Source organism: Salmo salar, chromosome ssa11 (genome assembly GCF_905237065.1).
Source record: "Salmo salar chromosome ssa11, Ssal_v3.1, whole genome shotgun sequence".
Taxonomy (NCBI): domain Eukaryota; kingdom Metazoa; phylum Chordata; class Actinopteri; order Salmoniformes; family Salmonidae; genus Salmo; species Salmo salar.
In genome coordinates, this window is record NC_059452.1 from 88,951,802 (window position 1) to 89,022,843 (window position 71,042).

Sequence of the window (71,042 nt, forward strand, 5' to 3'; positions counted from 1 at the left end):
AACGTGAAAAAACACACACAATTGGTTAGGAGCCCGTAAAACGGCAGCCATCTCCTCCGGCGCCATTATACATTATTACATTATCTGCTCACCGATTTGAAGGCTCCAATGCAGTTCCACCTAAAACACAGCCAAAATATCCATTATAGATGCGGTAAAGAGGTCTTGGAACTCGACCAAAACAATGGAATTGTCATGGAAACGCGTTCGGGGAAAGATCCCGAATCTCCTTATTACCCCCCAGCAAAATTAGCCTAGATTAGACTATTGTTTATAAGTGTATTTCAATCTATACGAATATCCACTTTGTTTGATCAGATCTGTTTAATGTGTGCCAATTCGAGGTCCTTCTTCTATCCCCTACGGTCTGCGTTCCATTGACCTCTTTACCGCATCTTTGCAGGTGTCTATTGTCAGTTAACGCTTGATCTGATTGAATCTAGTCCTAAATTACTGAATTGTAGCAAGCAACTGTGTATACTAATTCTTTGAGAGGGTGGTGGCACCTGTTTTGTCATTGGAAGGTCTACGCTATTGTAAATCTGACCACTAGGTGGCATACCATCATTGTGTTGCTGTAAATAATATAAAGTCAATGTAATAAATATTTACAACCAACACCATGTGTTATAAATCCTTTATTTAGAAACATAAATTACACATTTAAGGCCTGACATTTGCATGTGTATAAAACTACAAAAATAATACCATATATAGCCCTATTATGAGGTGGGTAAAACTGTTGCTGTGTGATGCTTGTCATTTAATCTGAAGCAGTGAGAAACCCATGAAAGGAGTTTTCAGAAATTAAGTTAGTGTCATCAAACATTAAGTGAAAAAACAAGACCATTCCGTTTCGGTAAGGATAATTTTTTGGCACCATAACCTTGGTTGTCAAGGTATCCATGCATGAGACTGAATTTCCTGGCCCCTGATTGGTGGACTGTGGTGTGAGGTTAGCATGGTTGGTTGTTGATATTGGTCAGCAGTTTGTGATATGGGGCCTTGTATAGGGCAGTGAAAGCCCCAGGAGCCATTGTGCCACGCCCATCCTCATCCACATGGCCCATCAAGATGTAGGGCATTCCTGAGAAATAGATTAAAAATAAATGTACTAGGCAATCCGACAATACTGTCTATGATGACACAACAGAATTGAAAGTCAGCAGTATGTATGCATTTGTGCGTGCAAAATATTGTACATGCCAGTCAGATTGACTGGGAAGAAAAATAGGGTACCTCTGCGGATGACAGGACACTTCTTGCAGGCTGACACCAGTTTGACAGACATGTTCTCTCCAGCCTGGGTGATGGTCAGCCGGCCAGCCTTGTAGGCCTTGATGAGAGACACACCGATATAGACACTGCCCTGAGGACCAGGGGTCAGCGCTGTCACCTTACCCGTGATCACTGAAAGAGAGAGATAGATAGATTAGATGTGCACTGGTGTAGCTGTGTTTATGTACTGTTTATGGTGTGACTGCTGTGTTTAATTGCCTAAGAAATGCAATGAACTTGCTGTGAACTCAGAATTGCTGTGTAATGATGGTACAAATTGTTAAACTTGATTAATTTGGCTATCCAGCAGTCTGGAGTGGTCTAGTGGTCTAAGCTACTCCTGCTGGAGCACATGTTCCATGTACTGCTGCCAGCATGGGTTCAAATCTGACCCACTGCCCTGTCAGCATTCTCTCTCTCTTCTACCTTTCACCTCTCTCTATCCAATAATCATACAAAATATATTTTTTATTTCGCAATGATGCTGCTGTCTAGTGGAACTCACCAAATTCGCTGGCACAGAAACTGCTCTTGATGTTTCCATCCCTCTTACATTCCTTTGCACACAGTGGGTTCAGGGGAACTAGAAAATATAAACATTGTTAACACACATAGTCTATAACTTATGTCTATATAAACTCAGCTCTTGCTAAACCAGTGCTTCAGCTTCTCTTACCTGGTCTCTTTCCTTCTGGTCTAGTCACTCTGGTCCTGTCTGAGCCTGGCTTATTGGGTGGGCGGGTCCTGACTGGTTTGACTGGTTTGGGTTTGACAGTGTGCTCCTTGGGCTGTGGGGTTGAGGGGGCCTGGTATCTTTCTGTAGTGGGTGGCTTGGTGGTGGTGGTGGTGGTGGTTGTGATAACTGTTCTCTCAGGTAGGATGGGTTTGACTGCAGGCCTCCTGGGGACTGACTCTATACGAGGTCCTGATCCTGTGTTGTCTACTGTGGGGGTTCTGGATCCACGGGGGACGCTGGTGTAACTGGCCATGAAGCCATCGGATGTCACGCTGAGGTCAGACACAAACTGCACAAGGAGCACGTTCCCATTGGTCACAATGGTTCTGTGGGCGGAGAGTGATACAGGGGGAGGATTGGATCAGAGTGGAGTACAGTGAGATGTATGCTCGCAGCTAAAGGAAATGCCAAAAACAAACAGACATTCTGGTGTAGGATCTTAATTTTAGCCAGTTTCTACTGCAGGAAAATAATCCTGCAATAACAGGAAAGGTGAAATTTTATGTGGATTAAAACTAATAAACATTTTTTGTAGGGGTTGATACATTTTTATTAATTAAGTTAAAATTAAGTCTGAAATTTCAAAGGGTAAATTATAAACTTCAGAAGCCTTTTTAAACCTCAAATTCACTGCATTGAAGGAAAGTTCTCCTGCAACAGGGTGATCAAATTAAGATCCAACATCTGTTTATCATCATAGACTAAGACCACAGATAAATAATATAAGCGCAAACACATGAAGTCAGACAAACACACAAACAGAGTACATTCTTGTACCACTCACTGGGGGCTGACATCTCCACAGTACTTTCCAATGCGTCGAGAGTCATCTTTCTCTCCACCGTTGAAGAAGGCCACATAGTCAAAGCGGCAGTAACTGTCTGACTCCAAATCAAACTTATCAAACTTTACCTCAATCACCTAACCCACAGACAGAAATAAGCAGAATGACAAATACAACGTTACTCATTATGAATGTTGCTTGAATCTCCAATATATTTATGCATTTAGGTGCACATTCAGTTCTGTGGTTTGTGCAACACAATGACAGCATAATTTGCAGAAGTCCATGCAGAATAAGGAGCATGAAAATCTGAGCATCATGGGTAAGGAATGACCTGGTCAGGCTCTACTGTGACGAGCCAGGAGCAGCTGATGCCTGCTGGGTAATTCTTCTCAGGCCAGTTGGGTGTTTTTACTTCACCCTGGGCTTTTGTCATCTTGCCTCCACAGAATTGGTGATCTGAAATGATTCATAACCAGATCAATAAATAATCAAGTGAATACAGGATTTGACATTGGTATTAGCCTTTGTTACAGTGAGCTAATGGACATGGGAAATTAGAAAGGTGTTGTTCCTTAGAAAAGAGCCCAAGTTATACTGTAAAGCTCACCATCCACATGTGGTTTTCCTCCATTGAAGTAAGCAAGGAAGCCCCTCCCTCCAGTCTCAGAGTCAGACACCATCTCCAGCATCATGGTGTTGGTGGTGGAGATGAGAGCACCCGGCCTGAACGTTCCACAGAACCTCCCCAGTTTCTGCACCATGTTGGAGTGGCCATTGTACACATCCAGGTAGTCATAGCGACACATGGCGTCGGCCTCCATGTCGAAGATGCGGAAGGAGAGCATAACCACATTGCCTTCTGGGACCTGGAGTTCAGAGAGAGGGCAGAAAAGGCTTTAAGTCAGTCTGTAGGCAACATTCAGAGTAATGGAGGAGTGATATGTAGTGCAGGGCTAGTGACTCACTGTAATACGCCAGGTACATTTGCTGTTGGGTTTGTAGTAGCTTGGAAATCCTTCACTGCCCACAAAGCCTGAGTCTGCAGCCATTTCTCCTCCACAGTGAAACACAGGCCTGAGAGAGAGCAGGGTGGGAACCCAGTGTTGTGGTAAGCATTAGCCAGCGTTTATCATATGCTGTATATAATACATTAACCTTGAGTTTGTGACTCTCGTGCATGTGCACACACACATGCACACACATGCGCACGCACACACACACACAAACACACACACAGACAGGCAATCATACACACACACACACATCCTGACGTACAAGTATTGTGACTCACTTCCTCAACAGAAAATCTCTAAATCCCTGAGGCACCCCAATGATAATGCTTCCCCTTGGCACACTGGTTTCATGAGAATTGGTGTGGGGGGGGTATAGACAGGATGGGGACTGGACAAAGATAGTGGGGGTTATGGTGTCCTTGACTGGGGGGGTGGGGGTTGACAGGATGGGGACTAAGTTGGTGGGGGTTATGGTGTCCTTGACTGGAGCTTCCTCAAGGAGACCTCCCCTTAAATGTGTGTTTTAATTTCTCCCTTCTGCTTGTCCCAGTTTCTAACCCTGGCATGTCCAAGTCTGCTCCAAAATGTAATCCAAACTCCTTTTTCAAAATAACACAAAGCTTGCTTTATACAACGGAAAAAAATCCCAAAACTAGCCTATTGCCAGAATACTTTCATGGATAAATATATTATTTTATGCCAGAGGCTTCACAGAAAGTCATGGGGACAGACACATTGGAGACTGTCTGTACAGGAGACAGAGCTGCTGGGTGCACTTCTAACAGCTGGGTCTTATCAACTGGGCTGAAGCAAAATAAGTCATTCCTTTTATGGACTGTCAAAAAAGCTAAATAAAGACATTCTCAACAAGAAACTAAACAAACGTTGTTCTCATTGGCCACTTGTTTAGAAAACCAGTCAATTACCATTATTCCAACCTGAGGACCAAATAACTTTTCCAGAGCTCAGACATGCAGAACCCCAGCAGAGAGAGCGGCCAGCTGATGAGAGCCTAGATGTCCAGTCAGAGCAGTCCTGATCCAACCCCACACAGGCACATACAGACAGACCCCAAAGCATTAACATCTGGGGGACCTCAACCACATCAACATCATGGACCATTCAGTCACAACCACAACAACACTGCCATACCCCCAAGCAAATATACACATGCAGGAAGCTCAGATAGGGAGTTCCGAGCACACTGCGTGAAATCTAAACATGGCACACTAACAAAAGTGCTCTGTGCACTCTCTAGAAACGGCTATGGTATATTGTGAACCATATATATAATGTAAAGTGCATCCCTTGTGGATATTGCCCAAATGGAGCCATCACTGTAAAGCCTCTTGCAAACAGACATTACACACACACCAACAACCTAACACACCCATATTCCCTACCTGGTGTAGTTAGTCCCTGGTTGGCTCTGGCTCTGGCCTTGTGCCCATCCTAAACAGAGAGCCAGGAGAACAGAAAGACCCCAGATACAATCCTCACACTTCATGATGCCGAAAGCAGACACAGTAAGAGGGCAAACCAGAAGAAAGAGACGGGAGCAAAGAGTGGGGAGAGATGGAGGGCGTGGGGAGGGAGCCACAGGAAGAGAGAGAGAGAGAGAAATAGAGAGAAATAGAGAGATGCTAAGAGGGTAGAAGGAACTAGAAGGAGTCATGACGGGGAGACAACGCAAGGGGGAGGGGAGTGTTTAATTAGAACCAGATGCTGTCTCAATGTTAACATTTGCCTCAATGTAACAGGGGGGGGGCTCAAAGGAAAGAGAGAACTAAAAGAGAGCAACAGAGACTAACTTCCCACAATGGCTGGGCAAATGTTTGTGCAATGGATTTATTCAAAGGCATAAAGAACTGCACCTTTACAACCAAGGTCACTTCTCTTTACATTCCAGTACGGCCATCTGACCAGTGACCACTACACTCTTAGAAAAAATGGTTCCAAAAGGGTTCTTCCACTGTCCCCATAGGAGAACCCTTTCGGTTACAGTTAGAACCCTTTTTGGTTCCAGGTAGAACCATTTTGGATTCCATGTAGAACCATCTGTGGAAAAGATTCTACCTGGAACCAAAATGGTTCTATCTGGAACCAAAAAGGGTTCATCAAAGGGTTCTCCTATGGGGACAGCCAAATAACCCTTTTAGGTTCTAGATAGCACTTTTTCTTCTAAGAATGTACCTTGACTGATGTAATTAGATCAATGGTTCTTTTTCAAATTCATGACATTTTTGATATTCATGAATATCATTGACCATTAGAACAGCTTTATCTAAGCAACATTCCAAAGTCGGAAGAATGTAAAGCTACACCCAGTATCTGCAGCCCCCTAGAGCTCCACATACACACAGACTCCCAGTTAGAGGGGCTTTATCTGCCCCCACAATGCAACGAGATAGGGCACAACACTCCAGAGAGGGCTGGGGGAGTGTTTTCCATGATGGCCCTTGAACCCACATCGCTCGGCTGGGGCCTGTAGAGGGAATGCAGTTTCATACAGATGATAAAAACAGCCTCATTCAGGGGGACAGAGCAGTATAACCATGATCAAAGCCCAGGGGAGCCCAGAGGGGCATTGACATATGTCTATACATTCACATCCCCTAGTCATAGACAGATGGTCTCTCATTTTAACATGGATTCATGACTTACTGATGGATTTATATAAGCTAGCTAGAGCCAGGGGTCTGCTTGAAATGTTATGGTTCTGTAATTATGTTATGATGTGCCCTCTTATCAACAATGCTATGGAACGGCGGCTCATTAGCTTGCCTTGGACTCCCAAGTCAGTGTCTGCTGAATTTTGTGCAGATGTAGGAGCTTAATTTGACACCTCTTTTGTTGCTGAGAATTTTCCTACACTACAGGAAATGCTCATTTGTAGCGTATTAAAGGTTTAAAAAGGCTTTTAAAGTTTAATTTCCACTTTAAAATGTCAGACTTGATTTGCCCAAATGAAAAATGTATCAACCCCTACAAAAAAAAAGTCAGTTAATTGTAATTCACAAAAATTCAAATTTCCTGTTGCCGCAGGATTATTTTCCTGCTGATGCAAACTGGCTCAAATTAAGATACTACATCTGCATGTGAGGCAGCAGTGGAGGCAAGTGGGAGGAGCTCATTGTAATGGCTGGAATGGAATAAATGGAAGAGTCTCAAACACAAACATATGGAAACCACATGTTGGACACCATTCCATTTATTCCATTCAAGCCATTATAATGAGCCCGTCCTCCTATAGTTCCTCCCACCAGCCTCCTCTGAGAGTCAGAGAGCGCAGGAATGTGGTGACTTGCAGAGTGAGTCCGCTTGGGGGGCGGATGGTGTCTGTGTTTAAGGGCTGCTGGACTGTAGGAGTATGAGTAACCCTAACACCTGGCTGGAGTCCATGGGTGTAGACCTCTGTCTCTGCCAGGATTCCAGAACAGTCCATCATGATAGACACACATCCCTGCAATGGGGCATTATCGGTCTGTGGTGGGAGAGCGAGGGCTGGATGGAAAGAAAGGTTCTTGGAGCAGAGAACAAGACATGAACTGAGGCGATGGAACGAAGAGGGTGGGAGAATGAGATGGTTGTAGTGGCACTTAAAACCAAGGGATACTCAACAGTGCCAAGTATTTATGATGTAGATTGAGTCATGTTTATTTCAATCCTCCCTGCACACTCAAAAATCTCTGGAACTAATTGGGGGGAAAAAAGTATATTCAATAAGAGATGCGTCAAGGAACGATAGAGAGAGATGCATGAAATGGAGTGACAACAGCCTTCCATGAAGAATGAGTGAGGAGGGTGACAAACTGCAACTGCTGTTCCCAGAAGAATCATAAATCAAATCAAAGTTTACTGGTCGTGTACACATATTTGCAGATGTTATCGCAGGTGCATGTCACGGTTGTCGAAAGGAGAAGCGGACCAAAGTGCAGCGTGTGTGTCGTTCCACATTTTATTTACACTGAAACTATGCAATACATAAATAAACTGAATGACAAAAACAACAAACCGTGACGCAGAGGTGAAACATACACTGACTCAAAGATAATCTCCCACAAACCCAGGTGGAAAAAAAAACCTACTTAAGTATGATCTCCAATTAGAGACAAGGACCAGCTGCCTCTAATTGGAGATCATCCAAAACAAAACCCCAACATAGAAATACAAAACTAGAACCTGAACATAGAAATAGAAAACATAGGGGGAAAAAACCCTGTCACACCCTGACCTACTCTACCATAGAAAATAACATCTTTCTATGGCCAGGACGTGACAGTACCCCCCCAAAGGGGCGGACTCCGACCGCACCTAAAAAAAATAAAATAAAAAAAAAAGAGATAAAAAAAGGGAGGGCAGGGTGGGTAACTACTGTCTATGGCGGCTCTGGTGCAGTACACATAACCTTCTCATCCCGCGGATCCTCCCACAGAGGTTACGCTCCGGGGGCGTAACCCCCGCTCCGCCCGCTGATCCCTCTGCTTCTGTGCCACCGGACCGTGGATCGTCGTCGGAGGAACCGGACTGCGGGCCGTCTCAGGAGGGTCCGGACTGGGGGCCGTCTCAGGAGGGTCCGGACTGGGAACTGTCGCCGGAAGCTCCAGACTGGGAATACGCACTGGAGGCCTGATGCGTGGGGCTGGCACAGGTGGCGCCAGACTAGTAACATGCACCTCAGGGCGAGTAGGAACAGGACACCCTGGACTGGGCAGGCGCACTGGAAGCCTGATGCATGGGGCTGGCACAGGTGGCGCCAGACTAGTAACACGCACCTCAGGGCGTACCAGGCTGAATAGACTCACTGAAGGCCGGGTACGTGGGGCAGGCACAGGATATACTGGGCCGTGGAGGTGCACCGGAGGTCTCGAGCGTAGAGCTGGCACAACCCGTTCTGGCTGGATGCTCAACCTAGCTCGACAAATGCGGAGCACAGGCACAGATCGCACAGGCCTGTGAATGCACACTGGCGACACAGTGCGCGTCACCGCATAACATGGTGCTTGCTTCGTCACTCACTCCCCACGGTAAGCACGGGGAGTTGGCTCAGGTCTCCACCCTGACACTGCCAATCTCCCCGTGTGCCCCCCCCCATTTTCTTTGGGGGGGGTGCCTCTCGTGCTTCCGTCATTTCCATGCTAGTTCCTCGTAACGTTGCCCTTCCTCCCTCGCTGTCTCCACCTGCTTCCACGGCAGGGTCTTGTCCCCTGCCATTTCCTCCTCCCAGGTTCAGGACGTCCTCCACTCTTTCCTCTCCCGGGCCCAGGATCCCTGCTCCTCCTGGGCTCCTCCTTTTGTGGTGGGAGATTCTGTCACGGTTGTCAAAAGGAGAAGCGGACCAAAGTGCAGCGTGTGTGTCGTTCCACATTTTATTTACACTGTGAAACTATGCAATACATAAATAAACTGAATGACAAAAACAACAAACCGTGACGCAGAGGTGAAACATACACTGACTCAAAGATAATCTCCCACAAACTGAGGTGGAAAAAACCTCTACTTAAGTATGATCTCCAATTAGAGATAACGAGGACCAGCTGCCTCTAATTGGAGATCATCCCAAACAAAACCCCGACATAGAAATACAAAACTAGAACCTGAACATAGAAATAGAAAACATAGAAGAAGAAAAACTGTCACGCCCTGACCTACTCTACCATAGAAAATAGCATATTTCTATGGTCAGGACGTGACAGTGCAGCGAAATACTTGTGTTTCTAGTTCTAACAGTGCAGTAATATCTAGCAATACGATAACAATACACATATAATCCCAAAAGTACAAAAAAAGCTAGAATTTAAGAAATCCGAATCTCTTCTCTCTCCTGGTGGTTTCACTCCAAAGCATTCACTCCTGCTTAAAAAAGATCAGTGTCCACTACATGCACACACACAGAAAGAATATAAAATCCCTCACAAATATTTACTCTTGCAATAAAGATGTAAAAATATCCAAAGCATACTGTGGTGGATGAATCAGAATTAGTTGGGTAACATAGATAATTAAGATGTCTTATCTGCATAATATGCTTATGTGATATACTTGTTATTAGAATGTATCCCTTTGGACTCTGGTGTTGGCAGTTGCACTTCTTCCCTCAGCTGGGGCTCAGTCACCTGGGGCCCAAAGAGGGGAGAGGTCAGGCTTGTCTTTCACATGTCCCTGGTGCTATGCAGAATATCAGAAAGGGAAGAGGACAGGAGGGAACATTGTCTTCATATGTGAATGTGTCTTTACCTATTCTTAAACCATGTGAAGGGATGGTGTGATTAATGGGGAACCAATTACTGGTTTCCACAATGTCTGTGCGCCAGTCACTCCCTCCTTTGGCCTTGGGGGATGTGTGTGGTAGTGTCTGGAGTTGACAATTGATTTATGCCGTTGGTCGAGTTGGTGTTTTTGTTCTATGAGTACCAGGAACGAGATCGGAACCTCTTTTATATATATATATATATATATATATATATATATATATATATATATATATATATAACTGCTCAAAAAATTAAAGGGAACACTCAAACAACACAATGTAACTCCAAGTCAATCACACTTCTGTGAAATCAAAATGTCCACTTAGGAAGCAACACTGATTGACAATAAATTTCACATGCTGTTGTGCAAATGGAATAGACAACAGGTGGAAATTATAGGCAATTAGCAAGACACCCCCAATAAAGGAGTGGTTCTGCAGGTGGAGACCACAGACCACTTCTCAGTGCTTCCTGGCTGATGTTTTGGTCACTTTTGAATGCTGGCGGTGCTTTCACTCTAGTGGTAGCATGAGACGGAGTCTACAACCCACACAAGTGGCTCAGGTAGTGCAGCTCATCCAGGATGGCACATCAATGCGAGCTGTGGCAAGAAGGTTTGCTGTGTCTGTCAGCGTAGTGTCCAGAGCATGGAGGCGCTACCAGGAGACAGGCCAGTACATCAGGAGACGTGGAGGAGGCCGTAGGAGGGCAACAACCCAGCAGCAGGACCGCTACCTCTGCCTTTGTGCAAGGAGGAGCAGGAGGAGCACTGCCAAAGCCCTGCAAAATGACCTCCAGCAGGCCACAAATGTGCATGTGTCTGCTCAAACGGTCAGAAACAGACTCCATGAGGGTGGTATGAGGGCCCGACGTCCACAGGTGGAGGTTGTGCTTACAGCCCAACACCGTGCAGGACGTTTGGCATTTGCCAGAGAACACCAAGATTGGCAAATTCGCCACTGGCGCCCTGTGCTCTTCACAGATGAAAGCAGGTTCACACTGAGCACATGTGACAGACGTGACGGAGTCTGGAGACGCCGTGGAGAACGTTCTGCTGCCTGCAACATCCTCCAGCATGACCGGTTTGGCGGTGGGTCAGTCATGGTGTGGGGTGGCATTTCTTTGGGGGGCCGCACAGCCCTCCATGTGCTCGCCAGAGGTAGCCTGACTGCCATTAGGTACCGAGATGAGATCCTCAGACCCCTTGTGAGACCATATGCTGGTGCGGTTGGCCCTGGGTTCCTCCTAATGCAAGACAATGCTAGACCTCATGTGGCTGGAGTGTGTCAGCAGTTCCTGCAAGAGGAAGGCATTGATGCTATGGACTGGCCCGCCCGTTCCCCAGACCTGAATCCAATTGAGCACATCTGGGACATCATGTCTCGCTCCATCCACCAACGCCACGTTGCACCACAGACTGTCCAGGAGTTGGCGGATGCTTTAGTCCAGGTCTGGGAGGAGATCCCTCAGGAGACCATCCACCACCTCATCAGGAGCATGCCCAGGCATTGTAGGGAGGTCATACAGGCACGTGGAGGCCACACACACTACTGAGCCTCATTTTGACTTGTTTTAAGGACATTACATCAAAGTTGGATCAGCCTGTAGTGTGGTTTTCCACTTTAATTTTGAGTGTGACTCCAAATCCAGACCTCCATGGGTTGATAAATTGGATTTCCATTGATTCTTTTTGTGTGATTATGTTGTCAGCACATTCAACTATGTAAAGAAAAAAGTATTTAATAAGATTATTTCTTTCATTCAGATCTAGGATGTGTTGTTTAAGTGTTCCCTTAATTTTTTTGAGCAGTGTATATATATATATATATATACACACATTTTGGGGTTTTTTTGCCCCTTTTTCTCCCCAATTTCGTGGTATCCAATTGTTAGTAGTTACAGTCTTGTCTCATCGCTACAACTCCCGCACGGACTCTGGAGAGGCGAAGGTCGAGAGCCATGCGTCCTCCGAAACACAACCCAACCAAGCCACACTGATTCTTAACACAGCGAGCATCCAACCCGGAAGCCAATGTGTCGGAGGAAACACCGTACATCTAGCGACCTGGTCAGCGTGCACTGCGCCCGGCCCACCACAGGAGTCGCTAGTGCGCGATGAGACAAGGATATCCCTGCCGGCCAAACCCACCCTAACCCGGATGATGCTAGGCCAATTGTGCGCCGCCCCATGGGCCTCCCGGTCACGGCCGGCTGCAACAGAGCCTGGGCTCGAACCCAGACTCTCTGGTGGCACAGCTAGCACTGCGCCACCCGGGAGGCCTGGAACCTCATCTTAGGAACCAAACTGAATGATAATTTATAGCGAATGCTATCTGGTTACGGGATACTCCTTTCTCATTTAAAAAGTCTCACCTTGTGACCCATTCTATATATCTGTTGTTCGTCAAGTAGGTTGAAAGGGGTGTATCTTGGCTATAAAAGACCTTTGTACTTTTGTCTTGGGGCTTTTTCAAGGGATCATCAGCAACGGTGATTCGTCGAAATGCCATTGCTATTGCAAAGCTCTTATTATTAAAGATTTAGTATAACTCTGACTTGTGTGATAAGTTTCTCTCCTCATTTGATAGTAAAGAAATAAACTACCACAATACGGAGTAATGGGTGCGTCAGGTTATTCAGAGAAATGTCCAAGGCAAAGAGAAACAGTAAATGGACACTAAAGTAGACAGTGTGGTGTCCATAATTATGAGAAGGTGGGTGAACATTATGGATATAAACAGTAAATAGGCCAGGTCACCACATGTCTTCTGGGAAGTATTGTGTTTAGATTTGGATCATAGACACTGAGGGAGCAATGAACTTGAGACGCAGAATTTTTTATACAAAATGGTTAGATATTGACATTTTAGCAGACGCTCTTATCCAGAAGCAATTAGGGCTAAGTGCTTTGCTCAAGGGCACATTGACAGATTTCTCACCTAGTTGGCTCGGGGATTCGAACCAGCAACCATTCTGCCCAACATTCTTCACCAAATTCTTTTGTTTCCAGCCAACTCAGGTCTCATGGGGAAATCCATACTCTACTTCAGTGGTATTCAAAGTCGGGGTCACAAACCTCAAAATATATATATACAATTGAAGTCGGAAGTTTACATACACTTAGGTTGGAGTTATTAAAACTCGTTTTTCAACCACTCCACATCTTTCTTGTTAACAAACTATAGTTTTGTGCATAACACAAGTAATTTTTCCAACAATTGTTTACGGACAGATTATTTCACTTATAATTCACTGTATCACAATTCCAGTGGGTCAGAAGTTAACATACACTAAGTTGACTGTGCCTTTAAACAGTTTGGAAAATTCCAGAAAATGATGTCATGGCAATAGAAGTTTTTGATAGGCTCATTGACATCATTTGAGTCAATTGGAGGTGTACCTGTGGATGTATTTCAAGGCCTACCTTTAAACTCAGTGCCTCTTTGCTTGACATCATGGGATAATCAAAAGAAATCAGAAAGACCTCAGAAAAAAATAGTAGACCTCCACAAGTCTGGTTCATCCTTGAGAGCAATTTCTAAACGCCTGAATGTACCACGTTCACCTGTACAAACAATAGTACGCAAGTATAAACACCATGGGACCACGCAGCCGTCATACTGCTCAGGAAGGAGATGTATTCGGTCTCCTAGAGATGAAAGCACGGGAGTGGCAGCATCATGTTGTGGGGGTGCTTTGCTGAAGGAGGGACTGGTGCACTTCACAAAATAGATGGCATCATGAGGTAGGAAAATGATGTGGATATATTGAAGCAACATCTCAAGACATCAGTCAGGAAGTTAAAGCTTGGTCGCAAATGGGTCTTCCAAATGGACAATGACCCCAAGCATACTTTCAAAGTTGTGGCAAAATGGCTTAAGGACAACAAAGTCAAGGTATTGGAGTGGCCTTCACAAAGCCCTGACCTCAATCTTATAGAACATTTGTGGGCAGAACTGAAAAAGCATGTGCGAGCAAGGAGGCCTACTAACCTGACTCAGTTACACCAGCTCTGTCAGGAGGAATGGGCCAAAATTCCCCCAATTTATTGTGGGAAGCTTGTGGAAGGCTACCCGAAATGTTTGACCCAAGTTAAACAATTTAAAGGCAATACTACCAAATACTATTTGAGTGTATGTAAACTTCTGACCCACTAGGAATGTGATGAAATAAATAATTCTCTCTGCTATTATTCTGACATTTCACATTCTTAAAATAAAGTGGTGATCCTAACTGACCTAAGACAGGCAATTTTTACTAGGATTAAATGTCAGGAATTGTGAAAAACGGAATTTAAATGTATTTGGCTAAGGTGTATGTAAACTTCCGACTTCAACTGTATATATAAAGTGCATTCGGAAAGTATTCAGATCCCTTGACTTTTTCCACAATTTGTTACATTACAGCCTTATTCTAAAAGGTATTAAATTATTTTTCTCTCTCATCAATCTACACACAATACCCCAAAATGACAAAGCAAAAAATACTTTAAAAAAAAAGTTTGTAAATTTATGAAAAATGTATAACTGAAGTATCACATTTATGTTAGTATTCAGACCCTTTACTCAGTACTTTGTTGAAGCACCTTTGGCAGCAATTACAGCCTCGAGTCTACTTGGGTATGACACTACAAGCTTGGCACACCTGTACTTCTCTGCAGATCCTCTCAAACTCTGTCAGGTTGTATGGGGAGCGTCGATGCACAGCTATTTTCAGGTTTCTCCAGAGATGTTCGATGGGGTTCAAGTCCGAGCTCTGGCTGGGACATTCAGAGACTTGTCCCGAAGCCACTCCTGCATTGTCTTGGCTGTGTGCTTAGGGTCGTTGTCCTGTTGGAAGGTGAACTTTCTCCCCAGTCTGAGGTCCTGAGCGCTCTAAAGGATCTTTCTGAACATTGCTAATTTCATCGTTCCCTCGATCTTGACTAGTCGCCCAGTCACTTTCCTCCAGACGTGACGCTTGGCATTCAGGCCAAAGAGTTCAATCTTTGTTTCCTCAGACCAGACAATCTTGTTTCTCATGGTCTGAGAGTCCTTTAGGTGCCTTTTGGCAGACTCCAAGCGGGCTGTCATGTCCCTTTTACTGAGGAGTGGCTTCCGTCTGGCTACTCTACAATAAAAGCCTGATTGGTGGAGTGCTGCAGAGATGTTGTTCTTCTGGAAGGTGCTCCTATCTCCACAGAGGAACTCTGGAGCGCTGTCACAGTGACCATCAGGTTCTTGGTCACCTCCCTGACCAAGGCCCTTCTCCACCAATTGCTCAGTTTGGCCGGGCGACCAGCTCTAGGAAGAGTCTCGGTGGTTCCAAACATCTTCCATTTAAGAATGATGAAGGCTACTGTATTCTTGTGGACCTTCAATGCTACAGACATTTTTTGGTACCCTTCCCCAGATCTGTGCCTCGACACATTCCTGCCTCGGATCTCTATGGACAATTCCTTTGACTTCATGGATTGGTTTTTGCTCTGACATTCACTGTCAACTGTGGGACCTTATTAAAGTGTCCAATCAATTGAATTTACCACAGTTGTAGAAACATCTCAAGGATGATCAATGGAAACAGGATGCACCTGAGCTTAATTTAAATTATCATAGCAAAGTGTCTGAATCATTATGTAAATAAGGTATTTCTGTTTTTTATGTTTAATACATTTGCAAAAATGTCTAAAAACCTGTTTTCGCTTTGTCATTATGGGGTATTCTGTGAAGATTGATGAAGAACATTTTTTATGTAATCAATTTTAGAATATCACATTTTGTTTTGTTACAGCCTGAAATTCAAATGGATTAAATGTATATTTTTTGTCACTGGCCACTGGTCTACAACATGGATCCTGTTGCAAAACAATTAACTTTTTGTCATAAACACATTGTTATTTTGGGGAAACATACAATACAACACATTACTGAGTACTACTCTCCATATTTTCAAGCAAAGTGGTGGCTGCATCATGTTATGGGTATGCTTGTAATTGTTAAGGACTGGGGAGTTTTTCCAGGATAAAAAAAAAAGAATGGAGCTAAGCACAGAGAAAAATCCTAGAGGAAAACCTGGTTCCGTCTACTTTCCACCAGACACTGGGAGATTAATTAACCTTTTAGCAGGACGATAACCTAAAACACAAGGCCAAATCTACACTGGAGTAGCATACCAAGAAGACAGTGAATGTTCACGAGTGGCCTATTTGAAAATCTATGGCGTGACCTGAAAATGGTTGTGTAGCAATGATCAATAACCAATTTGATAGAGCTTGAAGAATTTTGAAAATAATAAATGGGCAAACGTTGCACAACCCAGGTGTGGAAATCTCTTAGAGACTTACCCAGAAATACTCAGTGCTGCCAAAGGTTATTCTACAAAATATTGAATAGTGGTGTGAACACTTTTTTAAATGTGATATTTCCATATTTAATTTTCAATCAATTTGCAAAAGTTAAAAGAAAAATGTTTTGACTTTGACGTTATGGAGTATTGTGCGTAGATGGGTGAGAAAAAAGCTATTTAATCAATCTTGACTTCAGGCTATAACAAAATGTGTAATAATTCAAGTGGTATGAATCATTTCTGAAGGCACTGTACAACCGTTTTGAGAAAGACAATTTTATCAAATCAAATCAATCAAATCAAATTTATTTTTATATAGCCCTTCGTACATCAGCTGATATCTCAAAGTGCTGTACAGAAACCCAGCCTAAAACCCCAAACAGCAAGCAAAGCATGTGAAAGAAGCACGGTGGCTAGGAAAAACTCCCTAGGAAAAACTCCCTAGAAAGGCCAAAAACCTAGGAAGAAACCTAGAGAGGAACCAGGCTATGAGGGGTGGCCAGTCCTCTTCTGGCTGTGCAGGGTGGATATTATAACAGAACATGGTCAAGATGTTAAAATGTTAAAATGTTAATAAATGACCAGCATGGTCAAATAATAATAATCATAGTAGTTGTCGAGGGTGCAACAAGCACGTCCGGTGAACAGGTCAGGGTTCCATAGCCGCAGGCAGAACAGTTGAAACTGGAGCAGCAGCACGGCCAGGTGGCCTGGGGACAGCAAGGAGTCATCATACCAGGTAGTCCTGAGGCATGGTCCTAGGGCTCAGGTCCTCCGAGAGAAAGACAGAAAGAGAGAAGAGAGAATTAGAGAGCATATTTAAATTCACACAGGACACCGGATAAGACAAGAGAAATACTCCAGATGTAACAGACTGACCCTAGCCCCCCGACACATAAACTACTGCAGCATAAATACTGGAGGCTGAGACAGGAGGGATCAGAAGACACTGTGGCCCCATCCGATGATACCCCCGGACAGGGCCAAACAGGATATAACCCCACCCACTTTGCCAAAGCACAGCCCCCACACCACTAGAGGGATGTCTCCAACCACCAACTTACCGTCCTAAGACAAGGCCGAGTATAGCCCACAGCGATCTCCGCCATGGCACAACCCAAGGGGGGGGGCGCCAACCCAGACAGGAAGACCACGTCAGTGACTCAAACCACTCAAGTGACGCACGTATTTATTGGTTTCTTTTCCTTTTGATAAGAGATATAAATGCAATGAATTGAAGGTTATTTGTTCACGTAAAAAATCTAAATTTACAGATTTTATAGTTGTGTCATTAGATTTGGGGTGGGATTGCAAGAAATTCTTGGGAAAAAAAAAAATATATAATAATAATAATAAAATAAATAAATGGGGATTTGAAATTCTGGTGGGGAAAAATGGGCTCCCTTCTGAAAATGTTTGAATACCACATAACAGATAATAGCAAACCAAGCAAATATTAAAATAAAAGGCTTGATATTTATGGTTTTCAAGAGAGATTAACATGAGTGCATTCTAGCGTATAAGTAGTTTTTTTTAGAGGTCTCTACTGCTAGGCTAACAACGAAATAGACAATAATTTGAGTCCGTTCTTTAGCCCAATGGTGAACAGTCTGGCATCTGTTGAAAGTACAGTTGACTGGCACAATGCCCTAACCATTTGGCCATGAGTCCATCCGTGGGTGGAGGTGAGAGTGCCAATATAAGAAAAGTCCCTCTGCTTCCTCGCTCACTGGGCCAGTGTCCAGCAGTTCTTAGTCCCTTCCTGCACATGGAAAAGACAGTGTAATGTTCAGAAACACTTTGCACTTCGTTTTGCAATTCCAGAAAGAGAGAATACAGACGATTTGATTTAAGAGGCAAGGTCTTTTAGCTATTTGTTAGTCCTAGTGGAGCCCCTCACAGCCACCACACTGGGTTTATCTGACCTAAGACCCAAGCTACTCTAATCTACTCTAAGTCCCACTTCCTGTTGGACCTGTGGATTTGGAGCGTAAAATTCCAGGAATTATTTTGACCCATGTCAATACTACTGAGGACTGGCACATTGGAGTGTGGCCTGCTGCGAGGGTCAGGGATGCCCCCTCTAACAAGCTGTGGAGGACCTGGGAGGTGGACAATAAAACAGCATTCTTAGCAATAGGGATATATTGGTGGCATCTTTAAATTACTTCAATGTGTTCAAATACCAAGTTCAACCACCGTGGCCAACTTCAGAAATTCCATTTTTTATCACCCATCAGGCTGCTGCCCTTGAAATGAGCCTAAAACAATCTGTCACAACACCCTCTAGCGGCAGAGTAGGCAGAACACATGACTAGATTTTCGCTACACTCACATCCTACACACCACAAGAGACAAAAAAGAAACCAGAACCAAATTATATTTCATTTTTTTATATTACATAACAAAATCCTCCAAAGAGATGTAATAATAGTGACTATCAAATCATTTTATTTACACTAATGAAATGGAGAAAAAGTGAGGGAATAAGGGGCAGCAGACCATATTGGCATTCACCAACTCTGTATGATCAAGGCCTGCTCTTGTAAAGCTCAGTCAACCCTACTCCTTTCCTCCCCACATCACTGTATGGTCCAATCAACAAGACTGGCTCCATCGGGTCTGTTACCATGGGAACACCCATCTCTACGCCTGACAAATCAAAGATACCTTTTTGTACAGAAATACCCATAACGATACAAACAAATATGGTCTTTAGAAAATGTGTATTTCTCTTTAGGAGACAAAATAGTCAGGACGTTTGCCCAATAATGCTTTAAACGTTACATCTTGTTACAAGCATTGCAGTGTAAAATTATATTACAATAAAATGAACCATTCAGAACATTACAGCCCACAAAAAAAACTGTAGTATGCCTGCTCTTGGTTGGTATACTGTAATAAATACACTGTACAATAACTGAAATTACTTTGAAAATATTAAAAATAATTCTACCAAATATATTTTTCAACATGAATTTTGGATTTCATTTTTTACGACTGATTTGACATAATTTTCCAATATGGACATTGGACAATTAAATTATATTGCGCTGATACACGCAATAACTTGTAAACTACCAAATTGTCACTACAGCGGAGAAAAACTCCAAAGCAGTGAATTACAAATGGAACATGTCTTCAGTCCAGCGGACCAGGCACCAAACATGCCAATAAAATATTTACCAAGGGCTTCTCTTCCAGTTTACATTTGAAATACATCAAATATTTACACCTTCTTAGATGCAATATACATTGAGCTACATTCTCCATGTGTTTAGACAGGAACAGGTATTCTTTGACTTCTTATTTTCACTTCTTTGTTCAAACACAACACATTGACCGTGACCTTAGCCCCCGATTGTCCCAATGCATTGTGGTTTAGAGTCATTGGTCATATAGAAGTCCTCAGTTGCCATTTACAGCTACAGAGTCCCCTTTCTCTGTTACGGATGATGAGGATGTTACCTCCAACTCCTTCACTCTGGTGTCCTTACTGTCTCCTTCCTGCTCCCCTTGCCTCTCAGCCTCACCCCCCTTAGTCTCTGTCTGGGGGGCTTGTGGTGGAGAGATGGAAGTGTCTGTTGCCATGGTAACATGTGTCTCTGTGCGTGCGGTAGCCTCTTTCTGTAGCTGGAGGACCCCAGTCAGATCCATGTCCTGCAGCTCCACATCAAAGGGCCGGGGGGCGGCGGTCGCTGGAGGAGAACCGCACCCGGTACAAGTCTAAACACAAGCAGAGGGACAAGAGATTAATAAACATCCTTTACAAGTACATTCTTTTTTGTATTACTCTCCACTGTCATCTATACTGTTCCTGTGAATCTTTGGGGTCAGAGAGGCAGGGTTTAGCTACTAGCTCCAGTATGTGTCTGTGTGCTGACTTACTGGGTTGTTGATGGCCTTTGGCAGGCGTCCGGTGCCCATCCAGGGGTGGACCTGGATCAGCTCTCTCTTCTGCTCCTCAGTGAAGTGCGGCTGCTGTTTCTGCACCGCCCTCAGTACCATACGATCTTGCCTCAGAACAGTCTCCCTGTCCCTGTAAAATCATACACATATCTATAGATAAGTCATAGTCTAAAAAGTTGTATTAGCAGCATAATGGTGTGTGGAGAGCTTCTATTTTTCATAGTCTGCATTAATAAATAATATACTACTTGCATTCCATGCACATCAATCATAAATACAATTAAATAGCTGTAGCATTTATTACTAATCATGACTGGTTAAGGTAACTATGACTACAATTGCCGTGACTACAATTGTGCAGTGACTATGACGATTTCTTACCTGGTGGGCATTTGGTACGTCATCATAACCTTGTCATCTGTGTTGGCCATAAGGAGCCAGATAGGGTCCTGAAGGACATACTTCATGAGCTGGGCTTCTTCAACCCCGCCTGCTGCCTGCTTATGGTCGTTCTCTGATGAGTCAATGCTGCCAAAGTACTTGCTGGTGTTGCTGCTTCCTGTGGTTGAAAAAGAAACATGTTCAGATATATAATGACTGATAGTTTCAGAACATACAAATATCCTTGACCATCACAGTGCTAAGAAGAAAAAATCTGGCCGGTGTTAAAACTTTTCACCTAAAATGTCATACCCAAATCTAACTGCCTGTATCTCAGGCCCTGAAGCAAGGATATGCGTATTCTTGATACCATTTGAAAGGAAACACTTAAAAGTTTGTGGAAATGTTCAAATAATGTAGGAGAACATAACACATAAGATCTGGTAAAAATACAGAAATACATGTTTGAAATGCAAGAGAAAGGCCATAATGTATAATGCTAGCCCAGGCGCAATTTCGATTTTGGACACTAGATAGCAGTAGTGTATGTGCAAAGTGTTAGACTGATCCAATGAACCTTTGCATTTCTGTTAAAAATGTTGTATCCAGACTGCCCAAATGTGCCTAATTGGTATATAAATACATTTTCAAGTTCATAACTGTGCACTCTCCTCAAACAATAGCATAGTATTATTTCACAGTAATAGCTACTGTAAATTGGACAGTGCAGTTAACTTAAATTCTTGTTAATCTTTCTGACAATATCAGATGTCTATGTCCTGGGAAATTTTCTTGTTACTTACAACCTCATGCTAATCACATTAGCCTACGTTAGCTCAACCATCCCGCAGGGGACCGACCGATCCTGTAGAGGTTAAACTCACTTGTGCCACTCCCTGAGGTGCTGCATCCATTAGAGCCAGAGGACCCGGAGCCAGAGGACCCGGAGCCCGAGGCAGCCGAGCCGGTGCCTGAGCAGGCGTCCTCTTGCAGCAGCAGGTCCAGCAGGTCACTGGAGGTGGACATGGCATCCTGGTTATCAACATCAGCCTGGAGGAAGGGAACACAGGAGAGACAGCGGTTAATAACAAGAACTCACTAGACTCAAAACCTTTTCGGAATTACATTTTGTTTAAATAGTTTAAAACCCACATTATCGTACTCTTTGGCATCACCCTTCATGTTGCTGTTGCAGTTAACAGAGCCTTGACCTCCGACCTGAGAAGACGAGCCAGGCGGGGGTGGGGTCTGCTGCGCCCCTGTTGACATGCCCTCCTGCCTGTTGCCTGGCAACTCCTCCAGCTGCAGCAGGTTGAGGGGGGAGGAGCATCGTGACTGGAAGAGGGGCGAGTTGGTCCCCTCCAGGGGGGATTGGCATGTGGACTGAGGGGTGCTGGAGCGGGAGTTGCCACGTGGGACAAAAGTGGGATCAATCCTGGGTAAGGCAAAGCAAGGAAGCCCGGGCACCGGAATGGGATTTGGGAACGGTAATGTTGGGTTGGGATTGTGGAAATGTTGTGGGATCATCGACAAAGCAGGATTGACCTGTAATGCAGGATTTACCTGTGACGGGTTGTGTTGAGCTAGAGGCATTCCATTCATCTGCGTCACAGCAGGGTTGAATTGAGCCAAAACAGGATTGAGTTGTGGTAGTGGGATAGCCTGGTTGAACTGCGGTAGTGCCTGGTTAAGTTGTGCCATACCAGGGATACTGGGGTTAAGGTGAGGCATGGCTGTGTTATACTGAGGCATGGCTGTATTGAGCTGGTTGAGCTGTGGTACACCTCCATTGAGTTGAGGGAACATGTAGTTGGGCAGAACAACCAACATCGGGGGAGCCATTGACATGGGGATCTGATTGGCATGCAGGGGGTACTGGAAGCCTGACTGGGGGCTGGGGTAACCCATCTGCATGGCGTTGGGGTTCACCCCAGTGTGGGCCAGGAGTTGTTGTTGCACGTTGGGGTAGAGGGGGAAGAAGGGCAGGACTCCTGGAGGGTACTGGGACACGGCAGGAGGGAGGCTGGCCACAGAGGTGGGCCAGGAAGAAGACGAGGTCAGGGGTCCCTGCATCATTAGGGGTTGACCCATGGGGAACATGGGGCCTTGGTGCCCCTGCCCTTCCCTTCGGGAACTTCTGTTCATCCCCAAGCCTGTCTTGGGGCAGCCCCCGTGCTGGGAGCCCTCCTGCTGGTGCTTCAGCCTCTTGGCCCCCCGGCCCCTCCTCCGTCCGTTACCACCTGCTGGGTAGTCCTTCGAGGTGTGCACTCCTGACACACACACACACACACACACACACAACGGGTGAGCTGCATGTAAAAACAATGGATTTTCATCCACATCATCTTTCACAGACATAGAAACTAAATCTCCACTTGAAGTGTCCATCTTACCTTTGGGTGTGGTGGTGTGTCCTCTCAGAGGAGGACCGGGGTCCAGCATGCGGAGCTGTCCCAGGTCCCTGAACCGGCTCAGGAACACCTGTTCCTCCTGCTGGGTGTGGGCAGACAGCACTTCCTTGGTCAGACCCAGGCTGCCTGAGCATCCGGCCGACCTGCGGCTATCCCTCTCAGGCTGTGCAGGGCTGGGTGTTGCTGGGCTGGGAAAGGTCGAGGGATGGGGGGTCACTGCCGTGGTGATGGCGTTGTTAATGGCTGGGGCGGTGGTGGGAGGCGTCTCCTCCATCATGATAATATCTGCAGGGAATAAGGTTGACAATATATTTGAGACGAGAGAAGAGACAGAGGGATGTAAAGAACAGCCAGTCAGATAACAGAGGGATGTGTCCTACCTGACTCTGGGGGCTTCTTGTCCCCTACATGGACGATGGTGCTGCTGAAGCTGCATTGGGACGTGAGAGAGACCACACTCTCAGCCTTGCAGTGCAGCGCCAGAGGGCTCATCTGTGGCCCCCCTTTAGACCCTTCCTTACCCTGTGACCCTTCGAGATCTGTAGGGAAACACAGACATTTGGTCCAAAATACCTGCAGACCTTAAAAGAGGCATTAAAAATACATAATAGGATCTGTATTGTATACCTTTAGCTGTTCCAGACAACTCCCTCTGCTTGTCATCGTCTGACGATGATGTGGTGCAGGAGGAGGAGCCACATTTCCTCTTCACTGTGTTGGGGACATTACAGCTCTCCAGGTAGCGTACGATGCTGTCCAGACAGTTGATCTGCTGGTAGGAGTAGTTGGCTGACGGATCTTTCCTTGACTGCACGGAGGCCAGGGTTTTAGTTGGCCCCAGAGTTCCAATAGGTCCCAAGTCTTTGTTTAAATTCTCTGGCGTCACCAGGTCTCCTGAGAAGAGGAAAAGTTAGAATACTGTTAGAATTTCATTTTCATCTCGACCCTTGTGGTTATACTTTTGTAATGAAAATGTTCCAGACATTTTACTACAAATATGACTACAAAGTCAAGTGTTTACCAGCGCTGGCGTGTTTGCGGAGCGGTGGGCGGTTGCGGGACTCGATGAAGACCTGCTGACCATTGGTCTTCACCATGTGGACATCCTTACACATCTGCTGGAATGTCATCTGCTGCTGTAGGCCAGATAAGAGAGGGTAAAGAGTTAGACAACGACACCTCAACTTTCTTCTGAGTCAATTCCACTAATTAAAATAATGTGGTTACAAAATAGTAACAAACTACAAGTTATAAAGTACCTTGTTAAAATCTGCGTAAAACATCTGTGACTGCATTAGTACTCACTGGTCTCTGGATGGTCATCTGGATGATCCCCTTGGTGGAGGGGCTGCTGCTGCCTGAGGAGCCCGGGCAGGGCCTGTGTGGCTGGGATCCGTGGGAGCTGCTGTAGTCCTGGGAGGCACCACTGTGGACAGGCTGCACCAGCACCCGGTGGATCTGCTCACTGAGCCTGGGGATCTCTGGAGACATGGCCCGCACCTCCACCTCCATACTAGGGGTGAACACATCTTCGTTCAAGGGACTCCTGCAGATGAGGCGAGAAGGACAAGGGAATGGGGTTTAGAACAACGCAATATGTACTGCTTGATAGCTACACAAATAGGTTACAGTTCAAGTGTGGCTATTGCAAGCTTGTGAAGGTCATTGACGTAGCAGAGAGGTTGACTACTCACGTTCTGACTTTGTGTCGACCCACGATGAAGGCCACTTTGCGGCTCCAGGGGTTGACGAAGGAGGACCAGCTGGTATCTATGGTGAGATACTCCCCGTTCCGGGCACACATACGCAGGGGCGAGTGTTCAAAGGGCTGCCCCGCTGACTGGAGAACTGAGGGGAGAACCAAAGATGTTAAAACTATGATAGAGTATAACTACATAACCATTCATCTATTTGCTGGTTTCTAAATCCTTACAGAATGTACAAGGCATGACTGTTGGACAGGAGTACTCACTCTTCTTGTGTATGGCCACCATGACAGGCCTGTCATCAGGGTGGAGGTACATGAGGACAGGAGTCCCAACCAGGTCCTGGGGCAGGTAGCCTAGCAACGGCACAGCTCTTTCATCCACTTCCTGAAAGAGACAGCCAGGGGTGTGGCTAGTGTTAAAAATCCTCTTGTCCGCTGGGATGCGGGGAGCTTCGTATCCTGAGTGCACCTTCTCAGCGATGAGCAGGCAGCAGGGCTGTGGCTGGGACATGTCGGAGTCCCGTAGGGTTAGCTGGTAGGGGGTCATACGGAAGGGGTAGTACCGCACTTCCCCCTCACTGTCCCTCCCACTACTGATACGGCAGAACATGGATTTCTCCTGGGTGCAGTCCACAGGGGAGGTCACTGAGCGAAATCGGGGGGGGGGGGTACATTAACATCACATACACATGCAAAAATGTGATCATCTATTTCCATTTGAATTCAGAGCTAAATTAAAGGACTTCTGTAGGAGACTTACTGGAGCCAGTACAGGAGGCCCAGGGTGGCAGGCGGCAGGGAGCAGTGCTGCTGTAGAAAGTGCTGACATCCTGGGGGGCCAACAGCTCAGAGAAGAGTGTCCCCTGGAGTCGATTAGGCTTAGTGCGCAGCATGGGAGAGGCCTGGGGGGAGATGTACACCAACTTCCCAGAGAGGAAGGACACTCCCACTGAGAACGTGTCCTGTACAGGAGAGAAGAAACAAGGGAGGTTAGAACGATGGTTTGTTGGGTTTAAAAGCTTTTTAGTCTGTTTGAGAGCTGTTGGTCTGGTTCTAGTAGCTGAAGACTGTGCTCTAGTTCCTACCGTGTTCTGGAGTGTGTATTCAGAGGTGATGTTGTCCAGTTCCTCTGTGGTGAAGGCAGAGAGGTCCAGACTGCAACCGTGGCTCTCTTCCACACTCCACTGGTGATAATACTCCTGATTCGCTAAACACACACACGTATAAATAGTATATAGATAGTAAGCTTGCTATTTCATGCTAAAGCCACACAGTATACAGTACATCTAGCAAAAGGCAGGCTCAAAAAGCAGCATCTTACCTCGGACTTGTTTGACACAGTTGAGTGCATACTGCAGGGAGGCCAGGGTGCTGGAGCGGCCTTTCGCCCGGTGGTCTGCAGGCATGCGGATCTTTAGCTCCTTCAGAGCCTTGAGCAGCTCTCTCTGGGTCTGCAGCCGGGCTGGCTGGTCACTGCTGCATCCGCTGGTGGACGGGTGGTCCTGCTCCGAGCTGCCACTCAGCAGGCTGTAGACGATAGAGCTGTTGGGAGGGGAAGGGCTGTGGGAGTTGGCGCTGACAGGGGCAAAATAACATGATGTTATTACCACTGCTGAGCAGACACTTTCATAGTATTATAAGCGGTGTCTACTGCCTACCATCTGAAAATGGTTGTGGTGTTAAATGTGTTACCTTTTGCTCTCTGTTGTCTCCATGGCAGAGTCCTTCCCATTATGGGAGCTGCTGCAGGTTGATGTCTCACGTCCCATGTGACCTTCCACCTCTCTCTCGGCTGAGTCGTTCTCACTCGAGTGGGCATCGGTGTCATCAGAGTTTGAGGACTTGGGGGAGGACTTGCCCCCAGACCGAGTTCTCTTTCCATTGGAGCTACCAGAGCTGCCAGTCTGACTCAGTCCAGACTCAGGGGACTGGCAGCCCGCCTTTAGTCCCACCATATTTTCTTCTACACCTATTCCACTAGTGTCATTTCCAGAAGTGGTGTATGCATTCTCATCACTCATAATAACCAGTATGAGTGATTTAATATTGCCGTTTGACAAAAATGATATGTCAAAACAAAGAACTGTGACAGTAATACTGCTACTAGGTGGGTCTACTAGACTAAGATAGAGTCATGGTTTGGTCAAGTAAAAATGAGCCAGAAGATAAACTACTGTGTCTCATTGATTTTGTGATTGTATTTATTTTGTATTTATTTTGTCAATTCTAAGCATATGAATTTGATAAGCCAATTGAAGAGAAGATGGGGGAAACCTTTATCAGTTTGCTCTTCCTGGCGTGCACAGTCACGAAATGGTTTTGACAGAATACCTGATGGAAGAAACAATTCCCAATTTATGAGTGGTGAGTAACATGACATCATGAGTCATACATCTGTGCAAAGACAGTGATACATCTCATCTGCAATTAAACATCAATAAAATTACACTGCTATAAAAGTTAGTGTTCACCCAAACTACAAATGTACATAACTAAATGGCTTGATTTTAAATCATCTAAGGTCATATGAGCATCCAAGTAAGGACTTTCAAGTAAGGATTTAACTAATTGCAAAAATAATAATGTTAGGCTCCAAATATACTCAAAACGTTGTACATAGCCTAATGTCAATCTATTAAGACATTAAAATAATATAGCTAGCTAGGGGAACTATCCTTTTTCCAACAACCTCGCATTCATTTTGGGGGGCTCAAAAAACTCCCCATATATTCCATTGACCATAATAAATCATTTCATCACTTTGAAGAACAGTTAACCGACGATATCAGGTGACATAGGGTAAATAAACTAACTTTACAGCCCATTTCACTATCTGGCATGTCTTGAGGGTTTACTGTAAGTAGCAGGAAGACACCGTTGGGGGATATTATTGTTGACGACAGAAGACAACGTGGGCAGGATGACCCCGGTGGGGGATGTTTGTGTTGACGACAGCGAAGGCAACGTGCCTCAACTAGACTGTCTACGGCACAACCCGCATGCGCACATGCATTTATTCTACCTGACACAAGTCTGGCAAAAGATGGGTCTCACTTGTAGGGAACACGAATTGACCAAAACAACATTAAATTGTACCTCGATATCTGACCGTATAATGAAATGTGTATTGATATACAACATAATCCCTTTAACGTGTCAGTACCCTTGCCAGCATGCCACAACAATGCTAGCTACACTAGCCAATGTCAATGCTGTTGCAGATAGCTTGATCATAAAAAAATAGCTAGCTAAGTTAGCTATGAAGCAACTATTTATACTAATACTCTAGCTAGCAAAGTAGCGTTACTTTTACCAGTTAGCTAGCTAGGTAGCAAGGTTTTGATCAAAGTTGACATTCTCACCTTTTTCCATGAAGAAAAAGTACGCTCCGTGGTATTTTTTGTTTTAATGTCTTCAAGAATGTGTTCTGTAAAGTTATGCTTAAAATGATTGAAATAGCAGAAACCTAGAATGACATCTTTTGCGAAACAACTCAATGTGGATCGCCCTTAACTACACAGAGTGTGTAGAGAACAGCACATTCGCTTTATATGACTGGGAGGGAACACGGAAAATAACACGTGTTTGCTCCCATGTGTTGTAGTGATTGGTCCTCAACGAGCACTGACTCCGCCCTAGTGCAGTGTCCCAGGCCTGGCGAATGCATTCATTGGTTGAGTAGGGCGGTGTCCTGACTGCACGGGGCTCTGCTATGCTTTTCTATCACGTTGCCCCAGCGGTGCCCTGTCGGTTCCAAAAGCATGCTAGAACGTTTGTTGGCAACGTGCCTCCGTCAATACTCTGAATTGGCGACATTTCCTCACCCATCCTTTCCTTGTGTACTTGACTTAACCACAACACATGCATGTGAACCATTTTATGGGTTTCTTTATGTCAAATTGTTTCCCCATACTAACCAGGTAATAATAAATGAAACAATGCATGGAAATTGGTAGGACACATTTGAACTCAATTCCAGAAATACGTACGTTATCCATAGGCCGACTAAATGAGCATACAAATTCTACTGCAGCAGTATGACAAGCCTTTGCACAGACATAAATAATTTCCTCACCAAAAGTCTACAAGACGAAGAACCCCCACCCCACTGATAACACTAGCCTGCTATTAAAGTCCTTAATTGAACCGTTTACACAGAGGTATTAAACCCTGCCTCTGTTTTGGTAAAAAGCTGAGGGATGGGGCTGGAGAAATATAACCCCTCTCAAATTCATAGACAGAGCTATGGAGGCAAGGACTGACCATCCATTAAATCCAAAAAATAGTTTTAACCATGTTTTGCGGTTTTACAGTGTTTGTTTACATGTACATTGTTTATAAACATTGGAGTAAAACAAGCTGGTATTTTTGGTTCTGATGGGGTATGACAGTTGAACTAAGCTCATGGCGCATTTATACGTTATATACTTCAAGAATCAATGGGTATCATTCATTTATAAGTCCAAAAATTGATGTAGCAACTACGGATTCTCGCTTTAAAAGCCATAATTCATTCAGTCCCATCCCCTTTAATTGTTTTCAGATTCTAATTGTTTCTAGATCCTTATGACATCTTAATTATTTATATTGTTTACATTTCCCTTTGGGCATTAAAATGAAATGTCATTTCATCTCAGGCAGTAACACCAACAACATGTGTCATGTGGTGCAGCTATGGGGGGTGACACATGGGTTGACATGCATTCACAATTCAATGAAGTAATTGTTATGGTAAACATCCACTGGGTGGTGCTACTGACTGTTTGGACCTGCCTACCTGGGGTGTATTCATTCAGCCAATTCTGTTGCAAAAAAAATCTTAAAGCCTCTATGTAACTTTTGCGGCAACCCTACCTGAGTTATAGATCTGTCATTCTCATTGAAACAAAGTCTAGGAAACAGTTGATCTGTTCTTTTAATTTTATACCTTCATTTAACTAGGCAAGTCAGTTACGAACAAATTCTTATTTACAATAACGGCCTACCCCAGCCAAATCCAGATGACGCTGGGCCAAATGTGTGCTGCCCTATGGGACTCCCTATCATGGCTTGATGTGATACAGCCTGGATTTGAACCAGTGACTGTAGTGATGCCTTTTAGCATTGAGATGCAGTGCCTTAGACCGCTGCACCACTTGTGAGCCCACTATGTTCTATGTGTGCTATTTCTATGCTTCCCATTCTCAAGTTTTGTTTTTGCATCTTTTCCTTTGGGTTTTGTACACCAGCTTCAAACAGCTGAATGCAATATTTATGGTTATTGAAAATATATTTCAAATCAAAACAAATCAAATTTTATTTGCCACTTACGCTGAATACGTTTAGACTTTACCGTGAAATGCTTACTTACAAGCCCTTAACTAACAGTGCAGTTCAAGAACACGAAAATATTTACCAAGTTGGCTCAAATAAAAAGTAACAATAAAAAGTAACACAATAAGAATAACAATAGCAAGGCTATATACGGGGGGCACCGGTACCGAGTCAGTGTGCAGGGGTACGGCTAGTTGAGGTAATCTGTACATGTAGGTTGGGGCGAAGTGACGATGACGAGGTAACAAACAAACAGCGAGTAGCAATAGTGTACGGTGGGGTCTAATGGCTTGGGGGTAGAAGCTGTTGAGGAGCCTTTTGGTCCTAGAATTGGCGCTCCGGTACCGCTTGCCGTGTGGTAGCAGGGAAAACAGTCTATGACACTTCCTCTGACACCGCCTATTATATATATCCTGGATGGCAGGAAGCTTGGCCCCAGTGATGTACTGGGCCATTCACACTACCCTCTGTGGCGCCTTACGGTCAGATGCCGAGTAGTTGCCATACCAGGCGGTGATGCAACCAGTCAGGATTCTCTCGATGGTGCAGCTGTACAACCTTTTGAGGATCTGGAGACCCATGCCAAATCCTTTCAGTCTCCTGAGGGGGAAAAGGTTTTGTTGTGCCCTCTTCACGACTGTCTTGGTATGTTTGGACCATGATAGTTCGTTGGTGATGTGGACACCAAGGAACTTGAAAAACTCTCAACCTGCTCCACTACTGTCACGGATGTCATATGAGAGAGACCAAGGCGCAGCGTGCGTATCGTTCCACATCTTTATTTCTATGTGAAACTATGCAAGACAGACAATAAACTATAAACAAAAACAAACCGTGACGAAGAGGTGCTACATGCATAAACTCAAAATAATCTCCGACAAACACTAGTGGGAAAAACAACAACTTAAATATGATCCCCAATTAGAGACAACAATGACCAGTTGCCTCTAATTGGGAATCATACGAAAACCCCAACCTAGAAAAAAGAAACTAGAACCAGACATAGAAATAAATAAACTAGACAAAACCCCCCAGTCACGCCCTGACCTACTCTACCATAGAAAAATACGAGCTCTCCATGGTCAGGACAACTACAGTTAATGGGGGCCTGTTCGGCCCGCCTTTTCCTGTAGTCCACAAATTTTAGCAACCAGAAAATGGTGTACTGATTTCTGCATATTGCACCTTTAAACAGAAGCAAACGGAAATGAAACAGGGATAGATAAACCTACCTGAATTTGTCCAATAGTGTAACGGCTGTCGTAGGAGAGAGAGGACCAAGGCGCAGCGGGTTGTGTGCTCATCATTATATTTATTTTAAATAAAGACTGTGAACACGGAAAAACAAGAAACCAAGAAACGACGACAGGAAACAGTTTAGCAGGCTATACACATAACAGCAGTGCTAAAGACAACTATCCACAATTAACAAACAAAACACATCCCTATATATAGGACTCTCAATCAAAGGCAACAAACACCTTACTTCAATTGAGAGTCCAACACCCAATTGCCTAACATAGAAATTACTAAACTAGAAAGAACATAGAAATACAAAAACATAAAACATAACCCAAAACCCGGAAATAATAAATCAAACACCCTTCTAAACAAACCACCACCCCGAACCACATAAAACAAATACCCTCTGCCACGTCCTGACCAAACTACAATCACAAATAACCCCTATACTGGTCAGGACGTGACAGTACCCCCCTAAAGGTGCAGACCCCGGATGCACATCAACCCCCCCCAAATAAACCCCTAACTAAAGGGAGGGAAGGGAGGGTGGCTGCCGTCAACGACGGCACCTGTGCTACACCCCTCCTCCCCAACCCACCTATACTGGAGGTGGCTCAGGTGTGGGACGTGGACCCCGCTCCACCCTTGGCTTAGCCCACTTAGGTGGCTCCCGACTGGCGGGCGGCTCTGGTGGCTCCGGACTGGCGGGCGGCTCTGGCGGCTCCGGACTGGTGGCATACTCACCCGGTTCCGGTTCGGTGACATACTCACCCGGTTCCGGTTCGCAGGCAGACTCACCCGGTTCCGGACAGTGGGCCGTCTCCCCTGGTTCCGGACACTCTGGACGAGGCACTGTTGCCGGACACTCTGGACGAGGCACTGTTGCCGGACACTCTGGACGAGGCACTGTTGCCGGACACTCTGGACGAGGCACTGTTGCCGGACACTCTGGACGAGGCACTGTTGCCGGACACTCTGGACGAGGCACTGTTGCCGGACACTCTGGACGAGGCACTGTTGCCGGACACTCTGGACGAGGCACTGTTGCCGGAAACTCTGGACGAGGCACTGTTGCCGGAAACTCTTGCCAGATACTCTGGACGAGGCACTGGAAGCCTGATGCGTGGGGCTGGTAGTGGAGGTACCAGCCTGGGGACACGCACCTCAGGGCTAGTGCGAGGAGCGGGAACCGGCCGAGTTAGAGTGGGCTGACGCACTGGAAGCCTGATGCGTGGTGCTGGTACTGGACGTGCCAGCCTGGAGACACGCACCTCAGGGCTAATGCGGGGAGCAGGAACAGGTTGAGTTGGACTGGGCTGACTCACTGGAAGCTTGATGCGTGGTGCTGGTACTGGACGTGCCAGCCTGGAGACACGCACCTCAAGGCTAGTGCGTGTAGCGGGAAACACTGGACCGTAAAGGCGCACTGGCGGTCTCGAGCGCAGGACTGGCATCACCCCACTGGCTGGATGCCCACTTTCCCCTGGCACATGCGGGGCGCTGGTACTGCACGTACCGGCCTGAAAATACCCGGCCTCGTCACAGCACCCATCACCCCAAAGCAGGGGACCTGTCCAGTCAATGGTCGTTTGGAAAAAAACATGGGGATTTGGCTTGGGACTTAATCCTCGCCCAGCCAAACTACCTGTGTGCCCCCCCAAAAATAATTATTGGGGCTGCCTCTCATGCTCTACCTGCCGCCCAGACAGGTTATCACAGTGGTCCAATAATTGTTCCCATGTCCAGTCAATTCTAGACTCCAATACCTCCAGCGACCAGGATGCCATCTCCTCCCGAGCGCGTTGCTTCCTCTACTCCAGGTGCTGCTCCCTATAGTCCACCCGTAATTCCCTTTGCTCCTTTCTCCGCTGCTTGATCCATTTTTGGTGGGTAGTTCTGTAACGGCTGTCGTAGGAGAGAGAGGACCAAGGCGCAGCGGGTTGTGTGCTCATCATTATATTTATTTTAAATAAAGACTGTGAACACGGAAAAACAAGAAACCAAGACAGGAAACAGTTTAGCAGGCTATACACATAACAGCAGTGCTAAAGACAACTACCCACAATTAACAAACAAAACACATCCCTATATATAGGACTCTCAATCAAAGGCAACAAGAAACACCTGCCTTAAATTGAGAGTCCAACACCCAATTGCCTAACATAGAAATTACTAAACTAGAAAGAACATAGAAATACAAAAACATAGAACATAAAAATAAATCAAACACCCTTCTAAACAAACCACCACCCCGAACCACATAAAACAAATCTGCCAAATCCTGACCCTCTGCCACGTCCTGACCAAACTACAATCACAAATAACCCCTATACTGGTCAGGACGTGACAAATAGAAACTATTGTTTGCTCTGTTTGCTTCCATTTGGTTCTTGAACAGTAAACTGTTTCCGTAATGAATACACCCCTGCTGAGGCCTTCTTCTGACAAGACTGCATTTGCACTCTCTAGGCATTGTGAGGGGATATACCTATAAAAACTAATGTCAAACCAATGAAATGTTGACTCAAACCTATATTTCCTATGGCAAAAGTGTAGAAATCTGTGTTATAATAATTCTATGAATCTGCTGTGCCCATTTCAATTACAGTTGAAGTCTGAAGTTTACATACACTTAGGTTGGAGTCATTAAAACTTGTTTTTCAACCACTCCACAAATTTCTTGTTAACAAACTATAGTTTTGGCAAGTCAATTAGGACATCTACTTTGTGCATGACACGTAATTTTTCCAACAATTGTTTACAGACAGATTATTTCACTTATCACTGTATCACAATTCCAGTGGGTCAGAAGTTTACATACACTAAGTTGACTGTGCCTTTAAACAGCTTGGAAAATTCCAGAAAATGATGGCTTTAGAAGCTTCTGATAGGCTCATTGACATCATTTGAGTCAATTGGAGGTGTACCTGTGGATGTATTTCAAGGTCTACCTTCAAACTCAGTGCCTCTTTGCTTGACATCATGGGAAAATCAAAAGAAATCAGCCAAGACCTCAGAAAAAAATTGTAGACCTCCACAAGTCTGGTTCATCCTTGAGAGCAATTTCCAAACGCCTGAATGTACCACGTTCATCTGTACAAAGAATAGTACGCAAGTATAAACACCATGGGACCACGCAGCCGTCATACCGCTCAGGAAGGAGACACGTTCTGTCTCCTAGAGATGAACGTACTTTCGGTGCAAAAAGTGCAAATCAATCCCAGAACAACAGCAAAGGACCTTGTGAAGATGCTGGAGGAAACAGGTACAAAAGTATCACAGTAAAATGAGTCATATATGGACATAACCTGAAAGGCCGCTCAGCAAGGAAGAAGCCACAGCTCCAAAACTGCCCAAAAAAAAGCCAGACTACGGTTTGTAACTGCACATGGGGACATAGATTGTACTTTTTGGAGAAATGTCCTCTGGTCTGATGAAACAAAAATATAACTCTTTGACCATAATGACCATCGTTATGTTTGGAGGAAAAAGGGGGAGGCTGGCAAGCCAAAGAATACCATCCCATCCATGAAGCACGGGGGTGGCAGCATCATGTTGTGTGGGTGCTTTGCTGCAGGAGGGACTAGTGCACTTCACAAAATAGATGGCATCATGAGGTAGGAAAATTATGTGGATATATTGAAGCAACATTTCAAGACATCAGTCAGGAAGTTAAAGCTTGGTCGCAAATGGGTCTTCCAAATGGACAATGACCCCAAGCATACTTCCAAAGTTGTGGCAAAATGGCTTAAGGACAACAAAGTCAAGGTATTGGAGTGGCTAGCACAAAGCCCTGACCTCAATCTTATAGAAGATTTGTGGGCAGAACTGAAAAAGCATGTGTGAGCAAGGAGGCCTACAAACCTGACTCAGTTACACCAGCTCTGTAAGGAGGAATGGGGCCAAAATTCACCCAATTTATTGTGGGAAGCTTGTGGAAGGCTTCTTGAAATGTTTGACCCAAGCGAAACAATTTTAAGGCAATGCTACCAAATACTAATTGAGATGTGATGAAAGAAATAAAAGCTGAAATAAATCATTCTCTCCACTATTATTCTGACATTTCACATTCTTAAAATAAAGTGGTGATCCTAACTGATCTTAAGACAGGGCATTTTTACTTGGATTAAATGTCAGGAATTGTGAAAAGCTGAGTTTAAATGTATTTGGCTAAGGTGTATGTAAACTTCCGACTTCAACTGTACATTCAACTTCATCTGAGTGTACAGTTCACTCACAGTGTTCTTCTGACTTGGCCTTTGGTTCCTGCTTTTTGGAGTGGATTCACAATGTTGGCGATCTGAACACTCAACAAATGTTGTCTTGACTAACATGGATGGACACTTTCCCATGGATGGACATTAGACTATATATAATTGTATAATCCACATCTTCTCTCAAGGATGATGACACCCTAAATAGGTGAGAGATTATGTGTGTGATTCATACATTCCATGAATGCTACGCGATGGCTGTCTGATAAAATATTTTGTGAAGACAATTTATAGTTAATTTAGGTTCATGTTTTTGGTGTGTGATTAATCTCTTTCTTGCTCAAATTCAAGTGAGATATGCCATCCTGTCTTGGTGACATATGACAAATATATCTGGTTTGCAACACAGTTGTACATAAATCAATTCTATTTGGACCCATTTTATCATAGATTTTATTTAATTTCATCATTAGTTTCAAACACACGCACACCCACGCTGGGAATTGCTAACTCGGAACAATAAACACAGGTCATCAGAATGATTGGTTTTCCAATATATATATATATTTCCATGATGTTTTCCATGATGTTGTTCATCAATATAATAAGAGATTGATAGATTTACACTACAATTGTTTTTTTTATGTACTTCTGGTTTTAAATTGGTTTCCTCTGGTACATTGTAATCCACTTTGTTGAATATCCAATCCCATTCAAAACAACACCACAATAAATCAAATAAAACAGACTGAACAGAACACATTACCCATGATCCCCCAGTCTATTCCCTCCTGAAAGGCAAGGCAAAAAGAGGCAATGTTGACTGTCACTTCCCCAACCACAGTCCTCAAAGAACAAAATAATATTCCCTCCCCAAAATGAACAGCTCAAACAAAAATAAACATATTAACAACAGAGGAATCTGTTTCGAATCGTGACACCATTCTATGAATTCTGGAAATTTGACTAGAGGGTAAAAATAAAATGTATTTTTCCAGTAACATCCCATTTTCTTGACTTGTCTGACATGATTAACATAGAGAACAAGCCTTTATTTAATCTTCCCCCCCTCTTCCAATGTACACACAACCCAAGCCAATGACATCATACCAAAGTTATTACTAACTTTATGCAAATTACAAAGAAAACATAGGGTCCGACATTTTATTTTATACATTTCATGTGTTTTAGTTAGAGCATTGTGATTTTATAGCCAACCTGTGAAGGTCCAGTGCCTCAAAAGGTTGCCTCCTATGTTAAATCCACTGAACACCTCTTAGGGTTGGCAATAACACAACATTCTCATCCACATCATAATCTAGCCCCACAAAATGCACCCAGAATACAACAGAAAAAAGTGCCTGGACATCAAAAGTTGTGCAGACCCATCCTCACAGAGAAAAAAAGCAACAGAAAATGAGCACTCACAGAACATAAAGTTGTCTATTTTTGTATCTAAATTTACTGAGCACTCTTAGGACAACCCTTGGATTTGTGAACAACACAGCAGTCCTACCCCGACCCGTAGTGTCATGTCACTCCTATCCACTGAGACAATAATAACTCGAAGGCAGCCCTCTATTTTTTGTCACCTTCAAAATTGTAATTATTTGCTATTCAAATGTTTATATAGCTTCATGTAGTTTTTTGTTTTCACATTGTAGATTTTGATGAACTGTTATAATCTCTGACCTGAGGAAATAGGAACCCCCTTCCCCCAAATATACCCCCACACTACAACACCAGACAATACAGAATTGTTTTTATACATGTTTTGTTTGTTTTGTTAAACAGCTATAGATAACGTTCATATTTTTTTATCTTTAAATTGTTGTCAGCACGATAGAGACACACAAAAGATAAGTTGTGCTATTATTAGTTATAGGAGCATATGTCTAAAGACTTGGTACAGATTAAAGTAGTTGTATGGTGGGGGAGAGGGATGAAGCACATTTTACTTAGGTTTGGTTTCTCTTGCATATCTTCAAATAGCACATAATGTCACCATCTATTTGCCGGTATGACATATTGACTAAGATCTGAAAGGGTTAAAAGGTATTTTGGGTTAAGGGTATGCTTTCAAAAACAGGTACCAGTACTATTGCTGTTAAAGTGACTCGGGTAAAATATGTTGTGTTCCTCTACTTGTTTTTGATGGCAGTTGGCAGCATAAGCAAGAAAACCTGGTCTTTGGTCATTTTCCTCTGAATTAGTTTGCTCTACTTAAGTGGAATAAAGGGGGAGGGTGGGGGATATGCTTTACAGGGAGATAATGGATAAGGCCATTTCCGTTAACATGTGTGTGATAGAGAGAGAAAAAGAAAGAGAGAAAAAGAAAGGGAGAGAAAGAAAGAGAGTGAGGGGGGCGAGAGAAAGAGCAAGGGAATACCAGTGTCGTTTTTTTCGTAAAGTGATGGGTGGTTGGGGGGGGGCTCTGCCAGTGAATATTCCTTGTGCATACCTGTAAAAATGGCAAACCTGACCCGTCTGAACGAGTCAGTGGGCTAATCTGTTACCTCACCGCTCTGCTCATCGAATTCAGTTGTCATGGAAACAGCTTGCCCACATCGGTGAGGTCTAAGTGGCCTAATCTGACAAGATAAACTAAGGATATTCCCAGGGTGGCAGTGTTTCACCAACACACACTCACACACACATTCACAGTGTAGGATCCTAAATCAGTGACGGGGGAGCTGGGGACGGAGGTCAAACAGGAGGATGTAGGAAGTATGCAGATCCAGTGTAACAGAGGGGAAGAGGTCATGTTGAAGTAACACAACCTATGGGAACAACTATATATCCCACAGTTCCAGGGGTCCTTCTGTTACTACTCATAACGTAGACTAACATAGCTGGCAGATCGATGGCACTAGCAACATGTAGGCATTTACAGGGGCATGGGACAAGAGGTGACCATGCAAGAGCAATCCACTAAGACCATACCATTAAGGGCACCAATGAGAAAATAACAGAAAATAAAAGCCTCTCCCTAGTTTCTTGGCAGTGTTTATCTTACAGAGCTGAACCGCAAAAAGACACGTACACGCAAAAAGGTAGAGAGAAGCTCACTGCTCACAGCAGTTAGTGAAGCCCTGCTTGAGTTCAGTCTCCTCTTTACCTGTCTGCTTCACACAAACACAACAATATACTATAGAAAATATACTCTATTACTATGTTTAAAAAAGAAAAAGGCAGTAACTAGGGAGAAATGAAAGAGAGAGAACCACAGCACAAGCTAAACGCTCACTCTATCTTGTGTGCTGGAATGCTAAGACGTTTTTCATGACATTTCTAGGAATGTTCACTTAAGTTTTACAGCAACTCTGAATCTGTCGATGAAGCTGGTACCCATGACCCAAGTTAGTCCCTTTCTCTAGATCATCTTGTTCTACTACTGTTTGTCCATGCCAGTTGCTTCATCTATCTTAATACTTGTACCTTCACTTTCAAATAAGGCTGAGTTGTCTGTGTATGTGCTCATCAATAGGTGAGGTTTTGCTGCATGAGGTTCTCTCTCTGCCGGTCATTCTGTTGACCAATCAGACAGCGGTCATTCTGTTGACCAATCAGACAGCGGTCATTCTGTTGACCAGTCAGACAGCGGTCATTCTGTTGACCAGTCAGACAGCGGTCATTCTGTTGACCAATCAGACAGCGGTCATTCTGTTGACCAGTCAGACAGCGGTCATTCTGTTGACCAGTCAGACAGCGGTCATTCTGTTGACCAGTCAGACAGCGGTCATTCTGTTGACCAGTCATACAGCGGTCATTCTGTTGACCAGTCATACAGCGGTCATTCTGTTGACCAGTCATACAGCGCCATCAATATCAAAGTTCTTTGTGCATTTCACACCACCTAACCGTTTTCAGTCAGCCATTCCCCCTACACAAAATAAAGAGTGGATGGGAACATTTTGACCATTAAGGTGATACGTTTTGATCAGAGACTAAGGCTTTACTGTGTCATTGTGATTATTTAGTTAGTAATGACATCTCTGTAGGATTGGTGCTTTGTCACAGCAACTTTATGCAATTTTATGTTGCTGAAATGAACAAATGAATCAAGTTCAAATTATGATCCACCAAACAAAAACTAGTAAGCCCTCCTTTCTATCAATATTGTTATTTTCCCCACTCTGGCTTGTTATATTGATCTCTACGATAATATTTACGGTAACTTTATACAGGCTATCTATTTTCTGTTGTCAAAGATACTTACACATACATGTGCTACAGTGACAGTATTTGTACTAGACTGTCATGAAGGAATGTTCTCGAAATAAGACACTAAGTAAAATAAAAAACATCTACAGACATTGGTCCAATTCTAATGGCAGTTTATAAAGAGAAGGTATATGACTAGGAAAAGACAGACAGGGAAACAGAAACAAAGAGAAAGGGTGAAAGGATTCTGAAGAGACAGTATGGCTAAATGGTATAGGAGAGAGAAAGCGAGAGAGAAGCAAAAGATGGGAGAAGAGGATGGGAATATTGATGAAGTACCTCGGTTAAAGGAGACTATGTCACTGTGCAAAGATGCACCTATACTCTATGTGAGACAGAGCAAGAGAGAGAAATCCAGAGACAGGCAGAGACAGTGACAGAGAATGTGCAAGATATACACACTCTGATTAATAGGCAGTAGTTCAAATCTGAAGCATAAGTAAAATTAATACAAAAATTAAAAAATACAAAACGCACACCCACACACAACCTACAAAAACATTATATCAGAATAAAACTCTACAAAGAACTATATATATTTCTGGTATATAACAATTATCACCAGGGTCATCATTTTCCTTTTCTGTTGTTGTCATCGGTAACAATCACAACAAGTACTGGGGTCTGAGTATGAACGACAGATTAGAAAAGCAGGAAGTATTTACAAAGGAGGCAGGTCCACAGATTTACAGGACAAAGATTGACAGGAGTCCAGAGGTGGGGCGGTGGAAGCAGGGGCTGAGGGGGTCAGGGGGTTCGGGGCAGGGTCATATTGAGACTATTTAGGAGCAATTTAATGAATTCAACGTTAGTGGATCATTTTCTCGTCAATTTAAAGGATTTTCTGTTGCAAGGAAGCGGGCAGTCTTGACTGCAGACTGGGGTAGGAGCCACTCATCTTAGGTGCTGAAGTAGACTGGAGAGAGATAATTAGAGAGAGAGCGAAAGAGAGAGAGAGCAAGAGAGAGAGAGAGAGAGACAGAGAGAGACAGAGAGAGAAAAAATATATATAATTTTGAAGCAGAGCGTATATCTTCATTCAAACTGCCATGGCAGGAAGAGTGTGGGTGTGAACCTTACCGATGAGGACGATGAGGACAATCGCACATATCAGCCCCAGGATGATCATCATCTACAGGAAGCAGAGTTGGACATGGAGAGGCAGTAAATCAGGGGGGATGGAACATGAGGTCAATCACAAGGTATACTTTTAATCCATTTAATTATGTTTTAACATGAGTCTTAAAAGCCTCAAAGGAAATTACTATTATCATGAATAAATCTACTATCTATCCCAGTCTATACCCTTACCTTGGCATTCTTCCACCAGTACTTGTTCTTGAGTTTTGCAGCGCTGGTCTCGAACTGTGAGGCTCCAGCCTGCAGGGCATCGGCCCGATCATCCAGCTCTGACAGCTTCTGATCACGCTCCAGAACCTTATCCACGTTTACACGCATGATATCCACCACCTGGGGAGGGCAGAAACATGGGCCGAAAACGGACAGGGTGAATCACTCAATCATCTCAGACTGAGTGGCTGTGTGTGTTCTCCAGTGTCACAGAGTAATGTATTGTTTACATTAGCGTGTTGGACACGCATTCATCCAGTCCATGTCAGCTTGTGACTATTCACAACATGTGAGCAACGAAAAGATATTTCTGTGGGTCAGTATGTACGTAATACAAGGTGAGTGTGTCTGCATGTTCCTCACCTCATCCACCTGAGCCTGTGTCTGTTGCAGGCGGCGGTTGCTGGTGAGGTTGGGAGGGGGCGCCGCTCCATCTGCGGGGGCGCCGGCAGCAGCTGGGGCAGACCTGTCAATCAAACACAACTCGTCAGTCAGTCTATTCACCTTCAATGATGTAAGAATGAACATGTAGTAATGCATGCATCTACTAAATAGGCAAACCAATCCCTTTGGTACATAGAAGTCAAATAAGTTACTATCAAATCATGGCTGCTTGGAATTATCCTTTTCCTTTTCAAGTGTTCTACTCCGCTAGCCAGCACCTCGCCTAAACAGGTGTGCGTTTCTTTCGCCTCCAGATTGCTTGGAATTATCCACCATCACAGTACTCACTGAGGCTGAATCTCAACCTTATAGGTTTGGATCAAGTCAACAGAGTAGGCAGAATATCTCTCTTTAATGAGCCTCAACAACAGGCTGAATGGTTTACAAATACTGAACAGTAACATCCAACACCAGGATCCAAGGGCCTAGATAAAAGGATCCACCAAGCATGAAATACAATGCTAAGAATCAGCTGTGCTTACGACCCTTTTCCACTGTATTCATAACACCCACTACTGAAGCACATTCAGTGAGGTTCTGAATGAATCCAAATCATCACATTCTCTGTCCTAAGAAGGCACCTACATCTGAAAGCTGAATAAAAAGCTGAATAAATTGATAAATGATGCTCTCTCTCTCTAATTACAGACAGGAATCAAATGTTTTTACAACCAAGATGATAGAAAAATGGAAAGAAAGCTAATCATAATGTCTGGCTGGCATACTATCTGTCCTAACAGAATCCTCATAAAGGAAACATGAAGATGACCCATACATTCTGCCTGTCATGTCTGGCAGACACATCCTGACCTACAACCCTTATCTAGGCATTTTTAGGGCTGTTCTAAGGGGAAACGAATGGACGACAATCATACATCCTGAAGCAATTACCACATGTCTGGTCCTATCAATGTATTTTGTCCATGTATTCTAACCATCTACAACTGGGTACAATAACTCATTACTTCTCACCAAACTACATGACTGTGGTGTCTTTGTTATCCTTATGAGCTCACTGCAGTTTTTTCAAAACCTTGACTATTTGACCATATAATTCAAAATAACACTGGCAAGACCCAAAACATAATGATGCAAGAAAGAATGCCAGGTAGTCCTTCCACTATGTGTTAGTAACACACTATGTGACCATGGAGCTGAGCTGTGTTAGTAACACACTATGTGACCATGGAGCTGAGCTGTGTTAGTAAGTCACTATGTGACCATGGAGCTGAGCTGTGTTAGTAACTCACTATGTGACCATGGAGCTGAGCTGTGTTAGTAACTCACTATGTGACCATGGAGCTGAGCTGTGTTAGTAACTCACTATGTGACCATTGAGCTGAGCTGTGTTAGTAACTCACTATGTGACCATGGAGCTGAGCTGTGTTAGTAACTCACGATGTGGACCATGGAGCTGAGTAATATAACATATCACAAAGGAGGTACAGTTGAAGTCGGAAGTTTACAGACACCTTGGCAAAATACATTTAAACTCAGTTTTTCACAATTCCTGACGTTTGATCCTAGTACAAATTCCCTGTCTTAGGTCAGTTAGGATCACCACTTTATTTTAAGAATGTGAAATGTCAGAATAATAGTAGAGAGAATGATCTATTTCAGCTTTTATTTCTTTCATCACATTCCCAGGGGGTCAGAAGTTTACATACTTTCAATTCGATTTGGTAGCATTGCCCTTTAAATTGCTTAACTTGGGTCAAACGTTTTGGGTAGCCTTCCACAAGCTTCCCACAATAAGTTGGGTGAATTCTGGCCCATTCCTCCTTACAGAGCTGGTGTAACTGAGTCAGGTTTGTAGGCCTCCTTGCTCGCACATGCTTTTTCTGTTCTGCCCACACATTTTCTATAGGATTGAGGTCAGGGCTTTGTGATGGCCACTTCAATACCTTGACTTTGTGACCAGGGCTTTGTGATGACCAAGCCATTTTGCCACAACTTTGGAAGTATACTTGGGGTCATTGCCCATTTGGAAGACCCATTTGCGACCAAGCTTTAACTTCCTGACTGATGTCTTGAGATGTTGCTTCAATATACCCACATCATTTTCCTTCCTCATGAAGCCATCTATTTTGTGAAGTGCACCAGTCCCTCCTGCAGCAAAGCACCCCCACAACATGATGCTGCCACCCCCTTGCTTCACGGTTGGGATGGTGTTCTTCGGCTTGCAAGCCTCCCCCTTTTTCCTCCAAACATAATGATGGTCATTATGGCCAAACAGTTATATTTTTGTTTCATCAGACCAGAGGACATTTCTCCAAAAAGGCTTTTTTATGGCGGTTTTGGAGCAGTGGCATCTTCCTTGCAGAGCGGACTTTCAGGTTATGTCGATATAGGACTCATTTTACTGTGGATATAGATACTTTTGTACCTGTTTCCTCCAGCATCTTCACAAGGTCCTTTGCTATTGTTCTGGGATTGATTTGCACTTTTCGCACCAAAGTACGTTCATCTCTAGGAGACAGAACACGTCTCCTTCCTGAGCGGTATGATGGCTGTGTGGTCCCATGGTGTTTATACTTGCATACTATTCTTTGTACAGATGAATGTGGTACCTTCAGGCGTTTGGAAATTGCACCCAAGGATGAACCAGACTTGTGGAGGTCTACAATTTTTTTCTGAGGTCTTGGCTGATTTATTTTGATTTTCCCATGATGTCAAGCAAAGAGGCACTGAGTTTGAAAGTAGGCCCTGAAATACATCCACAGCTCCACCTCCAATTGACTCAAATGATGTCAATTAGCCTATCAGAAGCTTCTAAAGCCATGACATTATTTTCTGGAATTTTCCAAGCTGTTTAAAGGCACAGTCAACTTAGTGTATGTAAACTTCTGACCCACTGGAATTGTGATACAGTGAATTATAAGTGAAATAATCTGTCTAAACAATTGTTGGAAAAATTACTTGTGTCATGCATGTCCTAATTGACTTGCCAAAACTATATTTTGTTAACAATAAATAAGTGGAGTGGTTGAAAAACGGGTTTTAATGACTCCAACCTAAGTGTATGTAAACTTCCAACTTCAACTGTATCTTTTTTTTGTTTCGGTGTGGTGATGGCGTGTATTGTGTCTCGCCAGTATTTCCAGCACCCACGTAGAGTAATAGTTGTGTAACTGTAACTGCACCCCCAAGCAGGGGTCATACACTGTACACTAAATGGCTTTAGAGAAGTAGTAATTTTCATTATAGCTCTAACTGTATGTGAGAGTGAGTATCAAACTCAAATGTTATTTAATTTGAAGTCTCTGTAGCCTTTTTATTATTGTATAATCATAGGGGTATCATAGGGATAAGTGGGACATAATTAATACACAGCATTGAGTCTGAACTGCTTTCAATCTTGTTTCTCAACTACATCTTGAGGCTGCCTCCTGCCTGTAGTGACCCACTTCCTCCAACAGAGTGAGACAAAACTCAGTATAAAGGTCACCTTTAAGTCCGTCACACACAGCTAATCTCCATGTGGCTACAAATCCTTCAGTACACTCCTGATGTTTTCGTTTGCCTGGCTTTATCAGTCCAAAGCAAGCCCTGTCTGGAAACACACATCTTCTGGCTTGTGTCATTTTGCCACATGAATCATTATGCTACCCAATTCTTATGTATTTTACTGGGAGCCTCCATTATGTTAGTGATGTCTAGGTTGGTCGTGTTCTTTCTCATCTTGTTTACAGGCCAAATCCTGCCCAGTCTCTTTCACCTTCACTGCAGAAGAGGCCATCGTCATTGCACCGCGAGGAAAAGCGAGATGAACGATGGAGGAGGACGGTTATTGGCAACTCACCCTATGTGTTTTGTAGATCATTCCCCACATTGCCTACAACAACCATTGTTTTCTCAGGGCCTCGAGATAAAAGCAGAGGGTGGATTGTGTGCACAGTGACGGGGAAAATATTCAAAGTGAACGACAAAATGGATTGTGTAAGCTAACCTCGGAAATAAGACTAATGGAGTGTCGACAGCAGCCTTGGGGGAAATCCAGGGCAAGACCACACTGTAAAGGGGTTACCATGAATTTGACAGTAGCTTACAGGCAGCTTGGTGGCAATTAAAATTCTGTATATCATAATAAAGTACACCTACTGTAATATAAATATGGTATAAAAGCAAGCACTGTGTAATGACACACAGTACAATACCGTACATTTTACTGTATTATACTGTAGAAAAGTAAATGCTACCGTGATTGGAATGAATGAATTGATTAATTCATTGAGGGGAGGGGTTTGTATTTCACAGTATTTTTCTGTTATTACAACGGATTGGTACAAGCAGGTTTACTGCTAAGTAAAGTGTTCCCACATTACATCATATTAATGAATATTTTGTGTTTTATATCACTTGCACTTCTAAAGGCCTTAACAAAGGCTTCTAAATTGGCAGCGACTACAGGGCAAAACAGACCAAAAGGACTTGTCAAAACGCTCAACCATTTAAGGTTTAAGACTTGCTGCCACTCCAATCTGTCCACTATTCCGTTTAAATTGATGGGGCTCTAAAACCAAATAGAGGTTAAATTGGTACAACATTCTCACTCGCAGGTGCAGCGAATATGCCTCAAAATATGTTAATGAGCCAGAAACAACAATACCATGCATCAAACTAGTGGTCAAAGGTTTTTGTCAGTCTAAAGATACAGTACGGTACTGTATTCTGTGGGATGGATTTACAGTAAGAATCGAAATAGAGCCATTTCCCCACAAGACACCAAAATTTACAATATGCTGCAGTAAAAGGTTTCAGAGTTGTTTTACTGATAATACCTAAAATTACTATATTAATTACAGTTTTATTTTACAGTACAGGCCTAACTCACATTGGCAAAGTCCTCAACCAATAGGATGAAAAAAAAACGTCCCTTGTCAAGCAAATCAGCCTATCAGCCAGTTAACAGTTCATATTCCCTTTGAAAAACAGCTGTCATGCTCTGCTTGATCATTCTACACACACACGACAATTAGCCTTTTGTTATTATTAATAGGCAACTACATTAACTAGTAGGCCTAACTACACGTCTTTCTTCACTGCTTAATGGGCTTTATATGACCGATTGGCATAAACATTGAAATGAAGCATTTACAATTAGTCTTTCATCCATTACGAGACAGCGCTCACACACACACCATAGTCACAAAGTGGACTAGCCTGTAAATCGGTTTCAGCACTGTGAGAAAACAACGAAAGGCAGCGCTGTCCAGTGTTGAAAAGTAGGATTGGCACGGGCGTTGCATGGTTCCCCAACATTTATCCCATTTCAGTTAGCATAAAGAGAGGGGGTTTCATGTTTGTTGAAAAGGTGAGGGTGGTCCTGAGTTTCGTCTGAAAGCAATGTCACCACCAATTTATCGGGGGCGTTACAGTGAGAAAATAGGATACATGCATAACCAATGGTATGGCTACATGTGTTTAACAACAGCATGTTGAAGATGTAACACTGACATTTGTTGCCTGGCCTCAACGAGATGTACCGGTAGTCTGTTTCAACACCTTGTTTGTATGCACGAATCAGCAGAGAAAAGACTAACACGGCCATCTTCCCTGGCAGTGAAACACCTGCGTCCTGTAACCTAGCAGTCGCAAAAAAATAGAGACGAGTGAACATAGTAGGGCTATAGCTTGTCAAGGAAAGGATCGGAAAACGGCACATCCCCAGTGTACCCTTGAACCCTCAAATAAAATACTTAAATCGCGCGACAATCGACAGATATGAGCGTCAGTTACCCCCACCCCCACCGTTGGTTAGCAATATCAAGTAGACTAAACCCATAAACTGCCTAATAATAGTCTACTCTACATCCATTACATCCAAGATAATATGGATGTGTTGCTTCTCTAATAAGATGTTCAACATGTTGAATTAAATAAAATATGTTATTAGGTCGAAGTTGCTCATAATAAGTGTCTTTTGAGCAGTATCCATGCATTTGTCTAGAAAGGAATAGCAGAAACCAATCCAAATAACCAAATTAGAAATGTATAGGTTATCTACTTTCAATTCCAATTTCATTTTACAAATGGATATTCAGATAGCCTACAGACGAATAAACGGACGTCAACCCATTCAAATCAAACCAGTTCAACCCGGAGAAAACGCGTGCATGTCCAATTCCAATTATAAGAAAATACATATTTAAATGTGAATAAATATACCTAATTATAAATTGCCAATGTGACTGAAATATGTTGTAAAGAAATATGGCTGACAACAGGGGCCAATGAGTAACCGTTATTCGACGCCTATGGAATAGCCTATAGGCTAATGTTGGATATATCCTATTTAACCTATGTGTGTTATAATGTGTTGTCGGTAAATGTTGATAAATAAACATCAAATAGTAAATATAGTAAATCAACACAATGATAATGCAATTATAGTGGTCTTTAACCCTGACGCACGATTCAAATGCCATATATGCCTATGAGACAATTGTTAATTTAATTGGCTTTCTAAAACCATTTCTGAACAACAAATAGGCTTGCACCCTGCTATCCACCGACCATGGAATGATACATTCACATTAGACAACAAGCAAACAGAGAAAATACATGTCACCAGTAGGTTAGGCAACAGGGTGATACTCACATTTCTTATGATGGTTTATTAATGTACGCAAATCCGACTGGAATGTAGGCTATTCGCCTAATAAGTGGCTATTGAGTGGGTTGCCTTCAGCGCTCTTTTTCCTCTCGCTCCCTCTCAATTGATTCCCTCTTCTGGCGTTTTATATAGAAGGGAGTGATAATGTTTACCACCAATATGTGTTTATTCCCCCTTGTAAATGTTCCCCTTTTCTCCGTTCGTGTGCTTCTTTTATGCCGCACCTCGCCAATATCGTTTTATTATTACTGAGCTACCACTAGACTCCTCTGTGTCAATACTGTAATGAGCATGTAATAAACTGACACATGGATTAGGGGAACGAAGATGGCTTGATGACGTCATTCGTCATCCAGGGAGCCGCAGGTTTAAAGGGGTGGTCAGCCAAAGGAATGGAAGATATATATGGCAGTGTGCCCATATACGGTCAAGGTTTACCAGGGGTTGATCAGTTTTAAAATCCATAAAAATCATAATGGTCAGGAAACTATGTCGTTGAAAACCATCATTTGTGAGTTGAAAAGGCAGAGTAGCCTATTGTCATTTTGAGGGTGGACCTCATTAAAGGTGGATGGAACGTCAACAAAATGGCGTTCCTTGTAAAGGGGTGGGGTGAAACCAGCCTCATTGAAACCAGCAGGTTAATCCCGAGATTTGAGATATAACTACCGTGGCGTCTAAAGGTTGGATATTTTTTTATTACATTTTTATTTAACCTTTTTTTTTAACTAGGTTTAACTACCGTGGCGTCTACAGGTTGGATATTTTTTTATAATTTTTTTATTTAACCTTTATTTAACTCGGCAAGTCAGATGTTAACATGATATTAATGCCTGGCAACACTTCCATAGCCTACAGTGGTGGAAAAAGTACCCAATTGTCATACTTGAGTAAAGATACCCTAATAGAGATTGACTCAAGTAAAAGTGAAAGTCTCCCAGTAAAATACTACTTGAGTAAAAGTCAAAAAGTACTTTGTTTTAAATATACTTAAGTATCAAAAGGACCGAAGACAGCCTTTTAACAAGTTACTTTTTAACATGTTTTTTATGTCTTAAAACGGTTTTACTTTTGTTAAATCATTTGTCCACATTTTAAAGGCTTTTACAGAATTGTATGTTTTTTACAAGAAAAAATACTTTTATTCATGGTTGTTTCTATTGTTTTTAACAACATGTACTTTAAAAAAAATGATGTAATACTCGAAGGCTGTTTTATGCTTTTATGATGTTTTTATGTGTATAAACGATGTAAACGAAAATGAGCTGTTTTTAAAGGAAATTGATAAATAAAGGTCAAAGTAAAATTATAAATCATTTCAAATTCCTTATATTAAGCAAACAGCACAATTTTTTTCTTTTTTTAACTTGCAGATAGCCAACACTCAGACATAATTTACAAACAAAGCAGTGTTGAGTGAGTCCACCAGATCAGATGCAGTAGGGATGACCAGGGATTTTGTCTTTAAATGCGTGAATTAGACCATTTTCCTGTCCTGCTAAGCATTCAAAATGTAACGAGTACTTTTGGGTGTCAGGGAAATTGTATGGAGTAGAAAGTACATTATTTAGGCATGTAGTGCAGTAAAAGTAAAAGTTGTCAAAAACATAAATAGTAAAGTAAAGTACAGAAACCCCAAAAAACGATTTAAGTACTACTTTCAAGTATTTTTACTTAAGTACTTTACACCACTGATAGCCTACCAACCCAACATGGTAACACTATTATTAGTCGTGCAAGAAAAAATCCTGATAAAGAAAAAGCATACGTGTAAAAAGTATACATCCAGACAAGTTAAACTGGTTTATTCTATTGCACAGTTTAAGAAAAAAAAATGACACCGGTGGATTTTGAACCCATGCCCCCAAAATGACTGGAGCCTTTATACATCACCTTAGACCGCTCAGCCACACTATCTGTTGAGCTCTCCAACCAATACCAGAATTTTTGTTTTTTTTAACGACAGCCGACTCCAGACTGTATATTATATTGCTGTTGGGGCTAGGGGGCAGTATTGAGAATTTTGAAAGAAATATGTGCCCATTTTTAACTGCCTCCTACACCAACTCAGAAGCTAGGATATGCATATTATGAACAGATTTGGATAGAAAACACTCTGAATTTTCTAAAACTGTTTGAATGGTGTCTGTAAGTATAACAAAACTCATATGGCAGGCAAAAACCTGAGAAAAATACAAGCAGGAAATGAACATTTTGTGGCTGTACTATTTTCGAGTCATTACTAATAGAACACACAGTGACAAAGGATTCATTTTGCACTTCCTACGGCTTCCACTAGATGTCAACGATCTTTATAAAGTTGTTTGAAGCGTCTATGATGAACAGAGACCGGATGACAAGGAAGGGAAGTTGACGTCCCTGGGATGTCGTCACTTCATTATTGTGCGCACATGCGCGTTCATGTGAGATGAGACTTTGTATTTCAAACGTTTATCAAGACACAGGAGAAATCAAAATATATTTTAGATTCTTCAAAGTAGCCACCCTTTGCCTTGATGACAGCTTTGCAAACTCTTGGCATTCTCTCAACCAGCTTCATGAGGAATGTTTTTCCAACAGTCTTGATGGAGTTCCCACAGTTGTAGAGCACTTGTTGGCTGCTTTTCCTTCACTCTGCGGTCCAACTCATCCTAAACCATCTCAATTGTGTTGAGGTCAGGTGATTGTGGAGGCCAGGTCATGTGATGCAGCACTCCATCCTCTCCATCACTCAGGCTGGAGGTGTGTTTTGGGTCATTTTCCTGTGGAAAAACAAATGATAATCCCACTAAGCGCAAACCAGATCGGATGGCGTATCACTGCAGAATGCTGGTGTAGCCATGCTGCTTAAGTGTGCCTTGAATTCTAAATAAATCACAGACAGAAAATCTCAAATTTGGACTCATCAGACAAAAGGATAGATTTCCACCGGTCTAATGTCCATTGCTCGTGTTTCAGGGCCCAAGCAAGTCTCTTCTTATTATTGGTGTCCTTTACTAGTGGTTTCCTTGCAGCAATTCGACCATGGCAGTCTCCTCTGAACAGTTGATGTTGAGATGTGTCTGTTACTTGAACTCTGTGAAGCATTTATTTGGGCTTCAGTCTGAGGTGCAGTTAACTCTAATGAACTTATTCTCTGCATCAGAGGTAACTCTGGGTCTTCCTTTCCTGTGGCGGTCCTCATGAGAGCCAGTTTCATCATAGCGCTTGATGGTTTTTGCGACTGCACTTGAAGAAACTTTCAAAGTTCTTGAAATTTTCCGTATTGACTGACCTTCACAAGATGCACCTGTTAATTGAAATGCATTCCAGGTGATTACCTCATGAAGCTGATTGAGAGAATGCCAAGAGTGTGCAAAGCTGTCATCAAGGCAAGGGGTGGCTACTTTGAAGAATCTAAAATCTAAAAATATATTTTGATATGTTTAACACTTTTTTGGTTACTACATGATTCCATATGTGTTATTTCATAGTTTTGATGTCTTCACTATTATTCTACAATTTAGAAAATAGCAAAAAATAAATAAAAACCCTGGAATGAGTTGGTGTGTCCAAACTTTTGACTGATACTGTATATTTAAGCAATAAAGCCCAAGCGGGTGGCAGGGAGCCTAGTGGTTAGTGTTGGGTCAGTAAATGAAAGATTGCTAGATCAAATCCCAGAGCTGACAAGGTAAAATACTGTCATTCTGCCCCTGAACAAGGCAGTTAACCCACTGTTCCTAGGCTGTCATTGTAAATAAGAATTAGTTCTTAACTGACTTGCCTAGTTAAATAAAAATATGGCCAGTATACCATGGCTAAGGGCTGTTCATAAGCACGATGCAACGCGGAGTACCACATACCCCCGGGGTGCCTTATTGCTATTATAAACTGGTTACCAATGTAATTAGAACAGTAAAATAACTGTTTTGTCATACCCGTGGTATACATTCTGATATACTACGGCTGTCAGCCAATCAGCATTCAGGGCTCGAAACACCCAGTTTATTAAAATAAATAAATACATTCCACTAGCTAGCTACATCCGTTATGTTACATTGTATTTAGTATCATTAGCCCATTTAACGTAATGTCATGCAACAAATATGTACTCTGGACAACAAGTGACATAAAAAAATGTGAAATAACATTTACTTTATACAGCTAACATTTTCCTCAATAATTCTAATTTTATAGATTAATATATAAGTTTATGATCATATCCTACCTTGGAAATGGTATACATAGAACATTATTTATATTGTCATGTTTATTTACCCATGGTTGTGACTGAAGAGTAGTTGTTGCCTGGACTGGTTGCCTTTGTAAGCATACAGGTATGGGCTACATAGATTCAACCCCAGTTCTGAGTTGGCTGTTGTTTGCGGATCGTTTCATGATGCTCTGAAGAAATTGCTGCTGTTCTATTTGTCAGATATTCACAATTTTATGTCAAGTATTTTATTTTTTCATCAAAGAAGCCAGGCTTCCAAATGTGAAAGGACATGCGCACCACTCTTTTTTTGTTGTTGTCGTAATTTTAGCAGACCAGAGTTGTAACGTCAGGGTTGTGGGTTCGATTCCCATGGGGGACAAGTATGAAAAATGCATGCACTCACTACTGTCCTCCTTATCCAGAGCCACACTTCCTTTGAGCACAAGGGTGCCCTTTTGACATTAACAATGCGCTTTTGACTCATTTTTAAAATGTACTTTATTACATTTAACTAAGCAAGTCAGTTAAGAACAAATACTTATTTTTCAATGACAGCCTACATACAGCCTTGATTTTAACCAGGGTGTCTGTAGTGACACCTCTAGCACTAAGATGCAGTGCCTTAGACCACTGTGCCACTCGGGAGCCCTGAAGTTAACAATAAATAAAAAATGTTGGGCCAAGTTAGCTAGCTGGAAAAAAGTATGGCCAGATCACACAAACATTTATTGTGAGATGCTAATACTAACTACATAGTAATATATTGGCAATACATTTGACATACACTGCTATATTGTGTTTGAGTGACGAATGAAGACTCCAGATTGAAGGACGCAGATGTGGATTGATCCAGGCAGATGAAACCTGCTGCTGACGGTCAAGAATTTTGACAGGTTACCAGTATGGAGCGAGATAGCTGCCAAAAGGTTGAACATATGTATCGTTAAGATCGTAAGAAAATCCATAAATAAATTGTTAAGATTGTAAGAAAAGCCATGCATAAACGTTAAATTAGATCTGTAAACGTACAAACCCTATGTTACAACTATGAATCAACATTTACACGTTCAATTCTTACTTTACGCCTCCCTTTACTTGGATACAGACCTTTTTTATACGCACAAACTTTTGTCAGTAATGTGGCATCTGCAAAGGACATGAAACAAATGTAGCTAGTCGAAGCTAGCTAGTCAATCAAGCAACTTCAGGCCAGAAGTTAGAGTTGTTTTGCAGCTTCCTGTTTCATTTCCAAAATGAAAGTCTAGAGCTTGTTTTAGAACTGCATTCAATAATGACGTTACACCAATAGATGGTGTAGTATAGGCTTGGGCCTTCAGCAAATTATTTGTGTGAGAATGATAAAGACACAGAAAATCCTTGTCTAGAATAACCGCCTGAGCTGCAAAATAGAGAGTAAATATGATTTAGGCTAGGTCCATTCCGCTATCAAAATATGCCATGCTGTTGTGTGTTATTTAATGGCCATATAATTGCATTATTTATTTTTATAGCTGTGTGGGGCTACTGTGGTGATCATTTAACCTAATGAATCACACTTTTCCCAGTATTTGGGAGCACGGACTGTAGGCCTTATATTAGGCATTTTGACTGTTGTATTTGTGAATTCCATTCTGTATGTAGGCTTGTTATAGCCATTTGTGTTGCACAACCCATCACGCAGAGGCTATATCCATATCAATAAATAAGACAAAACAAAATATTGATTAAGTCTTGTCTATAACCTGTCCTGAGCGAAATAGCCAAGATGTCCCAAATGGTCAAGACTATCTATAGCCTATTCTTATTGCCAGATCTGTTTTCCCTATCAGCCACTGCATGTGCTTCTTCAAATTTGTTGTTTATTAACATTTATTTAGAGGCTATATTTAGAGACCTGAGACCTAGGTTCTCTTTTTAATGGAGGATCCTAAAATAAAAACAGTTATAAAACACAAATAGAGTTCTAAAATTATTCCGCAAGACACCAGTACCCAAATGATAGTCTAAATTGCAATGCCTACAAGTTGAAGGCCTATTTTTTATTTGGATAGGATTTCAATAATCAAATGGAGAATACTGTTTTATTCTCTTTGATTTAGTTCCTATTGCAACTCAGACCATAGACAGAATGGATTACATACTTACTGACTGAACTGAAAGAAGGATAAATATGTTTAAATATGTTGGAATGACGAGTTGCACGCATCATGCATGATGTGCACTTTATTTGGCTAGTAGTGGTGCTGCATGGCGATCACAAGCTCTTCAACTGTGCAGCAGTGTCGCGATGGAGGGAATAGCCAATACGGAGACTACCTTAGACCACTGCAACAGAGTTTCTGTAAAGTGTGGGAATAAGCTTATGCCAGTCTTAGCCTACGTTTAACCTCTCCCTTGTTCATTTCAGTCCATATGTTCATGACCCGATTTATATAAATCATGTAAAATGATTTAAAATGCATATTAATCCCTCCTACAGCATATGCTTTGGCAAGATTTTGAGTGATTAAATAAATATCAAAATTTTTAATAAAAAAATATTTTGAGTGGTAAAGACTCCAGTGGTCATACATAATTAATAGATTCACCAAACATCTATTATTTTATGTTTCATTAATCCTGGTAGATATGACTGGTTATGATTGCTGACAAAGCCCAGATAATGAGATGGTGCAATATTGAATCTGTCATATTGGTGGATGCATGGGGATGTCCACGTCACCTAGAGATATGTTCATGCTGTAGAGATACACCTAGAGAACTGAAACTTTACTGTTGTAGGCATAGTAATAGTACAGCTAGTGGTATCTAGACTTGTGCTGGCAAACAAATCCATGACATTCGCTACCTAAATGTGAAGTAAACTCAACTGAGGAGTAATAGAGAATGGAGACTTTTAACTTGAAAACGTATGTTTTTTTTATACCCTTGTTATGTTTGTTCGCGTAGCACTCCTCACAGGCCGTTTGGTGTATGCTTATTTTGTTGATGAGATGAAACTGCCAAAACTCTGAAAGGTATTATTGTACGTCAGAATTGCTACACAAGATTGGTTCAAGCCTAAAATGTTAGCCCGTAATCGTAACATGGTGTTTGTTTGTTCACAGGTGAAATTTTCACGAATGGCTTTTCTTACGATCCTAACAATTTACGTATGGATTTTCTTACGATCCTAACAATTTACATATGGATTTTCTTACAATCCTAATGATACGTACGTTCGAACTTTAGGCAGCTATCTGGCTCCATATACCAGCCAGTGGCCTTTATAGCACCCTATCCTACATTACCATCCTACACAATATATAGAAAAGTATGTGGACACCCCTTCAAATTAGTGGATTCGACTATTTCAGCCATACCTGTTGCTGACAGGTGTATCAAATCGAGCAAACAGCCATGTAATCTCCATAGAAAAACAATGGCTGAAAATTGGCCTTACTGAACAGCTCAGTGACTTTCAATGTGGCACAGTCATAGGATGCCACCGTTCCAACAAGTCTGTTTGTCAAATTTCTGCCCTGCTGGAGCTGCCCCGTCAACTGTAAGTGCTGTTATTGTGAAGTGGAAATCTTTAGAAGCAACAACGGCTCAGCCGCGAGTGCTGAAGCACGTATCGCGTAAAAATCATCTGTCCTCGGTTGCAACACTCATTACCAAGTTCAAAACTGCCTCTGGAAGCAATGTCAGCACAAGCACTGTTTGTTGGAAGCTCCATTAAATGGGTTTCCATGGCCGAGCAGCCGCACACAAGCCTCACCATGCACAATGCCAAGTGTCGGCTGGCGTGGTGTAAAGCTTGCCGCCATTGGACTCTGGAGCAGTGGAAATGCATTCTCTGGAGTGATGAGTCACGCTTCACCATCTGGCAGTCCAACGGACATATCTGGGTTTAGCGGATGCCAGGAGAACGCTACCTGACCGAATGCATAGTGCCAACTGTATAGTTTGGTGGAGGAATAATGGTATGTGGCTGTTTTTCATGGTTCGGGCTAGGCCCCTTAGTTCCAGTGAAGGCAAATCTTAATGCTACAGCATACAGTGACAATCTAGACAATTCTGTGCTTCCAACTTTGTTGGAACAGTTTGGGGAAGGTCCTTTCCTGTTTCAGCATGACAATGCCCCCGTGCACAAAGAGAGGTCTATACAGAAATGAGTTGACCCGATTGGTGTGGAAGAACTTAACTGGCCTGCACACAGAGCCCTGAACTCAACCCCATCAAACACCTTTGGGATTAATTTGAACGCCGCCTGCGAGCCAGGCCTAATTGCCCAACATCAGTGCCCAACCTCACTAATGCTCTTGTGGCTGAATGGAAGCAAGTCCGGGTAGCAATGTTCCAATATCTAGAGGAAAGCATTCTCAGAAGAGTAGAGGCTATAGCAGCAAATGAATGACATGCTCGACGAGCAGGTGTCCACATACTTTTGGTCATGTAGTGTATCACAACTGGCATACACAGCTTATCGATATCTTGCCTACTGGAACTTATGAACCTTGTCAGTGAGGTTAGTTTGCTAATGTAGATGGCATGAACATGGCTAGTGTATTTATATATATATGCATATTTATATATACGTAATTGGTTAGCTATGTCTTGTTAAAAATGGTAACTAGCCGTGCATGTCCAGCTGGGTGTCCAGGTGGGAGTCATCATCACTCGACTTCAGCTGTATATAAGGCTGGGTACCATGAAATATTGCTCTAAATCTGGTTTTCATCAGACAGCAACTTAGTTGAAAAGGTAAATGCAATGACTTAACTCTGGCTAGATACAGTACATTAAATACAGTGATGGCGTTGACTGATGACTCACCCTGAACTTATTTCCACTGCTCTATCGATCGCTCCATACATTCATCATTGAGAAGAAACTCTAGAGGGCTAGGAATCTCCTGGTATCTTCTTGCTTTGTAAAGTGTTGTAGCCTGTATGGAAATTGTTTTGCCGACATTGTTGGTGTCAATGGTGTGCGTACTGGGAGCAGAGTCAGGTGCAGAAGAGCAGAGAGTTGTGAACAGGCGCACACTTTATTTAGGCAGGAGAAACCAACAGACGGACGCCACTGCGTCGAAACCTCCAGCCAATATGCAAAAGTGCAAAACGCGCAAACAGTCACAATAATTATGTTCAAACAAATAAACATACCTCGTGAATAAAACACGGAACAAACGAACACCAGTCTATCGTGTCTAAATTGACACAACACAAAACAATTTCACACAAAGACATGAGGGGGAACAGAGGAATAAATACATGCAGTGTGATTGGGGAATGAAAACCAGGTGTGCAGGGAACAAAACAAAACAAATGGATAAATGAATAATGGAGTGGTGATGGCTAGAAAGCCGGTGTCGGCACGCCGCTGGAGCCGCGCATCAAGGGGGGGTACTGTTACGACTTCCGCCGAAGTTGACTCCTCTCCTTGTTCGGGCGGCGTTCGTCGGTTGACTTCACCGGCTTTCCCGCAGCAGTTCGGGGACGACCCGGAGGGCGAGGAGCTGGGCGATCCGGCCGGCAACGGTGGAACTCCCGCAGCAGTTCAGGGTCCAACACATCCGCCACTGGAACCCAGCACCTCTCCTCCGGACCGTACCCCTCGCACTCCACGAGGTACTGAAGGTCCCTCGCCCGACGCCTCGAATCCAGGATGGACCAGACCGAGTACGCCGGGACCCCTCGATGTCCAGAGGGGGCGGAGGAACCTCCCGCACCTCAGACTGGAGCGGACCAACCACCACCGGCCTGAGGAGAGACACATGGAACGAGGGATTAATATGGTAATCGGGGGGAAGCTGTAACATACCTCGTTCACTCTCCTCAGGACTTTAAATGGCCCCACAAACCGCGGACCCAGCTTCCAGCAGAGCAGGTGGAGGGGCAGGTTTCGGGTCGAGAACCAGACCCGGTCCCCCGGTGCAAACACCGGTGGCCTCACTGCGGAGACGGTCCGCGCTGGTCTTTTGGCGCAGCGCGGCCTGCTGGAGATGACCATGGGAGGCTTCCCATGTCTCCTCCATGCGCCTGAACCAATCGTCCACCGCAGGAGCCTCGGTCTGACTCTGATGCCACAATGCCAGAACCGGCTGGTACCCCAATACACACTGAAAGGGGGAGAGGTTAGTGGAGGAGTGGCGGAGCAAGTTCTGCGCCATCTCTGCCCAGGGCACGAACGCCGCCCACTCTCTCGGCCGGTCCTGGCAATAGGACCACAGAAACCTGCCCACATCCTGGTTCACTCTTTCCACCTGCCCATTACTTTCGGGGTGGAAACCTGAGTTGAGGCTGATTGAGACCCCAGACGTTCCATGAACGCTCTCCAGACTCTCGAAGTGAACTGGGGACCTCGATCAGACATTACATCCTCAGGCACCCCGTAGTGCCGGAAGACGTGTGTAAACAGGGCCTCCGCAGTTTGTAGGGCCGTAGGGAGACCGGGCAGAGGGAGGAGACGACAGGACTTAGAGAAACGATCCACAACAACCAGGATCGTGGTGTTTCCCTGTGAGGGAGGAAGATCCTTCAGAAAATCCACCGACAGGTGTGACCAAGGCCGTTGTGGAACGGGTAAGGGATGTAGCTTACCTCTGGGCAGGTGTCTAGGAGCCTTACACTGGGCGCACACCGAGCAGGAGGAAACATAAACCCTCATGTCCTTAGCCAAGGTGGGCCACCAGTACTTCCCAGTCAGACAGCGCACCGTCCGACCGATCCCCGGATGACCAGAGGAGGGTGATGTGTGGGCCCAATAGAGCAACTGGTCACGAACAGCAGATAGAACGTACCGACGCCCGACGGGACACTGGGGTGGAGCGGGCTCTGTACGCAAAGCCTGCTCAATGTCCGCGTCCAGCTCCCACATGACTGGCACTTCCAGGCAGGAAGCCGGGTGAATGGGAGTCCTCTGTGTCATACAGCCGGGACAGTGCGTCTGCCTTCACATTCTGGGAACCTGGTCTGTAGGACAGGGTAAACACAAAACGGGTAAAGAACATGGCCCACCTTGCTTGACGAGGATTCAGTCTCCTCGCTGCCCGGATGTACTCCAGGTTGCGGTGGTCATTCCAGATGAGGAAAGGGTGTTTAGCCCCCTCAAGCCAATGTCTCCACGCCTTCAAAGCCTTAACCACAGCCAACAGCTCCCAGTCCCCCACATCATAGTTCCGCTCCGTCGGGCTGAACTTCTTCGAGAAGAAAGCACAGGGGCGGAGCTTCGGTGGCGTGCCCGAGCGCTGAGAGAGCACGGCTCCTATCCCAGCCTCGGACGCGTCCACCTCCACTATGAACGCCAAAGAGGGATCCAAATGGGCCAGCACGGGAGCCGAGGTAAACAGAGCTTTTAGGTGCCCAAAAGCCCTGTCCGCCTCAACCAACCACTGCAGATGTACAGGACCCCCCTTCAGCAGTGAGGTAATGGGAGCAGCCACCTGGCCAAAACCCCAGATAAATCTCCGGTAGTAATTGGCAAACCCTAAAAATCGCTGCACCTCCTTTACCGTGGTGGGAGTCGGCCAATTACGCACGGCTGCAATGCGGTCACTCTCCATCTGTTTAATAAAGAAGCGCGCCCCGTGCATTGACTCAATCGTCATGGCGATCAGAGGTAGCGGGTAACTGTACCTCACCGTGATTTGATTGAGACCTCAATAGTCAATGCACGGGCGCAGACCTCCACCCTCCTTCTTCACAAAAAAGAAACTCGAGGAGGCGGGTGAAGTGGAAGGCCGAACGTACCCCTGACGCAGGGATTCGGAGACATATGTCTCCATAGCCGCCGTCTCCGCTTGCGACAGGGATACTCGTGACTGCTGGGAAGTGCTGCGTCTACCAGGAGATTTATCACACAATCCCCCGTCGATGGGGTGGTAATTGAGTCGCCTTCTTTTTACAGAAGGCGAGAGCCAAATCGACATATTCTGGTGGGATGCGCACGGTGGAGACCTGGTCTGGACTTTCCACTGTGGTAGCACCAACGGAAACCCCTACACACCTCCCCGAGCACTCTCGCGACCACCCCGTGAGAGCCCTCTGTTGCCAGGAAATGGTGGGGTTATGACGAGCCAACCAGGGAAGGCCTAGTACCACGGGAAACGCAGGAGAGTCAATGAGGAAGAGACTGATTCTCTCCTTGTGAACCCCCTGCGTCTCCATGGCCAGCGAGATGGTGGCTTCCCTGATTAGCCCGGACCTTAATGGTCGACTATCCAGAACGCTCTGCCAATAAAATTCCCAGCTGCGCCTGAATCGACGAGCGCCTTATGCTGGGAATGCAGGGAAAACTCAGGAAAACAAACAGGTACAAACAGGTGGACAACAGAGGACTCTGGATGAGAGTGGTGCAGACTCACCTGGGGTGACGCCAGAGTGCCCTGCCTGCTGCCTCAACTCCCAGAGGGACCAACCCGGCACCGACCGGCAGTGTGCCCTCTGCGGCCACAGATGGTGCACGTGAAAACCCCTCCTCCAGCCTCCCTATGCGCTGCCCCTCCCTGCTCCATGGGCACCGGAGCGGGGGTGCTGGAAGATGGAACTGACAGAGCCCCCTATGGACATCCGCGGGTGACCAGCAGGTTATCCAACCAGATGGACAGATCCACCAGTTGGTCAAAAGTGATGGTGGCATCCCTGCAGGCCAACTCCCGTCGGACGTCCTCGCGCAGGCTGCATTGGTAGTGGTGGATGAGGGCCCTGTCGATCCATCCTACTCCGGCGGCCAAGGTCCGGAATTCCAGGGCGAACTCCTGTGTGCTCCTCGTCCCCTGCCTCAAATGGAAGAGCCGTTCCCCCACAGCTCTTCCTTTGGGCGGATGGTCGAAGACGGCCCGGAAGCAGCGGGTGAACTTATCGAAGTGGTCCAACGCCGCGTCTCCTTCTCCCCACACGGCGTTTGCCCACTCCAGAGCTCTCCCCGAGAGGCATGAGACGAGGGCGGACACTCTCCCCCTTCCCGAGGGAGCTGGGTGAACGGTGGCCAGGTATAGGTCCAGTTGTAAGAGGAACCCCTGGCACTGTGCTGCCATCCCATCATACTCCCTGGGAGACGCATCCCACTGGAACTGGATCCGGACGGGATGGGTAGAGGTAACCCCGGTTGCGCTGTTCAAGGCGCTGGAGAGACTTCCTGTTTCTCCCAGCGGTCCATGGTCTGGACAATGCAATCCATCATGGCACCGAGATGATGCAGCATTGCCGAGTGTTCCTGGACACGCTCCTCGACTCCTCTGACCGGGGTACCTGCTCCTGCTGACTCCATGGTTGGTGTGAAATTCTGTCAATGGTGTGTGTACTGGGAGCGGAGTCAGGTGCAGGAGAGCAGAGAGTTGTGAACAGGCGCACACTTTATTTAGGCAGGAGAAACCAACAGACGGACGCCACTGCATCGAAACCTCCAGCCAATATGCAAAAGTGCAAAACGTGCAAACAGTCACAATAATTTTGTTCAAACAAATAAACATACCTCGTGAATAAAACCCGGAACAAACGAACACCAGTCTATCGTGTCAAAATTGACACTTAACACAACAATTTCACACAAAGACATGAGGGGGAACAGAGGAATAAATACATGTAGTGTGATTGGGGAATTAAAACCAGGTGTGCAGGGAACAAGACAAAACAAATGGATAAATAAAAAATGGAGCAGTGATGGCTAGAAAGCCGGTGACTCCAACCACCGAACGCTGCCCAAACAAGGAGAGGAGCCGACTTCAGCGGAAGTCGTGACAGTTGGGGAGTAGTGAACTACAGTACATGTAGTTCAACAAGTAATTTAACTACATTTTGCAGTAGTTTGGTGGTAATAAACTAAATTGAAATCTTGGTAGTGTTTTCAGTTGATAATTACTTTTTTGCCATGTAGCAGTGTAGCTAATTACTGGAACTACACAATACTTTTTTTTACAAAAAGACAAAGAAATATGGGTGAACTAGGCAATGATTTCCTTTATTTTTTGGGGCATCAGTCCTGCCTAATTCTCGTTTGAAACATCGTTTTTGTGTTTAATAGGCAAAATTACACATTCTGTTATTAACATATAACCCATATGACCCAACATACAAACTCATATGTTTTTACAATTTGTAGTCTATGAAATTTGAGATTTACATATGACCATTTTTCACAAAGCAGTTTGGATGTAGTGAACTACTTTTACAAATGAACTTTAGTTAAGTAAACTATATTTTTCTTAATGGTAGCTTTAGTTTAGTTTTACTTCTTCCAGTGTTACGTAATTGGTAACTTGGTAAACTATATTTTCAGAGTAGTTCCCCAACACTGTTTGCCAAACAGTAAATTAATTAACAGTTTCAAAGTGTCTACATGCGTATCACATTACTGAAGTGTGTTATCAAATTATGTGCAGCATGAGTGAGGAGCTAGCAGTTGCAACACAGAGGTTCCTCTTGACAAGCTTGTTAGAAATGAGTGGCTCCGGCTGTACCTTGCAGCAGTTTGACACAAGAGGCATGCTCTCGCGCTGTAAAGGGGACATCGGCTGCACTGATAGTCTAGATAGTTGACAGACTAGCAAATGGCTACCAAAAAGATCAGCCCGACAGATTATCGGTCGTTCTCTAGTTGGCTCCCATTCAAATTAGCCCCAATGTTGTACTTTTAAATCTTGTTCACTCTCTTAAACTAAATACCATGACTGTTTTCTCATTCGCTGGGAATGTTGTTTGGAAAGTTGGTTGATATCGTTATCGACCTGCATAACCCTTAAAAATAGAAATGTTAATGTGCAGGGTGTGCTATTAGTGATTTCTTTTTTGCAAAAAAGCATTTATTTTGCTAAAATTGTAGTGGGTAGTTCCAGTAGCAGTATACATTTTGTCAACAATAACTGTGATGAAAGATATTAGTCAACAACCTATTTTTCCTGACGAAAACTAATGACAATAACGAGACCAGATGCCCTGAAAGAAACGATAACTATAACAATTTATTTTCATTTTTGTTTGACGAAAATGTAACAAGATGAGAAATCCACATGAGACTAATGGACATTCAATTTGACATGAAGCTCCTTTTAATCTGTTTTGTCCAATCATAAATGCATGCCTTTGCAGAATATTTTGTGCAATCTTCTCATTGGTGGGTAATGTCCTTCAGTTGTGCAAGCGGTCACATCAGTCAATACTCTCTCTGTTTTGAACTGATGCGCAGCCAGGAAACTTCAATTGTAATTTACCAAAATAAGAAACAATAATGCCTTTGATCATCTAGGCCAATTTTGCTCTAATCACATCAGAAGCTCTATTTGCCATGTGCGCTGTTATTCATCTATCTATGTTGCTGCTCTCGTGATCCACAAATGTGAGTTGCGGTTGTTTTTCTTTGTTCAATTGGAAAAACGAATGCTGTTTGCTGAATACTAGGAGTGAAAGCACTGTTATTTACCATACTCCGAGGGATATGATGGGGAGAAAATCAGAGCTGTAAATTGTTTAACCGGCAGCCAAGGCTATATAGCCTATACATGGTTCATTATGGCTGGCATTTGTTCAAATCTGCCACAATAACAATGTTGCCAGCTAAGGTATACGAGGGGATGGTAGGCCTAGTTGGACAAGGCTATCTGTGCACAAGATGGAAGATAAAGGTAAATATTATTTAATGGAAAGAAAATGCACTGACTATTATTTGACTATAATGACTGTGACTAAAACTAGACATAAAATGACCAGACTTTTAGTCGACTGATAATAAAAAATGTTACGAAGGATGAAATTACTAAAATGTGACTAAGACTTAAAGGTATTTTAAGACTAAATCTAAGACTAAAACTAAATCTAAAATACTCAAACTAATACTAAAACTAAATCTAAAATAGCTGCCAGAGTGAACAATGTCCAGTAGTTAGCTACACTGCTACATGGCAAAAAAGTACACTGAACAAAAATATAAACGCAACACATAAAATGTTGGTCCCGTGTTTCATGAGCTGAAATAAAAGATCCCAGAAATGTTCCATATGCACAAAAAGCGAATTTCACTCAAATTTTGTGCACAAATTTGTTTACATCCCTGTATAGTCAGCATTTCTCCTTTGATAATCAATCCACCTGACCGGTGTGGCATATCAAGAATCTGAATAAACAGCATGATCATTACACAAGTGCACCTTGTGCTGGTGAGAATAAAAAGCCACTCTAAAATGTGTAGTTTTGTCACACAACACAATGCCACAGATGGCTCAAGTTTTGAGGGAGCGTGGAATTGGCAGGCTGACTGCAGGAATGTCCACCAGAGCTGATGTCACATAATTTAATGTTAGTTTCTCTTCCATAAGCCACCTCAAATGCTGTTTTATAGAATTTGGCAGTATGTCCAACCGGCCTCACAACCGCAGACCACATGTGACCACGCCAGCCAAGGACCTCGCCTTCTTCACCAGCGGGAACGTCTGAGACCAGCCACCCAGACAGCTGATGAAACTGTGGATTTGCACAACCGGATAATTTCTGCACAAACTGTCAGTAAACGTCTCAGGGAAGCTCATCTGTGTGCTCGTCGTCCTCACCAGGGTTTTGACCTGACTGCAGTTCGTCGTCGTAACCGACTTCAGTGGGCAAATGCTCACCTTCGATGGTCACTGGCATGCTGGAGAAGTGTGCTCTTCACGGATGAATCCCGGTTTCAACTGTACCGTGCAGATGGCAGACAGGGTGTACGGCGTCGTGTGGGGGCGAGAGGTAAGCTGATGTCAACGTTGTGAACAGAGTGCCCCATGGTGGTGGAGGGGTTATGGTATGGGCAGGCATAAACTAGGAACAACAAACACAATTGCATTTTATCTATGGCAATTTCAATGCACAGAGATACGGTAATAGATCCTGAGGCCCATTGTTGTGCCATTCACCTCATGTTTCAGCATGATAATGCACGGCCCCATGTCGCAAGGATGTGTACACAATTCCTGGAAGCTGAAAATGTCCCAGTTCTTCCATGGCCTGCCTACTCACCAGACATGTCACCAATTGAGCACGTTTGGGATGCTCTGGATCGACGTGCATGACAGCGTCTTCCAGTTCCCGCCAATATCCAGCAACTTTGCACAGCCATTGAACATCTATGCGAAGGTGATGTGTCGCGCTGCATAAGGCAAATGGTGGTCACGCCAGATACGAACTGGTTTTCTGATCCACGCCCCTACCTTTTTTATTTTTTAAAGGTATCTGTGACCAACATACGCATATCTGTATTCCCAGTCATGTGAAATCCATAAATTAGGGCCTAATTTATTTATTTCAATTGACTGATTTCCTTATATGAACTGTAACTCTGTAAAATCTTTGAAATTGTTGCATGTTGCGTGTTTATTTTTGTTCACTGTAATTAACTACTGAAAACACTACAAAGATTTGAAATTAGTTAAACTACCATCAAGCCACTGCAAAATGTAGCTGAATTATTAGTTGAATTACATGTAGTGGCGCTACTCCCCAACTATGTTTAGTGTCATGTAATAACTAATGTGGCACGGTGACAGGGAGTGATATAGGCTAGGACCAGATAGGAATTAAAACATGAAGGAAAACATTATCTGTAACTTTAATTAATCAGTAAATTCATATTGAAATACACTGGGTCAGCCCTATGGGGCTGTACCCTGCTGCTTAAACTGTTTTCCGAGTCCTACTGTTGAATCTGTTTTCGAAGTGTGTTTCTTTCTGTCACTGTCACGATAAGCAAGTGCAAAATACATTCCATGGGAGCACAGTCTTGCGAGTTTGATGTTGTGTTTGAACATTTCTGCTGCGTGGAGCGTCAGAGCACCTCTGCCGTCACCAGTAAACGGGATCAGTACTGGAGTAGCAGTCTCGCGAGAGCTAGTTTATTTCGTTTGTTATCTTTTGTATTTATTTAGCGAAATAACACAGTAATTAGGACGAAGTTCACCGCGTAAGGTTTGCTTGTAGAAATAAATTGTTGTAGTTTAGATGATAGAACAAATGTTAGATTTAAAAAACAAATAAACGAACTGGAGTAAGCACCAATAGCAAGGCTGGTGGTGCTGAGATTATGCTAATATTTGCCGCAAAGCATTCTCATCAAATAAGCAGAAGATCTTGATGTTTCATGACATGGGCGTAAATATAACGATAGGCATACAAAATATAAACGTTTGGATGGTGCTGACATGGACTTAAAATTATAAATATATCAGTATCGTCTAATATGTAATCTTGTAACCATGATCTGAAATGACTTGCCAAGCATACTTGAGCATCGCTGCCATATTCATACATTATCGTCAGTGAGGTATATCCTTACCTGTTACTTCAGAAATGAAGTATCAGAAAATGATGAATGGAGTAAGATGAGAAATGATTATTCTCACCTGGTCCTCGGAGAAACGCAACACTCCGAGGATCCTATTCTGATTAACTGACGAGGTACTAAGTTTTGTTAAAAGGAAGTCAGAAGCTATTAAACGGTTATTTTTCTCGGTAGTTTGTAATAAAGAAGTACAAACTCAGTGCCCAGTACATCTATCCAATTCTAGCGAACTGTTTTGAAAACTTGATGACTTCCGCCCATGCACACAGATGAGATTCCCTAAAAACACGCCACTTCGAAACGGCTAGTGTCTTTTTTTGTAGCAGGTTATAATTTACGCGGCAGGTTTGGAGAATTAAACTATGGGAAATAGTATTGAGATCTGAAATTTGTTAAGAGGCAAAAATAATATCGTTAATGAGATATTCATAAACAATATGAAAGCATTTAAGTGATGACGAGGTGGCCGAGTGGTTAAGGCGATGGACTGCTAATCCATTGTGCTCTGCACGCGTGGGTTCGAATCCCATCCTCGTCGGTGGAAGAGATTTTGTCCTCGATGGGAGATTTGTAATTGTAGTTAGTTTTCGTTTCACATTGCATTGTTAATGTTACGTATAGCTCGATTTCTAAACGAGTATTTAGGGAACAAACAGTGCGGTGATTACTTCTATCGACATACGATGTAATTCAATGTAGGCCTCTCAAATCCTTTATAAATCAGGTAAATTTTCTTTATTTGACTACGGCAGTTACAGGACTGGGTCATAGCGATACATTTGAAATGCAGACGGCTACTTTATTTCGTGACCTTTAAATAACAAATATAGTCTAAATTACACTATAATTTTGTAGTTAATTAAATAGATGGACAGCGTACAAAAAACATTTCGCTCCTGGTGTTACCAGTGGTGCCGTGGCTTAGTTGGTTAAAGCGCCTGTCTAGTAAACAGGAGATCCTGAGTTCGAATCTCAGCGGTGCCTTTTACAACCGCTTAGCTATCACTTAATTTGAACATAAATGCAAATGTCTCTGAATTCATTTTTAAGTGCTTTGAAGTACTCTAGCTATATTCCTACACAGTCGCTGTTATATGTATACTAATGTGTACTGAACAAGCTCTCACAGAATTAGATGTTCATCTATGTTTCTCAAACGTCAAATTTCAAAGTGTTTAAGGTTAAATTTAGGCACTAACTCCGAATTTTTAAGGTTAGGGTTAAGTTTAGGCATTAACTCCGAATGGTTAAGGTAAGTAAGGGTTAAGGTTTGGGATAGGTTTAAAACCAAAATATTAAAAACGACTTTCTATTGCTGGATTCGAACATACAACCGGAGACATACAACCCTAGCAAAAACAAAACCTACTTAAAAATAATACCTGCTAACTAACTAACGTCCTCGGACATGTATGTCGGTCGAATACTTACTGACTTGAATCACGGGTGACCTGGCCTCAAAACTGAAATGGCAGCGGTGGGATTCGAACCCACGCCTCCTGAGAGACTGGAGCCTAAATCCAGCGCCTTAGACCGCTCGGCCACGCTACCTTACGAAATTTAGGAGAAATGTTTTCCAAAACACAAGTCATAGCCAGCTACATGATAATGTAATCATTTTTGTGTTGCTTCAGTGTCCTTTATTACATACTCACTGGCACACACATACTGTATGTCGTCCTGCTAATTACTTTAGCTAGCATTAGTTTGTAGTAACAGCATCCAAATCTTTCAAAATGCACAAAAAAAAAGTTGTACTAGTGCTACACATTTTAAATCTACAAAACACAGTCCAGATAGATCGTTTAATTTACAGTTTCAGTTCTCACCGCTGGAGGGCGACCTTTTACCACAAACAATTTCAAATGGGACGTGACACTTCATTTTTAAAAAAATATTAATTGATAACAGACACACACAATATATTATATTCAATGTGTGTGTGTAAGTCCGTTGTCTCTACAACTCAAAACAATACTCTCTGATGGAACTGAGAAATGTCATACATGGGGGGAAATTGTTGTGTTTGTGTACAATTGTGTTTGTTATGGTTTTGCTCACAGTCCTACATGGTATTTGGTAAATGACCTTCTGTTGTATTGCAGTACTAATGTGTTATGTTTGTACTTAGATAAACAAAACAAAAAAACTGTCTACTGGGGGTCAGGTGCTGGGTCGGAATAGCGGTAAGGGTCAAAGAGGTCACGCCCCCAATCATAAGGGTCAGAAGGCGCTACTGTCTCCTCGGTGGCCATTTCTTCTTCTTCTTCTTCTTCCTCCTCCTCCTCCTCCTCAACAGGGGCCACCACAACAGGCGGGAGAGTAGGGGGTGGTGGTGGCGGCTCAGTCACCTGGACAGAGCGAGGTGGGTGATCGATCAGGCAGTCAGGGTCCCAGTAAGGGTCGCAGTCATACTCCATCCCTTTAATGACAACGGGAGAAGGAGGTGGGAGAGACTTCTTAGGAGGGGGTGGAGGAGGTGCTTCAACAGCTGGCTCTACAGGTGCTGCAGGAGCTGGTCCGGCAGCGGCTATGACCACCTTGCCGGTTTGGGGTTTGCAGTTAGGGTTGTAGCGTGGGTCACAGAGGACCGGGATGGCCCCTGCAGGCAGGTAAACGATGTGAGCTTTACAGAGGGGGTCTTTGGGGTTACACAGATACAGGACATCAGCCTCAGTTAGAGAAAGTGGTGCTGGTGTAGTAGGAGGGGGCTGAGTGGTAGGAGGCAGTGTGGTGGTGGTAGGAGCTGCGGTGATAGGTGGAGGGGTTATCACACCAAGGGCATTCTGGTAGCTGGATGGATCTGACCCATAGAGCTGCTCTAGGTGACGCATCTGCTGATACAGTATCCTGATCTTGTCAATCTCATACAGCTGGGAGAAATGGAGAGAGATCCACACAGGATTTGAGAATGAGAGGGAGGGAAAGAGAGAATAAGTGATCAGATTGGTTGAGGGATGGGCAGATGACAAGAACCTGAATGAAATCTTGTTTAAGATTCATTATAATGCTGCAATAAAATTCAAATAAATCTCTCTCATGATGTGATCCCTTTACTCACTCCTTCAATATGGCCTATGCTGTTGTAGAATTTGTAGTAGGACTGGAAATCAGGCATGCCGCGGTCCCACTTGGGGTCCGGGTCGACGTTCCGTTTGGAGCGTGACTGAGACAGGAAGCCATGAGCCTGGGCAGAGTCGATGCTGACCTCCCCTACAGCTGCATTTAATGACAGGAATCATGGTGGGAGAGAGGGGGGTTGGAGACAAAACATTTAAGCAAAATAATTAGAAAACCTTTTTTTCTTTCTCACACGTGTGAACAATCTCTCTCTCTCACACGTCAAACATAAATCAAAGAGTAGGCTACGCAGTAAAACAAGCACGTGCTGATGTTGTATTTTCTAATATTAGGGTCATTCCACGAAATGAGTGCCTTTTGCATCCCTTTGATATTATAAGTAGAAAAATATAGAGCATTTTAAAAGCCTGTTATATTAAATGAAGTGCCCTTTAATATAGACCACATGGAGAATTCAATAAATCTGATTTTGAATACGAAAAAGCATTTTGACATGTCCCTCATCAACCCTGTGTTACTTCTAGGAAGATTTTAACCCATTTAATCCCAACAGTTTCACCATCATTGTAAAGCCCTAGTTATTTTTTTTGCTTTGACAAAGTTATTTCTGAAGATTATTATTTATTTCATGTGATTAGTGATCATTTACGTTTTTCCCTCATTTTAAAGGTCAACCCTGTTACGTGAACTGAACTCTCGTTTTAATATGGTGAAACATTTTTTTATTTTTACAAAAGAAACATTGAACATCTAATAGTCAAATCATAGTGTAAATGCAGATGAGCTGTTTTGGCCATTTTCTGGTGTTTTGTGGTGGAACGCTGATGGTGTCGAGCGTAACACATCAACCCTGTTACCCATAGATAGACAGGCTAGAAATGTTTTAACAATTTCTGTTTTTTTGTGAAGCTTGCAGTCAATGGTTACTTTATTTAGCACTTAAAAGGCACTTACTAGTCTTAACCTTTTGAGATGGGAAAATGTGTTTTTTTATTAAGTTGAACATGTGCTCTTTATGACAGAACGTTCAAATCAAAAGTCTTTTGACCAAGTTACACTTCTCAAAATGCACACAATTGGTGGAACGACTCATTACCTCTAGCCTTCAGAGGTGTAGCATCCAGCAAACCTGCAGAGAGGGATCAGGGGTAGAGAATACAAACAGGGTCAGAGGTTTAGCATCCAGCAAACCTGTAGAGAGGGATCAGGGGTAGAGAATACAAACAGGGTCAGAGGTGGAGAGGAGGCTTCTGCTGCAGATATATCTGCACTC

At 43.6% G+C, this 71,042-nt stretch overlaps 4 protein-coding genes and 4 non-coding genes across 19 annotated transcripts in view; 3 read left to right on the plus strand and 5 right to left on the minus strand.

Moving 5' to 3' along the window:
• Positions 1 to 623: 623 nt before the first annotated feature.
• Positions 624 to 5,490, minus strand: LOC106563388 (procollagen C-endopeptidase enhancer 2). The gene is made up of 9 exons (XM_014128895.2): positions 5,218 to 5,490; positions 3,767 to 3,875; positions 3,409 to 3,667; positions 3,133 to 3,257; positions 2,799 to 2,935; positions 1,955 to 2,340; positions 1,784 to 1,861; positions 1,240 to 1,410; positions 624 to 1,087 (listed from the first exon to the last, which is right to left on the minus strand). Exons 1-9 carry the CDS (start codon positions 5,487 to 5,489, stop codon positions 957 to 959), a joined length of 1,668 nt encoding a protein of 555 aa, XP_013984370.2. The 5' UTR covers position 5,490; the 3' UTR covers positions 624 to 956.
• A 12,061-nt stretch (positions 5,491 to 17,551) lies between these two features.
• On the minus strand, positions 17,552 to 28,356 carry LOC106563389 (period circadian protein homolog 1). Of its 5 annotated transcripts, XR_006757677.1 has the most exons (19): positions 28,164 to 28,356; positions 26,494 to 27,132; positions 26,123 to 26,376; positions 25,887 to 26,008; positions 25,562 to 25,763; positions 25,066 to 25,446; positions 24,788 to 24,941; positions 24,399 to 24,639; positions 24,115 to 24,229; positions 23,721 to 23,987; positions 23,474 to 23,632; positions 23,076 to 23,378; positions 21,835 to 22,952; positions 21,567 to 21,732; positions 20,683 to 20,860; positions 20,281 to 20,431; positions 19,861 to 20,118; positions 18,047 to 18,154; positions 17,552 to 17,597 (listed from the first exon to the last, which is right to left on the minus strand). XR_006757677.1 is itself a non-coding variant. In XM_045690024.1 (18 exons), the coding sequence occupies exons 2-18, from the start codon at positions 26,820 to 26,822 to the stop codon at positions 18,119 to 18,121; spliced, it is 4,434 nt and encodes a 1,477-aa protein (XP_045545980.1). In that variant the 5' UTR covers positions 26,823 to 27,132; positions 28,164 to 28,356; the 3' UTR covers positions 18,046 to 18,118. The 5 variants fall into 5 exon arrangements, 3 of the variants coding, with proteins under 3 accessions (XP_045545980.1, XP_013984372.1, XP_013984371.1); XM_045690024.1 differs by lacking the exon at positions 17,552 to 17,597 and having other exon boundaries at positions 18,046 to 18,154; XM_014128897.2 differs by lacking the exons at positions 17,552 to 17,597; positions 18,047 to 18,154 and having other exon boundaries at positions 18,770 to 20,118; positions 26,123 to 26,361.
• Positions 28,357 to 36,005: 7,649 nt separating this feature from the next.
• LOC106563390 (vesicle-associated membrane protein 2-like) lies at positions 36,006 to 48,513 on the minus strand. The gene is made up of 5 exons (XM_014128898.2): positions 48,190 to 48,513; positions 41,508 to 41,610; positions 41,106 to 41,264; positions 40,875 to 40,926; positions 36,006 to 40,710 (listed from the first exon to the last, which is right to left on the minus strand). Coding segments are annotated over exons 1-5 (333 nt in total). The 5' UTR covers positions 48,192 to 48,513; the 3' UTR covers positions 36,006 to 40,693.
• Positions 48,514 to 66,659: 18,146 nt separating this feature from the next.
• Positions 66,660 to 66,793, plus strand: LOC123725310 (U8 small nucleolar RNA). The gene has a single exon (XR_006757808.1). It is a non-coding gene; the product is annotated as a U8 small nucleolar RNA (small nucleolar RNA).
• A 351-nt stretch (positions 66,794 to 67,144) lies between these two features.
• trnas-gcu (transfer RNA serine (anticodon GCU)) lies at positions 67,145 to 67,226 on the plus strand. The gene has a single exon. It is a non-coding gene; the product is annotated as a tRNA-Ser (tRNA).
• A 372-nt stretch (positions 67,227 to 67,598) lies between these two features.
• Positions 67,599 to 67,672, plus strand: trnat-agu (transfer RNA threonine (anticodon AGU)). The gene has a single exon. It is a non-coding gene; the product is annotated as a tRNA-Thr (tRNA).
• A 485-nt stretch (positions 67,673 to 68,157) lies between these two features.
• Positions 68,158 to 68,239, minus strand: trnal-uag (transfer RNA leucine (anticodon UAG)). Its single transcript has one exon. It is a non-coding gene; the product is annotated as a tRNA-Leu (tRNA).
• A 63-nt stretch (positions 68,240 to 68,302) lies between these two features.
• Positions 68,303 to 71,042, minus strand: part of LOC106563391 (leucine-rich repeat extensin-like protein 3) — a 16,569-nt gene continuing 13,829 nt past the window's right edge. For 5 of the 8 annotated variants that reach the window (XM_014128901.2, XM_045690025.1, XM_014128899.2 and 2 more), the window contains 3 exons: positions 70,866 to 70,898; positions 69,750 to 69,907; positions 68,303 to 69,561 (listed from right to left, as the gene is read on the minus strand). In XM_014128901.2, coding sequence (XP_013984376.2) covers positions 68,842 to 69,561; positions 69,750 to 69,907; positions 70,866 to 70,898 — 911 coding nt within the window. In that variant the 3' untranslated portion in view covers positions 68,303 to 68,841. Of the gene's footprint in view, positions 69,562 to 69,749; positions 69,908 to 70,865; positions 70,961 to 71,042 lie in introns of all 8 variants that reach the window. The other 3 variants (XM_014128904.2, XM_014128903.2, XM_014128902.2) reach the window with 1 other exon arrangement.

Bases quoted from the DNA above. Each gene is read 5' to 3' on its own strand.
- LOC106563388 (XM_014128895.2), bottom strand. From the start codon at position 5,489: ATGACTCCTTCTAGTTCCTTCTACCCTCTTAGCATCTCTCTATTTCTC. The intron at 1,862-1,954 runs GTAAGAGAAGCT...TATATTTTCTAG, and splicing joins ACCAGAAGGAAAGAGACCAG to TTCCCCTGAACCCACTGTGT. The intron at 1,088-1,239 runs GTACCCTATTTT...TCTATTTCTCAG, and splicing joins GTGTCCTGTCATCCGCAGAG to GAATGCCCTACATCTTGATG.
- LOC106563390 (XM_014128898.2), bottom strand. The intron at 41,265-41,507 runs GTGAGGAACATG...TGCCCTCCCCAG, and splicing joins CACAGGCTCAGGTGGATGAG to GTGGTGGATATCATGCGTGT. The intron at 40,927-41,105 runs GTAAGGGTATAG...TGCTTCCTGTAG, and splicing joins ACTGGTGGAAGAATGCCAAG to ATGATGATCATCCTGGGGCT.
- LOC106563389 (XM_014128896.2), bottom strand. From the start codon at position 26,822: ATGAGTGATGAGAATGCATACACCACTTCTGGAAATGACACTAGTGGA. The intron at 26,377-26,493 runs GTAACACATTTA...TGCCCCTGTCAG, and splicing joins GAGACAACAGAGAGCAAAAG to CGCCAACTCCCACAGCCCTT. The intron at 25,764-25,886 runs GTAGGAACTAGA...TCTCCTGTACAG, and splicing joins AATACACACTCCAGAACACG to GACACGTTCTCAGTGGGAGT.